The 66,719-nt window shown below is 37.8% G+C and overlaps 3 protein-coding genes and 1 long non-coding RNA gene across 8 annotated transcripts; 2 read left to right on the top strand and 2 right to left on the bottom strand.

Annotated features, from left to right (window-relative positions):
* Positions 1-9,955: 9,955 nt before the first annotated feature.
* Positions 9,956-20,671, top strand: LOC124298853 (protein wings apart-like). Of its 2 annotated transcripts, none has more exons than XM_046751410.1 (11): positions 9,956-10,907; positions 11,183-12,726; positions 12,995-13,243; positions 13,363-13,611; positions 15,052-15,276; positions 16,717-16,939; positions 17,040-17,255; positions 17,369-17,548; positions 17,681-17,769; positions 19,010-19,111; positions 19,710-20,671. In XM_046751410.1, the coding sequence occupies exons 1-11, from the start codon at positions 10,724-10,726 to the stop codon at positions 19,857-19,859; spliced, it is 3,411 nt and encodes a 1,136-aa protein (XP_046607366.1). In that variant the 5' UTR covers positions 9,956-10,723; the 3' UTR covers positions 19,860-20,671. The 2 variants fall into 2 exon arrangements, with proteins under 2 accessions (XP_046607366.1, XP_046607358.1); XM_046751402.1 differs by having other exon boundaries at positions 9,957-10,907; positions 11,150-12,726.
* Positions 20,672-21,992: 1,321 nt separating this feature from the next.
* Positions 21,993-28,085, top strand: LOC124298864 (uncharacterized). Of its 3 annotated transcripts, none has more exons than XR_006906902.1 (4): positions 21,993-22,275; positions 23,351-23,513; positions 23,807-24,230; positions 27,234-28,085. It is a non-coding gene; the product is annotated as an uncharacterized LOC124298864 (long non-coding RNA). The 3 variants fall into 3 exon arrangements; XR_006906900.1 differs by having other exon boundaries at positions 21,995-22,275; positions 23,791-24,230; positions 27,234-28,083; XR_006906901.1 differs by having other exon boundaries at positions 22,002-22,275; positions 23,791-23,980; positions 27,234-28,083.
* A 19,870-nt stretch (positions 28,086-47,955) lies between these two features.
* On the bottom strand, positions 47,956-52,887 carry LOC124299733 (BRISC and BRCA1-A complex member 2-like). Of its 2 annotated transcripts, none has more exons than XM_046753052.1 (4): positions 52,574-52,887; positions 52,230-52,492; positions 50,346-50,726; positions 47,956-49,333 (listed from the first exon to the last, which is right to left on the bottom strand). In XM_046753052.1, the coding sequence occupies exons 1-4, from the start codon at positions 52,662-52,664 to the stop codon at positions 48,959-48,961; spliced, it is 1,110 nt and encodes a 369-aa protein (XP_046609008.1). In that variant the 5' UTR covers positions 52,665-52,887; the 3' UTR covers positions 47,956-48,958. The 2 variants fall into 2 exon arrangements, with proteins under 2 accessions (XP_046609008.1, XP_046608999.1); XM_046753043.1 differs by having other exon boundaries at positions 52,191-52,492; positions 52,574-52,886.
* Positions 52,888-56,283: 3,396 nt separating this feature from the next.
* LOC124310220 (uncharacterized protein K02A2.6-like) lies at positions 56,284-60,354 on the bottom strand. The gene has a single exon (XM_046774031.1). It carries the CDS (start codon positions 60,352-60,354, stop codon positions 56,284-56,286), a length of 4,071 nt encoding a protein of 1,356 aa, XP_046629987.1.
* Positions 60,355-66,719: the final 6,365 nt, after the last annotated feature.

The following is a 66,719-nucleotide window of genomic DNA, read 5'->3' as shown; positions in this document are numbered from 1 at the left end:
AATGTTATCGGACAATATGTCCTTCGACGAAGCGCTAATTTATTGTTACACAGCTCGAATGTTGAACGCTGTGCGCCGAATGTCTATCAAGAATTTTAATGACGCAGATTAGCAAAATGATTTCATAGTGAAAATGAGAATATGATGTCATTACATATGAGTAATCCGACTAACTATAAGTATAAATATATGATATATGAGTTGCATAATTCACACATAATGACGAATGAAATAATAAAGTCCGATAAAGGAGTTAAACGAAAGAAAAATTAAGACTGAAAATATAGCTTTTGATTACTTTATTCATTTTGTGGATAAATTAAATTGTGGATTTAAATTTTCCAACTTACCTATAGTTAATTTTTTTAATCAAGGTGATATTATACTGTTGCTAAAATCAGAGTTGCATTGTGGTTTTGTCAAATGCGTTATTCACTTCTTTAAGCTTTAATAGAATGATAAGTGATCTATGAGAAAATTTAACGTTCAAAACATTATTCAATATCGAGGAAAGTTATATAAATATATTTCTGATGTAATTAAAGTTTATACGTTTCTAATCATGAGTTGAAAGTTCAAAAATGTAAAATTTCCATCTGGAAATAACTAAAATTCAAAATGTGAACAATGTAAAATTAATTGCACATTCAAAATATAAAACGAGTATCATTTTTTCATTTTCATTAATTGAGTAAACACATGGTAAATTAATTCACGACTTGTTTTTATTATTGTGAAAAATCCAAACGTGTATCCCATCCTCCCTGAATCCCGCATTTGTTGAATTTTGATGTCGACTTTTTTCTATTAAGTACATAAAGATTTCCATCTTATCAGCATTAAAAAAATAATAATTGCAACGAAGTAACAATTACAACGAGAAAAATACATTTTAAATTAAACAATCGTATAAATTTATAGCACATGTGAAATGTATAGCCAGAAATCTAGGCGTAAACAAGGTGGTTTTTTTTTTTGAAATTACGAAAAAAAATCAGTATTTCCCACTTTTAGCACTTGGGTATTTGCATTGTGGCGGAAAATTGGAGGCCTATGCGACCTAGAATCAGGTCGGTAAGAAGGACGGAACGATCAAAATTGAGATGAATACTACTCCACCAATATCTAGAAGAGGCTAAATATTATTATGCCAATGTACAATCACAAAATTGTATGATTGTAGTTAATGATCAGTCACCTTGTAATTTGCGATTTGTCCCTTTAGTCGAGGAAATAAAGCAATGGACTGTCGATTTTTTGAGCAGTAAGACGGATTTTAATGCGGTTTTTTGCATTCGCTTCGTAAGAGCGCCTACAAACTTTGTGAACTAAATTGATTAATTAATTTTTTGAAAATGCATTATGGCATTAATAATATGCATTTTGCAAGTGCACTTCCAAGAGACACTAAATAAAAAATTTGCTACTCGGGGGTTTTTGGGGTCGCTGAACACGAATATCGCCACGGCAACCGTCTCCGAGGTACCTGGTGCCCAGGGTGGACAGTATCAACGTCTTCTCCTAGAGTTTTGGCGAAAATTGTGATCGAATTTGTCGAAACTCGTTACTCGGGGGTTTTTGGGGTCACTGAATACGAATATCGATACGGCAACCGTCTCCGAGGTACGTGGTGCCCAGGGTGAACGTTTCAACGTATAATGCATTTTCAAAAAATTAATTAATCAATCTAGATCACAAAGTTTGTAGGCGCTCTTACGAATCGAATGCAAAAAACCGCATTAAAATCCGTCTTACTGCTCGAAAAATCGACAGTTTTTAGTGCTTTATTTCCTCGACTACTTTCCTTTTTTTGTCATACAATTTCTTTTGTTGACCGTGCACTCTGTTTGATACTCTTCGATTCACTGCATAGGCTCGGACTGAAATTAAATAATGCCCCCGAAGCAAACCGCCGCGCCGTATGCAGAGCGAGTTTATGCATGTTGTTCTCGCTCGAGTGTTGTGGATCGATAATCATACAATGTATGAATTGTACCGAAATATAATATTTTTCGACCAAGTATGTTCGATTGGTAAAATTGGAATATACCTTCACATAAATATTTTTTCTTACATTTACGTTCATTACGAACACGGCATGTAGCTTGTCGCTGAGTTAGTACATAATATTTGGAAGATATGATTTCCATGAGAAATGAGTTCAGTAAGAACTCTCATTATTAGACCTGGATCAAAATTTTATGCAAGTCCAATTTGATGAAAAAATTCCCGGTTGCTATTTGAAATTGCCGTATATTTCCGGCATTTTCAAGGGTATTTTCAACTTCCCGTATAATTCCCGGTTTTCCAGGAATTCCCGGTCGCTGGATATCCTGATCGACTTTGGTATGACAACTATCGTTTGCAACTCGAAAAATTGAATTACGATTATATGTTATGTAGTGAAACTCCAATATTTCCCACATTTGGATAGTAGGCATATAAAGAATTTATAATTTACGGATCACAATTCTCGATTTCTTGTTTGCAGGATCATCTAACTCAGCCGTGAAAGTAATTGAATGTACACGAGGGCGTTTAAGTTCCGGTTGTCTCTGATCAAGTACTGAATTTATCTGTAACAACTTTTCGTTGCTAGATTATACATGAAAATACCTGTTGAAAGGGTTGTGGAATTAATATTTATTAATTTCCATTTTGGATTCTCTGTCATTATTGTTTCAGCATACCGAAGAATGTGTAATAATATCATAAAATTAATATATTAAATACTTGAGAATATTATCGAGATTTACTAAGACTTTTCTACCTTAATATTTGGATCTGATGGTTGTGCTTTCAATTCTTTATTTTCAGAGATATTTTCCTGAGTGGTTACAATAGTCGATTTGTCACCAAGTTTGTGTAGCTACGAGAAAGAAAAGTTATAAAATGTCATTTACATTTCCACTGATGCAAAACATTTAATACTCATAACCAAAATAATACAAATACTGCATCAACCTGACAGTTGGAACAGCATCAACTTTGAGCCTAATATTGCACAAAGATGTGTGATCAAACGCATTGCTTGAAAAATTACGTGAACATAAATGAGATGTTTTATTAAGAGATATTTTATTCATAGGACTCCCGTTAATTAATCCCATACTAGCAATCCATGCCTGTCGCCTGGCAGTATTACTTGGAAAACTGAAATGTTTATAAAGTATAAAATATATATATATGTATGTCGGAGTATGACAATCTTTGTTCAATAATTCCATTTAAAAATGTATTTAGTCTTTTAAGAATAAAAGGATATTTCATTGGAAATTGAACTCTCGATGAGTTCACCGTGTGAAGCGTCAAGCGTTATTTGCAAGCTATGAATATAGCTTAATGACGGAATCTTAGCATATATATATAAATTTGGCAGCAAACGGCGGGAAACACGCGACTGATGCATGTGTTTACTTCCTGAGGAATATAAACTAATTATTATATACATCACCTCATAATATTTGATGCGGTAAGTACAGTTTGGTAGTTATATTTTGTGAAATCAGATGCGTTTGTTATAGAGATTCGACTGCTTTTTTATATCCATGTAGGTGCTTATATCCTTATTTTTCCATTAGTAAGCCTTAGGTTATATTTTTTGACGATATTCTTCCCACGCACATTATGAGGACATATGTATTTATTTCGATTTATGATTTACGGAAATTTTTTACTATACTATCAATAGTCTCATATTATCGAATTCTTTCATCTGAGTAATTTGGATATTTTTTTATTCACATATTATCTCATATAATCTTCCACAAGGCCGTTCCTGGCGAAACATGCATGAATCATGCATGTTCTGCAACAGGCACCTGCTGGAAGGTAACATTCGCAAGTCTTCCTACAATTGCGCAAACAGACAGACAGTTGCCTGCCGGCAGGGTCATGCATGCGCGCATGTGACGGTCACATCACGAATTTGCGACAGAATGCTACCTGGGATAATTCAAGCCCCAATCAGAGACGTTCCGGACATTCCGTTCCGTGTGCGCTACCAGTATTTGCGAACTGTCAAACAAATCACTGTATCTGTGTCACGAACCACGTCGCATGTGTGCAGTATATATCGGGCGAACTCAAAATTTACGTTTATCACGATCGTTTTTTGACTCCAAAACATCGTAAATGCACATGAATCGTACCAACTTGCGGCGCAGCACTTCACTCTGTCTTGGCGATGCTACCTTCCCTTTCATCCACACAGCCGCGATGGATAACAAACCGGTTTCAGCATCCATTCTTAACAATATTACAATTCGTTTACCAAAAAAGAGGTCAAGTGCGAAACACAAGCATATCAATTCCGTATCATGGGACTGTGACGTCGGTACGATACCTGGTGGAAATTTCCAGATTTTAGACACTGGAATCATTCACACAGCTACAGTTAGACTTACATCAGTAGTTTGAGTCACCAGTTACCGATAAAGTATTGAAATACACCGGACAACGGTCATTCTATCGCTTTAATCGAACGAACCAAGGGAGCAGTAATTGTTGGATGAAAAATTTAATTAATTGGCTTACCTTTTGAAAACAATCTGGATATGACGACTTACAGTGTAGATTGGTGAGAGGATTTAACGGAATGACTGATTTTAATATATTTGGATACTTTTATTAACTTGGATTTATTTTATAAGTTCAACATTTCAAGTCACAAACAACGGGGTTACTTAGTAGTTGGATCTTAAATTAATATGACAAAATAGAGCTAAAAGCTCGCTGGATTTTTGGACAGAGTGACGACGTAGGAAACGTTTTAATGTAAAAGTCAAAAGGATTTTACCGCGAGAATGTACCGGGATAAGATAACGAATCTAGTGGTAGAAACCAAGAGGACGATGATCAGTAGCCGTTTTTATGGGTATCGATCGTTGCGCAGAACAATCCCCTTCTTTAGCTTTTGTCAACTTCTGCGCACCTTCCCCCTTTTCTAGGAATTAAAATTAGGGCACAACATCTTCGCCGCATGTTCGCCCGTGCTCTTAGCTCTTTAGCTATTAGTATATTGCAAGCTTTTTACATATGGTATAACGCTGTGTTGGTGCGCTGGTGTAGGCGTAGGGTCGTTGCGCTGTATTTTCCACTCAGCGTGGAATTTGGTGTTGGGGCAGCAAGCCCCCTTGGCCCCTTGGCTACCGTGCTTCTTCTTCCCTTTTCGTGCGCGTTAGGATGTGAGTCGATTTCAGAAGCTATTTCACCTGGAGTACAATAGCGATTTTTTATGAGACATAGTTGCTATTTGCTTAATATTATTAGGATTGCGCTGCTGCGAGTATTCTTCGGTGTTTGTGTTATAACAATCTTAACAGATTTAGGGTATTTAACAATTTGATAATTCGTAGTTTTGCAGCAGGTTTACATTTGTGCTTTCGTATATAATTCTCTTCTGGAATTATTAATTCTTCTATCGATATAGGTTGGTTTGGAAGGTGTTAGAACGTTGTTCTCATGTTTGTTGGTTGCCTGTGACTGGGCGTTGCCACGTATACATCTTTGAGTTTATTCCTTGCTGTCGTACAATGCCTGTGAGGAACTAGGGACGTGTTTTCTTATGTTTTACCTCAAAACTGATATAAGCTTTGTTCACTTAAAGGGGATGATTGTTAGTGTGTTGATGTATCTGTTTGGTTGTTTCGCCTTACAGAATTATTCCCTGAGTTGATTTATCTTCAATCGTTTCGTCGGTAGGTTTCCTAATGTGTTCTTGAGATGGGGCTCTGTATGGCTTCACATTGGAGATCTGCATTACCTTCAAAACGCTGCACGCGTTGCTTACAATACGGCGTTACGGAGGAAAGTATAATTCAAGCTGGGTAATTGGTATTCATGGTTTTGAAGGTTTTGCAGTCTCTGGTTTTATGGTTTATTGCAGAAGTGCATCTATCTTTACATTATATCGGTTATGCACTTATTTATAGTCTTACATTCTTCTATACTCCAGTCTATATGGTTTAGCGCAAGCTGCTTATAGTGTAGCCATGGAGTAAAGGAGCCCAAACGCCTGCAGGAAAAGTATTATAAACGTGGACCCTGAAAGTGGTGAAAATTTGGGTTCGAAATGCAGCCACGGGAAACGCTAGTGCTGCGAAGATAGCAGATGGGTTTGCGTGTATACGACCGTGATTTACGCGTCATTCTTGGCTTTTCGTCTTTTCACGTATAGACGAGTTTTGCAAAAATATTTTTATTGTGATAAAAATCAGCGTCTTAAGGTGTTGTGAGTGATTGCCCCACATTATGTCTAAGCAGGTGAGAAAATGGTATTTTTTAAATACATATGCTATTTTCAATACTTTATTAAATTGTAATTTACGGATTGAATAAAACGAGCATGAAAGTGAGGTTAAAATTCATATATTGTCATGTGTAATCACAAATTTTATATTGAGTTTATTTCTGGTAGCAGAGTGTACAATGAGGAAATATTGTTCTTACCCAGGCTGCCGAACTGGGCGAGATGCCAGCAGACCAAACTGCAAGCGCTTAGGACGACGGCAACACAATCATAGCGTAAGAAGACGTATCGCGAGTATTCTCGTACAGATGGCCTCGCCGCACAAGCCAATATTTCCACCAGGCAGAACGATCGCTCAGTATTACGAGGAGCTCGAGGCCAAACAAAAGCGGCTCAATAAGATGGGCGAGTTTCTTGTCGATCACCGGTGGTCGAAGTGATGTTTTCGAGAGCAGCACGTCGCAGATGTTCGAGAGCTCGACCAATCGGAATGTCGTCTCGAGCGGTAACCGAGTATGTGGAAATCGACTGATCATCTGTGCATCCTGTGATGCAACCAATTGGTCCAGATGAACCTTCGGGCGCTTTTTGACTGTGTGGATACGAAAACTCATCTGCCTAGTATAACTTACGACTTGGAACGGAAAATTCGTGCCCTTGATTGTTATTTCCGAAGCGTAAGTTGATAGTTGAGAATTTTTAGAGATTCTTGACAATCTTGTACAATCGTAACGTGATGTTACAATGTTTTCAACGTAAATTCGAAAAAAACGTCTTCCATACGAGGACAAGACAAAATTCGAGCCGGGAAGCGAATGGATCAAAGACATCATTAGACTATACACTTGGAGTCTAAAAGCCGTTTTTCAATTAGAACATATCACTGATTGAATTGGGTTTCATAGATTTTTTCAAAAAATTGTCACTTGAGAACGGGATGGAAAGAAAAATGTAAAAAAAAATGGTAGCCTTTACTAATGTGAGTGAACGACATACAAAATTTCGGGTCGAATCGAAAAGGGTGAGGGTCGGAGCCTGGTCGAATTCGGGTGGAATGCTTCATATAAATTATTCACATAGAACACATTAGTTTCATCATGTCGGGTAGAAGAACAATTGAGTTCGTCGGGCCATCCGGAGCTGGACAATTCATAATAATGCGTTAATTGTCAAGGATCTCCGATGAAAATTTCGCTCTCGGATGAACTTTGTTTTAGGTAAAACTCGATTTATTTACACAGTTCCGCAGTTTATCCCATTGTTAATATTATTTATTGTTAAAAAATATTTGTTTCATTGTTTGAAAATGTTTATGTTTCCTATCTGTATGAAGAAAATACATTCCTATTTTGCAGTAAATAATAATGTTTTAATAAAATTGTAATGTTTTGTTGTTTAAAAATTTTTGTTTCCTATCTGTATGAAAAAGCACATTCCTATTGTGCACTAACTAATAACTATTTGCACTTTTTGTTGCAGTTTGTTAATTCGTTTGCATTTGACGCGTATTGTATAAAAATAATTTTTATTAATAAATATTTCTAGGGTCTAGGTCAACTCGACTTTGAATTACGCCCAAAAATATTATCTACTTAACAAATGCATGATGACAGAATTAATTGACAAACGAACAATTTACTGTTTTTCTCATCTGTGACTCATAACTGCGCTACGAATATGAATATTCTCCTCTCTCTTTTCTAATTCCGTCTCTGTCATCCTGTCTTGGGTACAGCAGCGCCAGCGGGTATTTCAGTAAAAATTTTGACTGCTTTCATAGCCCATGTCCGCAGTACAGTGTTCGGGCTCCTTTACTCAAGGCTCCATGAGTGTGGCTCTTAGCTCCGAATGCGCAATTGTCGAGTGTTATGTAATTGGATATAATGGTGTTCATTAATTATGGTCCTAATATGATAATGATATATAATAACGTAAAATAATATTATAGTTCTTTGTAGTCCGAAGATCTCGTCACATGGTTTCTAACCCTTGGTTAGTGGATTTCATAGTTATTTCTATCTAGGGATATTCCAAATAGTTAGACAGTTGTTTTAATACCTCATGGTTATAAGATTCTCGTACTTGGGGTATGTTCCGATATACACTGCGAGCACTGTAAGGTGTGTCGTCAATTTAGTATACTGCGAAGCCGTTCCTTTATAGTTAGCTATACTGGTTACTGCTTAAAACGGAACGCAGTACAGTATACTGTGATCGACATTTTTTGGCGTTACTATTTCATACATAATATTTGTTTCACATTGCAATAAACACAATTTATTCAAATTTTCCATTTTTGTTTTCAACGGCCGATATTTTTAAATGACAATATTCAATAATAATAATTATCAATAGTGGAAGCTGTTAAATTTCTGAACGCTGTTGATCACGTGATCAAAGCACTGAGAGCACCTTACCTCGAAAGCACCAGTGTTCACAGTAGAAAAATGACGACGATTTATGACGTCATATATTTCCCTAGGATACTGCGACTGTATACTGTCCGTCTATAACGGAACGAATTTCTCCCCAGTAAGAGCACTGAACAGTGCTCGCAATGTATATCGGAACATACCCTTAGAGTTTGCTTAGTTGATAAAAGTGACTTACAATAATGATAGTCGATAAAACATACAGACGTTCCGGTCGGATGTTACACAGTGTACAAATTTCTATTGTAAGCGGTCAATCCGGGCAAAGGAATAAACCAGAAATATTTACACCGTGTCATATTGTGCTCTAAATGGAAAGCATCCATTCGGTGTATTCCGAAATATACTCGCAGTACTGCAAGTACTGGCAACCGCGTTCCGAAATCGCGCGACAGCTTACTGCACGGTCGTATATACAGGTCTGGAAACTCCTATGCTGGGAGCCACAATTATTCGTGTCACTTAGCGAGTGCAAATTTCAATTCCAGCGGCACCATCAGTTGTCGCTGCGGTTTAGTTACCAGGATAACAGTAACCTCAATAAATACGATGAGTGAGCGTGAGTGAGCGAATACCCATATACATATATGCGAATCTACGACTTATTGGACCCCCCCCCGGTCCCTCCGGCACTTTTGATAAGATCGCAACGAACCTAGTGGCGACTAGTGAACACAAAAATTGCTTTAATAAGCGACATACCCCCTCCAATGTAGTTTCCTGACGTGTATACCTATACGACCGTGGCTTCCTGCCGCCAGCCATTGACGTCATGATATCTGTGACGTTGTTGACTTTGACTACTGCGGTCTGGGACGTGAGGCAGTTGCAGTACTTGAGAGATGGCCGCGTCCTCGGTGTAGCGTTCCGATTTTACTGCGATTGGCAACTCGAAGTAAAAACGGAACGCAGTTCGCAGTTGATTGCGTGACGTCACGGTCGGCAGTACTGGAAGTATATTAGGGAATACACCCATTGTCATACGAAACTTCTGGCGCATCCTCACTAATTTTTTTGCCCACGCGTGTCTTGACCTGTCTAATCTAGGGACCTTGCATACCACACTGGTCTATCTTACTACTACGGCACATCTTCTGTACACACGAAGTTACGTTTCCTCTAGTAGTATACGCTCTACCTAGTTAACTACGCTTCATGCGCGCTGAATTTGTATTACCTATTTTCTTGGCATTCCTATTGGTTGAAAAATTGCCAGCATTTCGCTGCCCGTAAAAATCTAGCCTCTTGCTGCCGCTGCGGACACATTTTCATGAGCAGTTCTTCGCTGCAGTAGCATTCTGCTACCCGTGAAAATCTAGCCTATCGCAATTATGCGCCTTGCTGCTACGCATATCAGTTACACGTTAAAGAGTCGAGTCAAAATTAAGAGATTTGTGATGTGGCTCTATCTGTGATCTATTCAGAAGCCTCGATCCCTTAATTCCAAAGATTTCGTAAGATCGCCGGAGAGCGCATATCTTGTGTTCATATATCACAAGTCGAAACCAAAAAACATCGACAGATGGCAAAAACCATGTTATGATTAATATTTCTATTAAAAGTCATGCAGTCTTGTACAAAATACTATAGTTAACAAGAAGTGGAGATAGTAATTGACGGAGTAAAATGAAAATAATAGCAACATCAGTATAGATAAGTCTATAAAATAGTCTGTACTGCAACGCTGTGCATCGGAGGGGGGAAAGCGAGCGAATGAAACATGGCGTTTGTTTCTTTCATATGTTCCAAAAGTTCTATCCGATAGTACGGGGATATTTCCATTTCTTTTTTTTTTTTTTACATTTTGTTTTACTTTTGGTTTACTTCACTACATTTCAGTCAACAGTGATAACATTCGTAAACACCCCCTCAACTAAATTCCCGGATCATGTGAGCTTGTGTTGAAACAAATTTAATTTCGTTATGTAAAACATCTATTGATTGTATACAATTTAGAACAATGAGTAAAGTCGAGATAGTTACGACTCGTGACTCTTATTGGTATGTTTTACGTTATTTGTGAAATTGCAAGGAATACATAATGACGTCGCGTAGCTACACCAAATCTTACAGTCGCAAGGTCAGCAGTGTACCTCCACCAAGCATTCAATTCGACAAATTGTTCAAAGAACATAGCAATCGGCCCTCTGCTGCAAAGTCAGCTGGCACTGTTGGAAAATGGGGCATTACTTCGTTCACATCCATAAGAAGTACAAACATCAATGGTATGTTCGTAACTTGATCTAATTGCTATAATATTTACAATATCATCAATTGCAAACAATAAGCGGAAATGGCATTCAAAGCAGATTATCAGTCCAGTTTTGTTTTACCAATTCTTCATATTATTCGAAGGATGATTTGTTGAAAATTTTTGATTATATTTTTCTAACCATATGTGCAAAATCATTTGATTACTTCGTAAATATTATTAAGAGTAATAATCAAAGTAACATTCATTCCATAGGACGAAGAGACGATATACATAGTGCTTTTTCAGCAAAGAAAATGAAGATGGACTATGGAAATCAAAACGTGCGACTAAATGCGAGCAAAGATCCATTTTCCTTCGACGTTGATCCTGATGCAAAGGCTGAGAACACACAGCCGATTGTAAAACCAAAAAAATTTTTCAAAAGCCGTAACGTCCAGCCAATAACGGATGACATCAGGCCAGACGCAGCGGTATATCGACAAGTACCTGATTCTCAATACGGGCGAGTTCGGACACCGAAACAATCCGTGCCCAAGTCGCCTTTATCCAAGTCGTCCCACGTAGCACAGAAAAAGCTTAGCGAAAGTTTAGACTGCAGCACCATTGGCGAGGCAACCACCAGAGAAGAAAGCAAACCTCCAATTGTCCTGAGAATATGCAAAGGCACAGCAAGACTAGTTTGTGGGGATACGCAGGAGACGACGCCACCTCCCGAACTCGATACTTATAGAATTTCGACGCCTGTCCCGAGCCCGGTCAACGAAGAAGAAAATCTCAGAGATTCAAGTCTTGAGATTTCCTCTAAATCACTGGATTCCCGACCTAGGGAGACGAGGTTGACCCATCAGCCCATTGTCACTACTATCTCCATACCTTTAGAAAATTCTGAAATGCGTCGAACTACTCGAAGTCGTGCTAAGAACCTGCAGTTGGATCTATCAAGTGCTTCCACAGCTGTGACAACTCCCGTACCGACAACCCCGAACTCTCACAGCTCCGGACTTTCATTGACCCTTAGGAAATCTATGACAGATTCTAACAACACTCTCATATCACATTATGACATCGTTAAGACTGATTGTAACCCAACCTATCCCGTCAAGAGCACGATCGAACCTCTGATTGGGCATGACCAACCTTTACCAACGACAACTCAGGAGCTAATTGATATCCTCTCAAGCGATGCGGATCCGCTGCTCTCCAGACCAGAAGCTATGTCAACGACTGTACAGATGCAGGAGAGTCCGGAAAATATATCAGACGATGTGCAGCACTGCTCGATAGATTTACAGATGGAAGATAACGCATCCGAACTGGAAGTGGAACCCGATATTCCAGCCCCGGTCGTTGAGAATGATCCGCAAGCTGCCAAAGCTATGGTGGACCAGGATTGGTTCTCTGGAAGTGACGATAGCGAGGGAGTCGTCGGAAACCCTGAAAATGATCCTGTTAGTATGATCAGCCTGGTTTCTGAGCCACAGTCTATCCCTCCGTCAGCCAGTATTACGACAAAACCTATCACAAAGAAAGGAAGTATATTTAAAAGTCGGTCGACTGGAGTAGCGAGTGGAAACAAAAGACTGGCATTGTACAAACACAAGTGGTCCGATAATGAGAAGGAATCCTCTGTGACAGACACGACTAGCACAGGAATAGCACCGAATAAAGCTTCTGGCTCCCATGCCAATTCAGCTCCTGTGGCTTATGAGGAGGAAGAATTCGAACCTTCAAAATTAACCAGAGTTGTCTCTTATCCAGAAACAGATATGGACTTTACTGATGAAACTGAAGCAATTACAAGCATTCGATGTGGTAAAAAAGTAAAAGGCGTAAGTTTGACTTTCTTCTCAATTTGGTGATATTCTCTCAGAATCAAATTTCCTCAATTACATTTGAAGTTTTTTTCCATTGTTAATTATGTAGTGCGTGAAATATCCAAATTCTTATCCTAACTTCAGTAACTTCTAATTTATATTAATTCAACTTGTGTTATCGACAATTATGATAAATAGTGGAGGCTATGACTCAGCAAAAGAATAAGTTGCAATTGATAATTTTCTGCCAAGAGTGATGGTAACTTTCTTTTTTGACTTGCAGTTTTATACAGTTGTTAAGAATGTGAAAAAAGCTCACCAGATACAGGAAAGCGGAGAGTTTCAAGAATTTAATGATGACGTTGAATATATTTTGGATACGTTAAGAGAAAATAATCCTAATGCCACACGATGTCTATCAGCAATACGCTTAGCCAGCAAATGTATGGCCCCAGCATTCAGGATGCATGTAAGAGCGCATGGTACTGTCGCTAAGTTTTTCAAAGCTCTTCACGACGCTACTAAAGATCAGGTAACATTTTAAAAGCTCAATTGTGAAGCTCGAACATAACGATAAATATGAATGGAATCAAATTTTTCAACTTGAGTTATTATTTCAACTAATTTGTAAATTATCAACATGAATTTCAGAGTCTTGGTCTGTGTACAGCGACGGTAATGTTTGTATTAAGTCAGGATAGGTTAGCCATGGATCTCGATCGTGATTGCTTAGAGTTGATGTTGAGTCTGTTAGAGTCAGATGCAAGCCACAAAGACGCGCTTGACGATTGCGGCCTGAGCAGGGCTGAATTATTGAAAAATAAAGAGAAAGTGCGCCAACTTTGTGCCGACATTCAAGCACAGGGACATGCAAAGCATCTGAATTTAGACAACATTACCGTGAGTAATCTTCACTAGCGAGGAGAACCCGCTAACTGTAACGGACTTGCACAAGACTTTACAGAATGAAAGAGTAATAAAAATAAACGAACACGTATTTCGACTTATCTGTAAACACTCGATCGTTTGCGAGAAAATAACTGTTTAAGTTTTGATACTACTTCAAGAGTCTGCTCGCGCATGCCGTGTTCAAGCAGATCGCTGGCGTAGTGGCTAGTGTTACAGCTGCGAGTTTTTGCACCTCGTGTTCAAGTCCTGCTCAATTTTTTATTTCTTCATTAAAGTATGCATCACAAATGTTCCTTATTTTATTGATAAATACAAGGGCGCTATATTTAAACTACAATTCATCATTCCAAAGCAATTGTCCGTTTTTCCGAAATATGGTACGGAGAATTAGGTTTAAAAATAATTGTAAATAAAAAATGTATAATAGTCAGTAGCTTAATTTTTTTGTTCATTGTTACAATATTACAATTCAAGAGAATTTGGTGCATTCCTCGGGGTGATACCTATCATTAAAACATTCGAAATATAAAAAGTCTGTTTACTGCGATCAACACACAAAGGCACTTTTGCCGCAGTCACATTTCTTAGTGGAAATGTTTTCTGGAAAATAAACGTTGTTAAAAATGCAAAAAATTTTGTAATCCGGTGATAATTTTGTAGCAAACCATGCGTATCGAATCATTTTCTCAAATTCTGACGACCGCAATTAATTATGAATCATACCGTATATTTCAATCACATCACGTCTACTTGTAATATAAGACAACATTTGCACCAAGAAATGTGACTGCAGCAAAAGTGCCTTCATGCGTTGTTTGCAGTGTACAGAATTTTTATGTTTCGAATGTTTTAATGATAGGTATCACCCCGAAGAATGCACCGGATCCTCTTGAATTGTAATATTGTAACAATGAATACAAAAATTAAGCTACTTGCTATTATACAATCGTTATTACCAATTAGTCTTAAATTTAATACTCTGTAGCATATTTCGGAATAACAGACAATGGCTTTGGAATGATGAATTGTAATTTAAACATAGCGCCCTTGTGTGTAACAATAAAATATTATATAATAACGAAGAAATGAAAAAAAAAAAATTGGTCAGGACTCCAACATGAGAGGCAAAATCTCAGAGCCGTAACGCTAGCCACTGCACCATTGATCCGCTTGAGCATGGTGCGTGTGAGCGGACTCGTGAGGCAGCGTTGAAACTTTAACCTGGAATGTTTATGGATGAGTCAAAATACGTGTTCGTTTATTTTTATTACTCTTTCAGTCTGCGAGTCTCGTGCAAATTCGTAGGTTACAGTTGGCGGGTTTTTCCTCGAAAGCCATTGATAACATGCCTTCGAATTTTACCTTGCAGGTATAATTTTGAAAATAAAATTAAGATATCAAATTAAATCTTTTCTTTTGTGGTTACCCTAGGTTGGGCAATTAGCTATGGAGACGTTACTGAGCTTAACTTCAAGACGTGCCGGTGAATGGTTCAAAGAAGAACTTCGGGAGCTGGGTGGCTTGGAGCATATTGTCAAAACAATCCGAGATTGTCATCGCCATATTAGTAATAGCAATATCAAAGAAACAGGCTGGTCTGATCCTCTCTTGGACAAGCTACGCAAAGTTGATAGGTGCTTACGAGTATTAGAAAATGTAAGTAAATTGATAAGAAGGGCTGGACAGAATTTTGTCCCTCAAAAAGTTGAAAAGAAAATCAGAATCAGAACTTTGATGTTACCTTTAGAATTGAAGTTTTGTAATCGGCCCCTCAATATACTTGACAACAAAAGCGAACTTTCATATGTCATTTTAAATTTACGGCTGTATGATTTTTATTCATTGTATTGATCGCATATTTTTGGAAAAGGGATTCTGAAACGTGGAGTTAATTTTCTAAAATTTTGAGATTTTTAATTCAATTTATTTTGTCCATTCAATAATATTAACCAAATATTTTTTAATTTTACATTATAATTTTGGGAATTCAAATTATGTAGGAAGTTTTGATGAACTATTTATTGATAATAACGTTTTCACTCTTGAATTATGTACATGCTTTTGAACGTTTTTATGAAGGTTTTCAGCTGAAATTCATTAAGTCTTATATGGATGGTGTTGGGGGAACTTTGAAAAATTATACATATAGAACATAACAAGTGATTCTTTTGCATCTTGCACTCAAAACAGCAATGCAACTAAAATACATGTTTTTCCGGGAAAATTACGCTTTTGAAGCTAGTAATTTTTTACCACATTCTCTAATAATAAGTTAAACAATGGAGAATTTACTACCAAATTGGAATTTTGAAGAATACCTTTAAATATCGCTATTTTCGGCATGAGATTTAAAAAAAGAAACGGGTTTAAGCTGACCATTGACCAGTTTTTTAACTCCCTGTTTACAGATTTGTTATGAACTATAACACTAATGATAATGATAATATTAATAACAATAATAACAACCCCAATAATGATGACGACAACGACGACGACGATTATAATAACTACAACAATAATCTTACTTTAGATTCGTGATCAGTGATTCAAAAAACCTTGTAGTACCAATTTTCATCCAAATCTGTTCAATCATTCCTGAGATATAATAATAATTATTTCATATTTCATAATCTTGGTATTTAAATAATTCGCCAATTATTGAACCGACCAAAGCCAATATCTAATCAGTTTTAAAGTCTATGTTTGGCATAGCCTATATTTATATTTTGTTCTTACATTTAGTTGGAAGTACACATATTGTTCTCAAGAATCAAATTAATTTTTTCAGTCCATTTCAGTTCATGAAAAAAAAAAATAAAAATTAAAAAACCTTGAAAACAAAGCAGAAGTTATTTTTAAGGGGATAAAAGCCTTTTTATGCAATGTTTCCCGTTACTATTGTCGAAAAGTAGTAAAAATTCACAACACCGTCAACATTTTACAAAAATTTAATGTTCGAAGAAATATCGAAATATATCATAAAAAATATACTAACTTAAAATTGAGCGATATTTTATCTGTACAGTGGTGATTCAATATTAATAGTTAGCAAAATATGACTAAGAGATCAATGTCGAAAGAATTTTGTTGTTGCAGGTAACACACATGAACGAGGAGAATCAAGTATATTTGTTGAAGTACGACGATGGTATTTTAGTCCATACATTAGCAAATCTGTACCACTTCTGCGCACTCCAAATTCCAATGTATCCTAGTATGGATCCTAGTGACAAAAGCTCTACCGCTGCAGTTGTTAGAGAATGCCTATTTGCTATTATTAAAGTTTTAATTAATCTCACACATCGTTTCAACAAGCAATGTAAGTAATCCATTTGTATCACGGTAATTCGTACTATGAAACCATCAAAATATTATCATTATAAGCACTTTACTTACGAGTTATATTTTTTGTCTTTTAGCATTTGGGAGTAAAGTGGTTGGATCTCAGTCAGGTGTCGTTAACTGTAGTTTATACCTCTTATTACGTGTGCCAGAATCTCTACCAGAAGAAAAACGTTTTGACATGATGATGTTGGCATTGATTCTGTTGATTAATTTGGTCGAGCAATGCGATGATAACAAGCAGTTGCTCATTGAAGCTCAAGCACCTCCATCATTAGTCAAAATTCTTGACCGTATGTACATGACGTGTCTTATGCAAAACAGGAAGTTATCCCCTGAATTGAATGATTTTGCAAATATTTCTTTTCTTCCTTGTCTAATCATCTTATTACTTTCATTCTTGAAGCTGTTGAAAGTGGAGTCGAAGCACTGATCGAGCTTTTTTACAAACAAGAAGAACTTGCACGAGCCGAAGAACAAAAAACGGATGCCATTCTTGACGGGAAGAAAGATTCTGAACAAACGGAAACTGTCTCCACTACTACTAAGTCACAGGAAGAATTTATTGAAGAAACAGTTACAAAGTGTTAGTAATTTATTATTCATACTTTCATAATGAAATGCAAGTACGTAGATGCAATCATTAGTAAAAAGATAGAAATCGTCATTTTGAACTCTGAAAGCTCTGGAAAATCTAATTCCTACCTCTCTTTTTCAGTGTTACAAAAGGCTGGTCGACACATGGAGCACACTCTAATTGGTGCGTACGTAGTACTCTTGCTGGGTTATTTGATAATGGACAACAAGGTATGTCATTAAGAACATCATCATCATATTACATAATTAAACATAATATTACAATTCAGCTTTTCAAATGAATCCTAAAAAAGCACTACGTAGTTTTCTTTATTGAACAATGAGTATGCAGGGATGTTGAAGCAACTGGTTGCTTAAAGAGGTTGGTTAGCCAAAAATAGATCTTTTTTTAGTAGTTTTATAACGAGGTAGTCGCATGTTGAGATTGTATCAAATTATTTTTATACGCTATGAAGATCCTTCGAAGAATACAAAAATAGAAATATTGGAATTGCAAAAAGGAGAATACTAAATATTACTGCTTATTATTAAATCACGTCAAAATGGTTCCAAATGTAGTATATTCAGTTGATTTCATTTGACAATAGGTAATTTTATCCAGAAAACAAATATTTACAAATTAACTGTAACACTTCTTTTCTGATCATGTTTGCATGGTTGAATATTCCATTTTACAACCAATTCCAATATCTTCTATTCTTGTATTTTTGAAACAGATTTCTGTAGCTTAAGAATATAATAATTTAATATGTCCTCAACCAAGGGGTGTTTCACGATGCAAAATATTAACACCATGATTACGCATTTTATGATGACTTACTTTTTGTAGAATGATTACGTGAGATTACGAGCGATTAGTTGACAAATAAATTTTTACTCTGATTATGTGATTTCTCATGATTTCTAAGATTTTGTATGAGTTCGTAATGAGTTCGTATGATTTCATAAGTTCACAATTTATAGTAATCACAAGTAATTTCAACTTTTTGTCTGTGAAACTCCGAAAGAAAAACTATATTTAATCTACTTATAGCAACATTACAACCAATTATTTTTTCATTGCTTGTTCAAAGAAGTTCTCAACTAATAGTATATCATTCGAAGCAATTTTCTTCTACAGTGGATTGAATATTTATACATCAGAATAAAAATTATGAAAGCAAAAAGAAACTCTGTCACTATCAACTGATTACATTGCCACAGAATACCAAGTCCAAGAACGTTTCCATTTTTAATTATTTAGTGCTCAATACCATTCCTTGCTTCTCGAGTAAAAAATATCAACCGTGGTTACTAAGTGTACAGCTTCAAACTATTAGACCACTCAAGAGATAAATTAATAATATGTATAAGATTTTGTCCACTGAAATTGGATACTGTATTTGTTCAATTATAATTACATATAGACGGCCGAAAAAGAGATACAAGTCTATGATGTTTTCTTTTTCAGGATTATGAAATGTTGGTACGCAGCAGGCTTCCGGACAGCAATTTTTCAACAATGGTGACAGTACTTCAGAAATTTTTCAATTTCATGAATTTGACCGCATCGGTAATTACGCATTTATAATACGATTGTTCAAGTACTTAATTACACCTAAGGGGTTAATCAATCGTTAGTTTGTGTACACACCAGATTTCAACATTATGCAATTTCATATGATTTTAGAAATGTCGGAGAAACCAAATAATTTCATAAAATTTGACAAGCTTAGATAAAATTCCAAAGAATTTGAAGGATTTCATAGGATTTTAGGGATTTCATGTGATTCCAGATTTTGGAAATTTCACGGAATGGTTTCAAAAGATTTTGAAAGATATACCATAGGATTTGAAGAATTTCATGTGATTTTTATAGATTTCAAAGACTTCAGATCTTATAAGATTTCACAGGGCTTATTAATATTTCAATTCAATAAAATTTCAGTATATATCACGAAATTTCAGTAAGTTCGCATGAGTTCACAAGATTTTTGAGTGGTGTACACTACGTTCGAAGGGTGCTTAATCCCTTGATTATGCTCTTAAGTTTGCATAAATATATTTCTATAACAGCATACATTAGGAGTGAAAACAAGATTCACAGAGTTGACTAGAACTAATGCTCATGTCAGTCATGAAATGTTATACCCAATTCCTAATTATTTCAGAACGAAGTAAGTAGCTGTGGCATAGCAGCTACAGAGAAGGTGATCAAGTTCCTAAAAATGTCTGATGCCAGGGTGGAGGAAGAGAAAAACGAATTACCGTTACCAGCATTGGAAGATTCAAGCATTCTTCTAGATTTGACCCCTTCTTGATCTACTAGCCTAACATCATCTTCTTAAGAGCCATTCACGTTCCACAGGTGCAAAAACAGAACCAAAGCTTCGATTATCTGACAATGAGACATTAATATGTTGATCATTACAACTCTGTAGGCGAACCTGCGTCATATTGACCACATATTTTGATATATGCATATTTATTCATCGACATATTTATTACTGTATTTTACATCATTACTGAATTTAGTTCTTTTCTGAAGTGCATCAGAATGGTTATTATTATACCTATATAATTGGAGGTTTAGTTACTGCAGTATAACAGTATAACACAATGGATGTACGGCCACAGAAGCATACATTTGGAGTTTGGGTCCGGGCGGGAATCAATCAGAAACAACTGTCCGAGCCATGTTATACTGCACTGATGGGTTGTCGATTGACAGAACCAATCTAAATAACAGGTATATTCAATATTTGCATCCAAAATAGTTATCACTTGCTGTTTCTTTTTTCTACTTTTAAGAAAAAGGATTTTGACTTGTTGGTATTCGACGAGTTGATTTTTTAACATTATTTTTGTTGCTGTACTTTCATTTCTCCATTACGAGAGACGGGCTCAAGAGATAATCTTAATAATAATATTATATGCCTATATGGTAACTATAAAAAGATGTTCAACAATTAGACGACATTCGTTTGAAACTTTACTTACACTGCAAGAATTGGATATGAGTGATTGAATATTCAATAGTGTTATGCCGAGTAAGTTTATTTTACTATTAAAATTATGCTATTGTAAGCCTTGTAAATGTAAATTTATAAATTATAATAGTATCTTACATTTACATATCAGAATCAGTTATTTTGGCCCAATCTAGAAACGTACCCTTCTATGTAAACTTTTTTACTCCCATTTATATTGAGCAAAAAATAATATTTATCCCACAAACTTAATTTTACTTCTGATTTCAAAGCCAGTAGGTAAGTAATAAAAGTTTTCTCCTTACAGAAAATTATTTGTGCAATTAAGTCTCATTCCACTTTATATTCCATTTGTAAGAGTTGTTATGGTTGGGAAAAAACCTTTTTACTGCAACATCCAATAGACTAGTGTGTGTTATAAAGTTATTTAACAACGTCAATTATAAATATATTTCACATACTTGACAAATAGCAAATCTTATCTACACATTCAATTTAACAAGAATCGTACATAGTTTATACAAATTTCAGTTTAATGCCTATACATTTTTAAGTAAAGTTACAAATCAAAGAAAATTCCAAAAATGAAACTAACATGCAGGCACTCCTATGCAGTATCCAGATGAGATAATGAACTATATCTACGAAACCTGTCAATTCATTTCAAGAAGTACTTATCCAAATAATTCAAACGCATGAACTTTACCTCATACGTTGACTGATGACTGATAACGAACGTTTTGTCACCAACATTGGTTTGAATATGGCGCCATTTTACTGGAAACGTTCCGACTCACGGTACCTGCAAAGTTTTATTGGATTTTCTCGAAAACCACGAGAGAGCAAATATTAAAAATTGCGGAGCAAATAAGAGCAATTAAACGGTACATAAATGTCCCGGAAATTCCATGATTTTCGAAAATTCTCGAAACACGGTCGCCCCCGACTATACATTTTTGATTTTTCGATTTTCTCGAAAACTGCGTGGGAGCAAATAATAAAAAATAGAGAGCAAATAAAAGCAAATTGGGAGTAATTGTGTGGCATAAAATTTTTTTAAAAATCCGAAGGTCGCAGGCCACATGCGTGCAAACTGTTACGAAAAATAACTCAGGGGAGCGCGAAGGGTTTAAAAAATTGACAAACTTCAATTCATAAACGCTAGGTTTTAGTGTAGCAGCAGGGAATCGCAGTTAAATAAGGTAAAATACCCAATAGTTAGACACTTATAAACAAGAGCAATTATTTATTTTAAAGCAATTGTTTATCATGGTATTAACGCCGGAATCTGGATTTGTTATTCTCTTAGAAGAGAGAATCATACATTTTTTTTCTAATAATATCGTTTAATTAAATAATATGAGGCTTATCATGTGAGATTCCGAAGAGCAACGTGATATGCATGAATTTAGCAACTTTTTGTAGCAAAAAGGTAAGATGAAAAGTTCGAAATTAAGAAAATCTTTTTATGGAAACAGTATGAGGTTTCGAAATGTATTGATGGTTGTGTCATTCGTGAGTATGATTTCATGATTTTTTTTTGCAAAAACCTTTTTTTTTTTGTTGAATTCGCGTGTCCAAGTATACCTTTTACACTCAAATACTAGAGACTATTAGTTGGACCGTTGACTGAGATATCCTTCAGTCAACGGTTGGACAGACGGCGACGCTTTTCCTATTGTATGCACTGTAGCTTGTATGGAGAGTAGAATTTGAAAACCTGAACGAATTAACGATAATTGAGGCAGTGAAGTGGCCAAGGCAGCGCGTAAGGAAGATAAATTAAAATGCTTAAACTTTTTATCTACAAAAAATCAATATTTGTTGATATTTACGAACAAAGTCAACATAACCTCAAATAAGTTAGGTTAGTTTTGACATTGTTCACGTTTAAGTTTATATTGAGTATATTATTTATTAGTGCAATTACTTTTTGGCATATTATACTTACTCTACTGTAGAAATGTATTCTTTGAAAATTCAAAAAGTAAGATAGAATAAAGAATCAAGGGAGAGAAATAAAAAGATCAAAGAACACCGAGATTATCTTAAAACTTACCAAGAAAATGTCAAGGATACGACGTGCAATAAAAGAGAAATATGTTAAAAAAAAATATATATATAAAATCAAGTTTGAAAACTTTAAATTCAAAGGAAAATGCACTTGAATTAGAAAATCAACTTAGTGAAGTTGAAGATTCTGCACTTCATGAGAAAGTTAAAATTTTACAGGCAAAAAAAAAGTTCAAAGAAGAGGAGTCTTGATTTTTCACTTATTTTTTACCTTTACGTTATGCTGCATTCGTATATGTATGTTATAGGTGCGTTAAAAAAATGTATCCTAACATACTATACAACAATTATATACTACTGTTAAAATCATAAATCAAGTGAGCAATAAAGTTGAAATAATAAAATTTAATGGCATGTACATATTTGAGTATAGTCCATCTTCTGGTTGGAATCTTGTCCAACTTCTCTGATAACCTTCAAGATATGTCCAACTACTAAAGTTTTCGACCTCCCTAATAAAATTCCCATAACTCTGTTAAAAATGCATTTCAGGAAACCTTGTTTTCTTTAATTGATTGAAAAATGCATGCGCCACATAATGGGATACTTTTTACACATCGATTACGCCCTGATCCCACGAAAATGAAATTACTTCAATCATGTCTTCCAAACTGTCCAACTATTGGGTATTTTACCTTAGTAAAAATGGCAGATATTTTGATTTGTTTGAAAAATGGTGGTAGATGGCGATAAAGACATGTAAAAACGTGTCTACCGTATGTCACCGAAACACAAATAAATATTTACAGAAAGTCATTCAAAATCTGTGTCCAAAAAGGTAGACCAAAATCTTGACCCGAACACCCTGGCAGACCACCGTAAAGGGCAGTAAATCCGTGTAGGTTGGAGATCGGGCATTACAGTTACGTTCGATTACCAAAATTTTAGTCAGTCATATTGGTACATAGCAAGGTGAGCATACAGGTATATTATTAATTATTATTCATAATTATTTATCATTATTAACTGTTTGTTATGGTTATTTATCAATATTTGGCCTCACATCGCTTTGTTAATGGTATAATCTTAATATCTGATTGTGAGTAGAAAATTTTCTTCTGAAATGAATTTTCAAATTACTAGTTCTTCTTCTTCCAAGTGACTATTCTCAAATCGAGGATGTGCCAAGGTACTCTTTAATTACACCTGGTACCTCCAGGACTTTCAAAACTAATTTATGTTTGTCCAGATATTTATGGTTGCAGGTTGTTCCAGAACGCAGTTTCTCCATTCATCGGAGTGTCTTGGTTAGGTCAGGCTTGCGTGGCTTGGGTTCGGGAGAGATTTGTGGAACAAACGAAAAAAAGAAAAAAAAACAATAGCGGAATAGTACACTGATTGTGAAACAGACACATGGTTACATTAGTTATTTGTTAAACGTAGATTGATTACAAATTTAAATTATTTTTAGCAATAAAGTCAGCCAGGACAAGGATGACGTACATAGGATATTTTAGAAATAACATTTGTAGATTAAAGCCAAGAATGATGTTGTTTTTCCGAAAAAAGTCTGAGTTTAACTGTGCATAGGTTAAAATAGAGCCTTTCCCGAAATAAGTGATTAGGTGATACAACGGTAATCACACCGGCACGTCAATGCAGCACGTCAATGGAGCCCATTCTGACTAGGTACTCATTAGCATTAGTGTGATTTGTTTTAATCTGGCTTATGAGTGAAATCTTCCTTGTGGCAAGAACTAAGCCGTTGAACCATGGCTGGTTAATAAATTGGCCCGCCATTGAACATTAGGTGACACCTTTGTGATGGCCTATGTCGAGGATGCTAGTTTGTGGTGTACACATCGTGGAGCTTCTTGAAAGTTGTTTAAGGTTGGCCCAAAATATTTTATTGTTAAATTCTGTAGGCTGATCCCCTACCGACTGAGCGGCACGATCAGCTTGTTCATTTCCTGATAAATCTATATGGAATGGAATCCATACCAAGATGCACTGACCCCCGAATTCGTGGGTTTCGAATAGTTTTTGTTTGATATTAGTCAAGATAGGGTTTATCCTATTTTTTGTCAGAGGATGTAACAGAGCAGAAATGACACTCAGAGAATCTGTGAAAATTAATGTTTTCAATTAACTCCTATCGTTAATTAGATCTAGTGATTTAGAGATGCCTGAAGCCTCTGCAGATAAGATAGATAAGATAGATGAGTTATCATTAAGTCTATAAAGGCGAGGCAGGTCTTTATCCGGGGGGACCACCGCTGCCGAAACTTTCGGAGGTGAAGAGGTTTTGGAACCGTCGGAATAAATTTGTAAAAAGTCTGGAACGTCAGACTTACAGATCAGTTTTAAGGGGGTTCCTAACCCAAGAGCGTTGTATAACATTAACGATTTTCAAAATTGTATGGGTTCTGGAGTAGAGGAAGTAAAAAATTGGGTAAATTGGTTTTAAAAGTACGCAATTTCAGCTTTAACTGAAAAAAAAAATCATTTCGTAACGTGAAAATTGTGGCTGCTATCACCACTGAAGTCATCGTGTACAAAAAGCAACGTTGTAAACGGTAACCATGTTTTCAGCCAAACGGTGAGTCTGAAAAACAAAAACCAAAGATCACTTTGCAGGCTAAGGTACCCTCTATCCTCCTATGATACCGATTTTCAATAAAGTGAAATTTATTAAAGTTATGAATTTTTTTTATCGGTAAATCACATTTTCTAGATTTTCAGCTGTGTTTTCAGCTGTATATTTTGGACGGACAGACGGATTCAAAATCCGTTCCATAAGGGGATAGAGGGTACCTTAGCCTTCAAAATGATCTTTGGTTTTCGTTTTTCATACCCACTGTTTGGCTGAAAACATGGTTACCGTTTACAACGCTGCTTTTTGCACACGATGACTTCAGTGGCGATAGCAGCCACAATTTTCACGTTACGAAATGATTCTTTTTTTTTCAATTAAAGCTGAAATTGCGTACTTTTAAAACTAATTTGCCCAATTTTTTACTTCCTCTACTCCCGAACCCATACAATTTTGAAAATCGTTGATGTTATACAACGCTCTTGGGTTAGGAACCCCCTTAAACATGTAGAAGGAGATGTGGGTCGCTTTGTAAACGTAGGAACCAAGGTTGCTGGGATTCCGCCTTTGCCTGTCAAGTAGAGACTCAATTAGTTGAAGTTTGGGTATGACCATATTACCCTGACAAGAGTGGGTTCTGAAAATGTAATTCTTAGTTACTTCTCGACTTCTTACGTGAAGGGGGAGAATACCACTAAGGTGTATTGCCATGTTATTTTGGGTGGTCTTAATCCATCCTAGACAAATTTTGACTGCTGAGGCCTGAACTGATTCGGGTCTTGACATGACATTTAGAGGCGTTACCAAAGAATTGCGCTCCTCAGTCAAGGAGAGCTCTCACAAATCCCTTAAGCACGATTAGCATTGTTGCGGGGTGACCTCCCCAAGCAAGACTCGAAATAGCCGTAAGTATGGAGACAGTTTGGATGGCTTTGGACCTATCATATTCAATGTGGGTTACCCAGTGGAGCAATCTATCTAGATGGACGCCTAAGAATTTAACTGAAGGTAGGTTGTGAATCGGGGAATTGTTAAATTGAATGTAGTTAGGTAGGTTGCCGAGAAGTCTTTTAGAGAAAACACGCAGCTGAGTCTTTTTCTTACTAATCATTAGGCCCCTGTGTAGGAGCCAGTAGTTTTTGGAGTCTAGGGAGGCTGAAACTTCATCAAAAGCAATATGAAATTCCCGGTGGGTGGAGTTTATTACCACATCGTCGGCGTATGTGAGGGTTTTAGTGTTGGACCTCTGTTATTAAGGATAGATCTAATATAAATATTAAAAAGAATGGGGCCCGAGAACAGAACCCTGGGGGAGGCCGAGATTTGCAAGCCTAACAGCCATATTTGCCCCCCGAGTCCTGCCATGGAGCACCCTTTACCAGATAACATGTCTTATAAATCCCACGATTCGATCGCAGTTACCGAATTCGATTAGATCTTGGATAAGAATTTTGTGGATCACATTATCAATCGCTCCCTCAATATCCACGAAAACACCAGAAAGGTATTTCTTCTTTAAGAAGCTTGTGGAAATATCAGTTGTGAGAACAGTGATTAGCCGATTGGACTTTTCTGAAACCGTAAAAGCACTTCGGAAATATATGACGGTTTATGGTTCACCAGAGTAGTCTACAGTTGACTATTCTCTCTAAGGTTTTGAGGACGGCTGAGGAGAGGGTGATTGGTCTAAATTCTTTGGATCCAGGTTTAGGTACGAAACGCTATACAAGGTGGTCCATTTAAGTTGATGCAGCAGAATATCTCGAGAACCAGCCATTTTAGAGAAAGATGTTTGAAATAAAAGTTTCATGGTTCGAAGGGGGAAAAACACTGTGTCATCGTACTTTTTATTTGGTGCAGGCTTACAAGGTCATTTGGAGGGCAACGTTGTTTTTTTAAATAGGAACATGTACTTTTTTTGACAGATTTGCATGTTACCCATAAAAATGAAAAACTTTTATTCGAAACTTTTTTTTATATATCAATTTTTCAAGGTATCTCAAAATTAAGAAAATAGGTAGTAGAAAGATCTGGTGACCGAGCATGCCGATGTACTAGTCCTACTAGTCTACCTATGTTTTTGTTTCCATTCCATGAAGGTACGAGATCTACTCTCCGAACTGAGCCCGTGGTGGGGATTCCGTTCGAACGAGAATAAGGGGAAGCGGCACTACTAGGCGTGGCACTATTACGGGAGCGGACTGTAGTCTCATCATAATGGATTATTCAATCATCGCGGAAAAAATTAAAATGATTTTGATCTATGGTGAATCCGGAAGAAACAATCATAAAGCTATTACATTGTACGCTAACCGTTTTCAAATTGAAAAATTGATGTCGTATAAAAAAAAGTTTGGGATAAAAGTTATTCATAATTTTTATGTGTAAAATGCAAATCTGTAAAAAAAAGTACATGTTCCCATTTCAAAAAACAATGTTGACCTTCAAATGATCTTGTAAACCTCCACCAAATCAACAGTACGATGGCACAGTGTTTTGCCCCCACCGAACCATGAAACCTTTATTTCAAAAATCTTTCTCTAAAATGGCTGGTTCTCGAGTTATTCTGCTGTGTCAACTTAAATGGACCACCTTGTATAATGAAACCAATCCTCTGGGAACCTAACCGTGAGTGATATCAGTGTCTAGTCTGGTCCTAGTTTCCGGACTCTAAAGTAATACAGTTTTCAGCCGCGAAAGGGATAGAGACCTTGCTAAATGCAGATGCTATGTCTTTATCATCTGGGCAATGAGTGGGGACTATCTTGGGGAGGTGGAGTCTGCTTTTAAAGGCCTTGATTGACTCCCAGACCTTATCAAGGCTATAGTCCAGTTATTACGTCGGAAAAATCGGGTTAGAAATGAAAATGAACCGAGAAAGCCAAATTTTGGATATTACGTGGGGGGCGACTAGAAAAGCTTAAGTTCAAATTGTCGACCAAAATAACTTTGTGCGTTTTCCGCCATCTTGAAAAAAGTGTTAAATTTAGTTTTTTCATCATAACTCGGTTCCCCGTTGAGATCGATAAAAAAACCATAAATTTGGGGAGAAAAAATTGTTTTTCGCTATTTCCTTTTTTCTCGTCAAAGATGTCGAAAAATGTCTGAAATGAAACTTCTACAGCGTGTTCAGACCTACAAATTCGTATTTTAATTTTTCATTTCCGACAAAAATTACGTCCTCTAGCGCGCCGCAAAGTCAGTAAGACTGTGCCCGGTTTCGATTGAGCCACTCGCACGGTTGTATCCACACGTAAAAATGGATGAATGGTAGTTCAGGCAATTATTGGTATACAAAATAAATTAATGAACCAGCCAAATTATAAATTTATTAATCAAATAATTTTTACACAGCAAAAATAATAATTATTCGTGGTCATTTTTTTCACACGTTTTTCGTCGTTTTGATGGTCCTGGCTGTTGAAGTTCCTCCTCGGTACATTCTTCGAGTTGTGAAAATTCTTCAATCGCGGCTGTTATTATGGAGTGAGCTATCGCTATACATTTTTTTTCATTGTTCCAATGCACGACGTTTATCTTTTGTTATCATTGTAGCAAGTAAAACTTGCAAAGATTTAGGAACAGCGGCTTCGACATCTTTCACGAATTCATCCGATGGGGGGTAATTGTTTTTATCGTAAACGACACCTCTAATTTCCTCACGGATTATCGCCGGAACATCTGCTCCTTATTCGTAGCATTCCAGTCAGTTGTCTCGAGTCTTTTGAAGCGAGCGAACGTGTTTGAAAATTTGTGTGAAAATAGGTGATTGTTTCATTTGCAAAAAACCTCTGATTGACGATGTTTATGTGGCTAAAAAGAGAGCTGTTCAGACTCTCTTAGCGGTGAGCGTGAAAAGAGGACGTGTGGAGCATCAAGAGATGTTACAAAATATTGACTCAGTGAGTGTTCATAGTTCGTGCTACAAAAAATATGGAAACCAACGGCTAGCGTCAATTGCTTCTTGACGAAGCGAGTCTCCATCGCAAGAACCAGAACCAGAAGAACAACTGCAGGTCATTCCCACTTTTGATTTTAAAAATCGATGTTTATTTTGTGGAGAAATATTTTGCAACGAATCAAAATTGCCAATGCATAGACGGAAAAAAATTCATTCCGTGGTAGAAATATCGATGAAAGAAAAAGTTATGGGATATCTGTCTGGACGTGACGATGAATTTGCCACTTCAATCATCGAGCGTATTCATGGTATACCTGATCTCATGGTATACAATGATAACAAAAGATAAACGTCGTGCATTGGAACAATGGAAAAAAAATGTACAGCGATAGCTCACTCCATAATAACAGCCGCGATCGAAGAATTTTCACGACTCGAAGAATGTACCGAGGAGGAACTTCAACAGCCAGGACCATCAAAACGACGAAAAACGTGTGAAAAAAATGACCACGAATAATTATTATTTTTGCTGTGTAAAAATTATTTGATTAATAAATTTCATGTGTTTGATTTATAATTTGGCTGGTTCATTAATTTATTTTGTATACCAATAATTGCCTGAACTACCATTCATCCATTTTTACGTGTGGATACAACCGTGCGAGTGGCTCAATCGAAACCGGGCACAGTCTTACTGACTTTGCGGCGCGCTAGAGGACGTAATTTTTGTCGGAAATGAAAAATTAAAATACGAATTTGTAGGTCTGAACACGCTGTAGAAGTTTCATTCCAGACATTTTTCGATATCTTTGACGAGAAAAAAGGAAATAGCGAAAAACAATTTTTTCTCCCCAAATTTATGGTTTTTTTAACGATATCTCGATAACGACGATCGATACGTGAAAAATGTATAAGACCTTAATTGTAGATCGTGCAGAGAGCAACAAAAAAGTATTATATATAAAATTTCGCATCTCAACGGGGAACCGAGTTATGATGAAAAAACTAAATTTAACCCTTTTTTTCAAAATGGCGGAAAACGCACAAGGTTATTTTGGTCGACAATTTGAACTTAAGCTTTTCTAGCCGCCCCCCACGTAATATCCAAAATTTGGCTTTCTCGGTTCATTTTCATTTCCAAATGTATATGTATAATGACTGGACTACTAGTCTGCGAGCCAATCGAGGAGCAGAATTCTCTGAAACTATTTCTTTTGGTATCTCTGAGGAAATTTTTAACCTCTTTATCTATGATGAATAGTGTTTTCATGACCTGAAAAGCTTCAAGATGACCGATCACGTCTAGTTGAATATTCTAGTGCTGAATTATATGGTGTATGATTATCCTGGTGTCCACTTCTTGTGCATCTTTCTGCTTCTAGAACTGCCTATACCTTCTGGTGTCTTAGTGAACATTTTTCCACCTATTCTACGTATCCACGCGCATCTACGCAGCGAAAGTGATCTGCAGCTGGCGGATCAAAGTGGGCTACAGCCATTGGCTTGCTTATCCTTGGTATTACGTTTATTACGATCACAACAACTTGAGTCGAACGAATACTTTTCAACTTCGGCTATCAACAGAGACCGGTTCCAGCCGGAATTGGAAAGCGATAAGGAGAGGCAGGCTACTCCTCTCCTAACTCCCTGTTTCGATCTCCGCAAAGTTTGTCCTGTCTTGTTGATTGTTGTAAATTCTCTGGTTTCTTTCTCTCCTGTTCGTTTTTGTGTCTTTTTTTCTCCTTTTTTTCTCTTTCCTGTTGTTATGCCTGATACGTTAGCAACACCGATCTCGAAAAGGAGCAGGGATCTCTCTGCCGAGGCCCCCGGCGATTCAAATTCCCCACCTAACAAAATTAGGGGGGCTGATCAACTAATTCCCTTGGTGCCCTCTTTGAGGGTCCGTATATAGCAATAGGTATTGTAACGGACAGCTGATCGAGGTCACCATCGACATCAGCAATGCCCATAACATACAAAAAATCACAACAACAACAAACGGTGACCGACGCCTTGTTGACAACACTGACTCAAAGATCCTCCGGAAAGGTAATGGATAAGGAAGAGACGACGACGATGTAGCGGGATGGGAAATCGGGACGAGTATAAATAGGAGAACCGCGGAGAGCATCGTTAGCGATTGACCGGCATAGCGTCGAACTGACTCACAAGTTAGGGATAGACTTTGTAAAAGAGCAGTTGCCCGGCAAAGCGCCGAACTGTCTCACCCAGGTTTTTGGTAGCGAAGTATTCTTCATCTGGAGGGCACAATTGAAGTTAGCTTCAGTAAATTGTGATACGGAACTTCAAGCAAAGCGCTTAGTTCCGACTTACAAGGAAGGTATCCCAGCCCGAAGTCTCCGACTTGATTTATTTTATAGTATGTTATAGTAGACTAAAAACTAAGCAACACGGATTTTTTTTTATCGGCCATAAAACAGTTTAAGGGGCTGAAACCACCCTTCAAAGTGAGGCATGTCAAGGGGCGATTTGGCAGTTTCATCCACAAGATCATAATATTTTTTAATCAATCCAACTGGAAAAGTTTTCTCATGAAGAGAAATGAAAAATGCATTTTTCTCAAAAAAAAAAAAAAATTAAGGGGTTGAGCCAGCCCTAAATATAATCACATTTATGTAAAAAATTGTCAAATTCAAGTCTAAAAATCTGGAAAAATATATATTGCGTATGAATACAAAAGAAAGTTTATGTGTTTTTGGATTTTCCCGAAAAAAATATTGGCCGGGGTAACTAAGCCCGAACGCTGTTTATCTTGCGCGTATGCCCAAGATCGTCAAATCTAAGCCTAAAAATCTGAAAAAATATATAATGCGTACGAACACGAAGAAAATGTGACATATAATTGGATTTCCTCGTAAAAAAATATTGGAGGGGTAACTACCCTTACACGCTGTTTATCTTGCGTTTACGCGAGAAAATGATCCAATTGAAATCTAAAAATTTGAAAAAATGTATATTGCGTATGTACACAAAAAAAAAATTTACGTGTTTCTGGATTTTGTCGAAAAAAAATATTGGACGGAACTACCCTTACGTACTGTACTTGCTTTTCTCCTTCGACAGCCAAAGTTCTTCCTGAATGCATCTCCAGCTGGAATCCGCTTTAATCGGAATTGTACACATTTTGAATTCCAAAATTTGCTATATCGTGTTTAACATGAGCCACAAATTCATCTGCTTTCACTTTTTACCATTCAGCATCTTCTGAAGTTTTTCTAGTGATAAATTTATTGATTTTCCTAGATACTATACTGTATGCGTGTTTAAATCGATTCAATCATTTTTTTGAAGCTGTAAATCGAAAATCTTCATGGCCAATTTCTTTCTGGGCTGGTAAGGCCCATTTGCGTAAATCATTATCAGGAACGATGAAATAAGCGTCGATAGGTGCTTTAAAATTATTAAACGTAATGTCGCAAATTCTAGCGATTTTTTTTCTGTAAGTGCCACCTTTATTTAATGAATTAGCCCATGGTCGCAGTTGATTTATAGATTTTACTCTTTTAACATTTTTTCTTACAGTGTCAATGCGTAAATTTCTTTTTTGTCAGCTTCTCCAGAAATCTACAGCTCTTGATTAATAATCATACGATACATCTTCTTCGTCTTTCGTACACTCATTTGTAGGTGGCACAGGCTGGATAGGTAAAGTATGCATAATGTCATCTTCTATTATTTGGGCATTAGTATTCTTGTATGGTTCTTGAAAATCTAGGGATTCTTCAATCGTCATTTCCACGCCATTAAATTCATTCATCGCAGTTAATAAAATATCTTCGATGTACTCTTTTAATTCAATTTCCCTTCGATATATCGGAGTCTCTTCTGTATTTAGCGATTGAAATACGCCAAGCAAAAGATTGACGACATTTATAGGATTTACTTTCATCTTCAGTATTGCTGAAAAAATGTGTTGTAATAACTCGAATAATATCCCTTTTATTCCTAAATATCGGTACATAAGGAAGTTGAAAAAGGCGACAAAGGCAGACGAGTGACAATGAAAATTAAACTTATTTTCACGCTTTAGAATTTTGATATTGTTATTCGATATTTATAATGCAATGAATTTAATAATTAGTTGGCCAACGTGTTTTGTTTATTGAACACATCTCACATTGCATCAGAAAAATAACATTTATATCCCACAATTTTTAAATATTATTTTATAACTAGGGGCTTCGCCCCTGCGCGCTTCGCGCGCCAACCCCATCTCGGCGCTACGCGCCTCGGGCACTCGGCGCTGCGCGCCTCACTATTTCCTTACGCATTGTCTAGTAGACAGGCGAATTCCTTCATGTTGATTTGATGACAGGTCTGCACTTGCTGTCCACTTCAATTCCTTCTGTGCTTACTTTTCTTTTTTTCATCAATCTAAGCTTCCATTCGTTGGTTGAAAATTGGTGTTCCTTCTCTATTGATATCGATCTATCTCCTTGACTTGCTGAATTATTTTTGCTACCGCTCTGCTCGTTATTCTCCAAAATCACCTTCTTTATATTATTTTTTTCTCTACATTTTTGTTGCTGTTCACTCCGCAAAACACCTCTTTCTCTTGTGGTTAACATAGATCCTGGTCGTCCTCTTGCCTGGTTAAAGGAATATTTGTTAATTATTATTCTCTGGCTTGTTTGGTTATTCGCGCTTACAATTTTATTTTCCTTTTTCTTTTGTAATACGTCCGACCATCCACCGTCTCCATCGCCTTGTCTGCTGGTTGAAACTCCTTCTTTCTGTTCGTTGGTTGAAAAGCCAGTATGATATTTTTTGTTCGCTTCCCTATATTTTCGCTGCTGTTCTCGTCGTCTAATTTTTCGCTCTTCTATTTTCATCACATTGGTTGGTCGTCCTCTTGATTTATTTTCCAAATCAATAATCACAATCGATTCTTCTCATTCTTCGACACCCTTCGTTGAATTATTTTTACTACCGCTCTGCCGGTTATTCTCCAAAATCACCTTCTTTATACTATTTTTTTCTCTATATTTGCGTTGCTGTTCATTCCGCAAAACACCTCTTTCTCTTGTGGTCAACATCGATCCTGGTCGTCCTCTTGCCTGGTTATACGAATATTTGATGGATATTATTCTATGGCTTATTTGCTTCTTCGCACTTACAATTTTATTTTCCTCTTTCTTTTGTGATACTTCCGACCATCCACCATCTTCATCGCCTTGTCTGCTGCTTGAAACTCCTCCTTTCTCCATTGTCATTGTAAATCCGGGCTGTCCTTTTGACTGTTTGGTGATTTATTTGGATTTACTATTATTTGATTGTTACTTTTCATACTTATTACTCACTATCTGAATTTTATTTTGGTTCTGCAAGACATCAAAGTGTCCACTGTCTCCGTCGCCGGTGAAGCGTAGCGAGAATTGTGTTTCATTTTGTGATCCGATCCGGTGTGGATGAATTTGTTCTTCGCGATACACGATCAAACATATCTTAAAAATGTCCGCAGCTGCATATATTGCATTTTTATTCATATGTGATTTGTAATCACCAGGTGACCTAATCACAGCACCGTTTGACTCATTACCTGTAATAAAACCCGCAAATGTAGACCAATTATCCACTATATTTGAAACGATACTCAGTCTCACCTCTGCGCGTCGATCTTGAGTGCCATATACACAATACGCCAACGCGCGAGAAAGACAATCCCCGTCGGGAATCATCTTGATGATTTTCGTTTGCATGTTCATTTTTTGCGCGTCGGAAACAGATACTTATAAAGATATTTGTCAAAGACTGTCATAAACAGCCGATGACAGCTGTCAAAGGGTTTGCTAGATGCTTTTTGTTTTGTTTTCGGGATCTCATCCCACCGCCAACTTCATGCGTATACTATTGTTATTATAATCTTTTTTTTACTATTGTTATTATAATCTTTTTCTACGTTCATTTGTTTGAAACTTTTTTATTAGATAGAGAGATTAACCAAGAAAAATTTTAATTTACTTGTTATAGACAACAAAAATAATTCACAAGACAAAACATAATAATATAATAATAATACGAAAGGAACTTGATTTTCAATTAATAATAATGACCAAAAAATATTATTTCAATTCGACTCTTTAACCAACTTATTTCTATACGAAAATATCTCGTTGAAAATTTGAAAAACTTACAAAATCTTTAAATGTTTTCCGAATGAGAAATTTATGATTTCTACACATAAAATCATATAAAATATTCAATTTTCTCCGAAAAGAACTGCTCACTTTGACGTAGCGCTTACTGTGCAGAACTCACAAATAAAACTGAAAACATGAGTTACTTTATCGAAAAAACCAATTTACAGTGAATATTTCCACACTTGTAGAAGCAAATATGTTATCTTATGTATAAATGGTTGCGTTGATATTGAAGCTGCTGATGATGGACAATACACAATATTGTGTCATGCTGCGATAAGTTACTCTTGAAGTGATATTTTACTCTAGAACCTTTAAAAATTCAAATTTATTATTTTCATTTTCTTACAATTCAAGGTTCTAGTGTAGACTATCACTTCAAGAGTAATTTATCGCAGCATAACACAATATACAATATTGCGTCTAAACCGTTATCAGCAGCTTCTTTACTGGGGACACTGTCTTTGTTCCCGAAATTGTTCTCGTTCTCGATGATTTATTTTTGACCCTTTGATGATACAGTGAGAAAATGAAAAACGGTAACAATTCAAAACATTTTGAGGTAGTTCCGTCCAATATTTATTTTCGAGAAAATCCAAAGATACGTCTTATATTCTTCGTGTTTATACGCAATATATATTTTTTCAGATTTTTAGACTTGAATTTGACAATTTTTCGCGTACGCGCAAGATATACAGAGTTGAGGGGTAGTTACCCCGTCCAATATTTTTTTTTTTAATGAATCCAGAAACACGTAAATTTTCTTTTGTGTACATACGCAATATACATTTTTTCAAATCTTTAGATTTGAAATGGACCATTTTTCGCGTAAGCGCAAGACAAACAGCGTTCAAGCGTAGTTATGCCGTCCAATATTTTTTTACGAGGAAATCCAATTATATGTCATATTTCCTTCGTGTTCGTACGCATTGTATATTTTTTCAGATTTTTAGGCTTAGATATGACGATCTTGGGCATACGAGCAAGATAAACAGCGTTCGGGGTTAGTTACCCCGGCCAATATTTTTTTCGGGAACATCCAAAAACACGTAAATTTTCTTTTGTATTCATACGCAATATATATTTATTCAGATTTTTAGACTTGAATTTGACAATTTTTTACATAAATGTTTTAGGGCTGCCTCACTCCCTTAATTTTTTTTTTTTTTTTTTGGAGAAAAATACATTTTTCATTTCTCTTCATGAGAAAACTTTTCCAGTTGGATTGGTTAAAAAATATTATATTCTTGTGGGTGAAACTGCCAAATCACCCCTTGACATGCCTCACTTTGAAGGGTGGTTTCACCTCCTTGAACTGTTTTATGGCCGATAAAAAAAAATCCGTGTCGCTTAGTTCTTAGTCTACTATAACATATTACAAAAGAAATCAGATCGGAGAGTTCTGGCTGGGGTACCTTCTTTGTTAGAGACATATGAGTTAAGTAGAATATCCACGATAGCACGGGATGTCTAGAGCGTTAGGAATTATTTCACAAGAGCTTAGAATAGAAAATTTTAACCATGAAAACAACCGGAAGCAGAACCTAGAAATTCTGAATAATTCTGAAAGAAATATTATTTTATTTTATATTTTTGTTTGTTATTTTTCACGGATAGTTTTTAGAATTTAGATAGTTTGAGCGCTTAGCGCAACACTGTAATGATTTATTTCCATTAAAATTTACTTTGGTTGTTTATCCAACGAATCTGTTTCTCTGTCCTACATCGTTTGTTTATTCAGAATTTCACCTTGTGTAAAAACCCGACAGGCAGCCAAGATTTGTCCCTGGTCTGTAGGATCGGTGTTGTGTTTGGGTCATCAACCCGAGACTAGAAGTAGGAAGGCGACTCTGTTTATTCCGAGTTCGCATTCAGAAGGGAGCACTGGGAAACCCGTGTCTCCAAACAGGTGACATACACCTCACTCTCTTGTCTCCGATCGGTAGCAAAAGCGACACAGCTCTTGTCTTACGTGAGGGAGCATAAGAAGGAGATGCTCGTTCATAAACCAAGGCGGCTTTAGTATCACCTAAGTCCGTATAGCTAATTAATTCAGGGTGTTTGTGGGTCGGAAAAACCGACCCTCCTTTGCCCATCAGAGGGGGTCCTTTATATAATCCATGTTTACCTTAATTTCAGGGGTCAAGGTAAAAGAACTACATAATAACGCGGTTTTTTCATACGTAAAAACCTCAAGAAAACCGCACACGTTACAGTATACACAGGGTCACCTCCCGCCATACCTGGTACACGTCTATGACAAAATTGAGGGTAATGTGGGCAAGATTCACGCCATGAGTTTTGCCAAATTACTAAAGAACAATAGACTCCTCAAACGCATTTCAAATATTACGACATCAAGAACCATTCGTTACAACCTTTTCTTCAATAATGTCGAGGATGCAAATTTCTTCGTCGGACAAGGTATTGAAAAATGCAATCACGCCTTAGGAGCATATGTTCCAGATGGGTGCATCTATAAAATAGCGCTAATCAAAGGTGTAGACGCCTCTCTCAGAGGAGGAGATTCGAGAGAACATCACTGTATTAGGACAATCTGTTTCTGAAGTTTCCCATATCGAAAGAATTCCGTGGGTATTTCGCTCCACGGATGGCAGTCTTGAACGAGAAAACTCGACACGCATAAAATGCTTCCTTCGAGGTTTGACTCCCCCTGACAAGGTTGCTATTTCTTAGAACACTAGGGACGTAGTACCATATTTAACATCAGTAAAAATTTGTCGCAATTGCTTTAGGTTCAGTCACGTACAATCTTAGTGCCGGGGAAAAAACAAGTGCAATAATTGGGGTGGATTACACCATGAAACATCTTGCGAGGTGCCAAGTTCAACTCAAAACTTCCACTGCGCAAACTGCTAAGGTAAATACAGAGCGTCAGACAGGGGTTGTCCGGTTTACATCAAGGAAAAAGAACTTATTCTCTTAACTTCAATTCTCTAAAGAAACGGTAGCCTCTAAGGCCATTCATCCGCCCACAGCTCAGATTCCCTTACTGAACAGGAAAGAATTCTCTTCGCTATTTCTCGCCAGAAAGAATGACTCTAAGACCATGCCATCCACATCCTCTCCAGTAATCTCTTCCTATGCTAACCGGAACTCCAGAAGAACTACGACAAATTTCTTTGGACAGGCTACCTCCATACCGTCCTCAGACTCCCCCCTAACAGGTCCCGTTCCCTTTAAGGAAAAAACAGACTACTCGACTACCTTGATTCCGGAATTTAATTATGAGGATCTACATCCTCAATGGATGTAGCACAGTATCTTGATATATCCCAAACCTTACCCTCTTCGTCAGACTCGGACATGAAGATGATGGACTGGGTGCGGACTGAAATTCGGAAGTTCCTTGGGGACTTCTCCAAATTTTTATGCAATCGGATTGCCGAAGAATTTCCCGACTCCGAAAAAATCATAGCGAACATCAAAGCTTCGGAGGAGCTTTATATGCGGCAACGCCACAATTAATATGGCTTATTCTCTAGATATAGTTCAATGGAACTGTCGCAGTATTTTCTCTAAATGGAACGATTTCGAGGGCTTTCGTAATAGATACGACGTCTGACGGAGACTTGATTAACTTCGAATCAGCTTCTACACCACAGACGCTTCAATACGGTCAGGAGGGAGAGGCTGGGCCCCACCTCGGGGGGGGGCCTTGCCTAGCTGTTCTCAAAAGACCTTTTTTTCCAAAGAATTGACCATCTCCCCCTCCCGAATAAGATGAAGTGGGACATGATCCGACTACGGCTTTCGAACTCCAGCAGCATCCCTATTCTTAACGTTTATCGCCCTCCGAACAAATTTCTGAATCGTCTCGAGTGGAGGGAGTTCTTCCAGGTTGTATCCCAATTCGATAATATAATCATCTGCGGAGACTTTAATGCACACTATCCCTTTGGGGCAGCCAACTACAAAATCAGGACGGAAGATTTTTGTCCGAGGCATTCCAAGAGAGTAATTTATGCATACTAAACAATGGATCAGCCACCAGAATGCATGTACATTTATATAGAAAGAGCGTGCCCGACCTGACTTTTGTTTCAACTTCGCTTTTCTCGAGCTTCTCCTGGTCAAACTTGGACGATCCCCTAGCGATTACGATCCAATTTATATCAGGCTGGCGGAACTAAATTTCCACGAGCTGCAAGTCAAGCAAAGGCTGTCCCTTAATTAGGTAGACTGGGCTTTTTTCAATAACACCTTGAAATTCAACCTTCGTTCCATTCTTAATGAGGCAGATGTTAACTGGAAGTATAACTCCCGGATAACTACCTTTAGAAAGGCGCCCCGTACCTACCTCCCGCCGCTCCATCGTGGAGTCAGAACTGTACCATCAAGGTTGCCGCCAGGAGGGCGGCAGCCAAACGATTCCGAGATAACCCCTCCGAGTCGAATTGGGAAGATTATAACAAACTTGAAAAGGAGGTGAAAAACTTCTTCAGGCAAACCAAGCGTAATAGCTTTACAGAATTTTGCTCTTCTATCTGCCCTCGAACGAGCATCGACAGAGTTTGGGCATCAATTAAAGGCTTTAAGAGAATGTTTCATCTACCTAAATCTGTGGATTTCTACTCCCTCGATAATCCTGCAATAATATTTACTTTTGAACAGATATCTATTCCTTACGTCGCCGAAAAACCCGTTTTCTCCATATCAGGTAAAATAGACCCAACTTAAGACAGCAATCTCGCTAGAGGAGAACTAGAATGGTATATACGGGTCTCTAAGAGCAAATCCTCGCCGGGGATTGATCTCATCTCTAACGAAGTGTTGAAACGTGTCCAGTCCAAGGGGCTGGATTTCTTACTTGATTTGTGCACCTTAATTTTTAAATCCCACAAATTCCCTTCAGAGTGGTCTTACTGTGTGCTGTGCTTTATCCCAAAGCCGGGCTCCAAGGGATTAAGACCAATATCCCTTTCCTCGGTCCTTCTTAAAACCATGGAGCGAATAATAAACCTCAGGCTGCACTGGTGGATTAAAAACCACCTTGCCTTGCCAAGATTGATTTTCTGTTTTAGGAAAGGCAAATCGGTTAACGATAACGTGGCTGTCCTTACAACTGAGATCAACATAGCTTTTCCCTGCAAGGGATTCCTCACCGGAGTCTTTATGGACATAGAGGGTGCCTTTGATAATGTCATTCCAAAAATTTTAATCCAAGACCTTAGCCTTCTGGAAGGGATAATCTTTTTCATCCGGAAGGTCATTTCGTTTAGAGTGATCCATGGGGGAGCCTTGGGTGCCAGCCTGGGAATCAGATCTACTAACCTGGGACTACCCCGGGGTTCTATTGTTAGCCCTCTTCTTTTCAACGGCTACTTAAGAACCATCGCCCAATTTACAGGTGCTGATACTAGGACTCTTACATATGCCGATGACGTGGTAATCTACTCCTTCCATAAAGTCCTACAAACCTCCCTTAATGAGGTCTCATCCTCATTCAGCTCCCTCAGCATCGAGCTTCTCGAAAGGGCTCTCTCGGTGAGCACAACCAAGACACAATTATACATCTTTTCCAAAAGGTGTCTTGGGAATAGCCCGATTCAGATCCAATTGAACGGCCCACCGATTTACAACTTCGCTAAAGTTAGATTTTTGTGAATGTACTTGGACAGGAAACTTTTGTAGAAAGCTCACATAGAGTACAAATGACTCAAGTCCTTACAAGCAGTCGCATTATTAAAATCTATTTCCAGTTTCACCTGGGGACGTCACCCTTCCACTTTGCTACTTGTTTACAAGAGTTACGTGAGGGCCATCCTTGATTAGGGCTCCCAATTTTTTGGTGATGCGGCTAGATCCCACCTCTTTAGACTGGATGTGGTCCAGTCCATATCTTTAAAAATTTGTATCGGTTGTTTAAAAACGACCTCGAATAACGTGGCCTCCATCTCAGTGCCCCCCCCCCAAACTCAAACTGGTTGTAGCAATCATCGATAAGCGTGGTCGGGGCCCGGGTTGCTCCCCGCCATTCAGTTTTAAGGTCTGGACTTGTATCCGGACGTCGGCATCATGGATTATGTCCTCTAAGATTCCCCCATGCTTCGGTCTAGACTATTTTGCAATTTTCACCGAACCAAGTATTATCACGGAAATAGGTTTCACTGTAAGGAAGGATCCTTTCCCCACTGCAAGGCTGAGATCCATTTGCGGTACGAGGTTTCCCAATCACTCACAGTTTTATACAGACGGCTCCAAAAGATCTTCCCCTTCGAGGGTCTCTACCTCGGTTATTCCACCGAGAGAAAGGGAACCAGCCTGTTTTGGCTTGAACAGCAACTCATCCATCTTTTCTGCGGAAGCGCTTAGTATTTGCAAGGCCGTTGAGTTAATTATTGAAATGAGATGCAACAGATCGTTAATCCTCTCCGATTGCCTTAGCGTCTTCACAGCCCTCATGCTCCCATTGACCTACAATAAAGTTAATCCTATTTTAATCTCAATAAAAGTAAAGCTTTTCAACCTCCGCAAACTAGATTACCAATGTTTCCGTATCTGGATCCCAGCACACGTTGCAATCCCGGGTAACGAGCTCTATTCTGGGCCGACCTAAGGCACTTATCTAGACGCACTACCTTAACTTCAAGTCAATCTAGTACCCTCGAATCAGGACGCCTGAAAGGAATCACCTATTGCTCTTTAGCGACCAAATTTACCGGCCGTCCATGATTTACCAATATGTCCCTTAGCAGAAAAAAATAGCACTGATGAATCGGGTTAAATCAAGTCATACAAATTCCAAAGAGCACCTAGCCAGGATGGGTGTGGCTGCTCCACAGGTTTGCACGTGTGGTCACCCTGTTCCGTCGGCTAACCACTTGGTTTAGGAGTGCCCATACTTTAGCCTCCCCCTAGTCAAGCTCAAAGGCTTTTTACTCACTCAAAATTACAATAGGCACCTCTCTGGTCTGAGAGTTGAATGTGTGCGTATGTTTGTACGTGTGTGTTGTGTGCCTGCGTATGAATTTATAAGATGTGACGTTATCACGTCAAAATATTTGAAAATATGGAAGAAATTCATTTAGATGATAATGAAGAAGAATCCGAAAAACACATGGATGCGGTTAATTGGTAAGCTTATCGTTTACATTTGATGAATAATATACATTTCAAATACGAACAACTAGATCTTTTATTTAGTGTTTTTATTATTTTTGATTAATTGATTTAATATACATATTTTATATTTATATAATATTTTATGTAATTAACCCTTAGCGGCACACATTTTTCCTTACTTACTATCAACTTGAATTTTGTACTCGAGGGTTTTTGGGGTCGCTGATTACGAACGTGCACTCAAAATTTAAAAATTCAAGATGGCGGATTCAATATGGCGGACCAAAACGCAAAAGTCGTTTTACGAGAGCGAAAGTTGGTACTCGGTGGTTTTCAGGGTCGCTGATTACGAATCCGCAATCAAAAGTTAAAAATTCAAGATGGCGGACCAAAACGCAGAAGTCGTTTGACGAGAGCGAAAGTTGGTACTCGGGGGTTTTTGCGGTCACTTATTACGAATATGCACTCAAAATTTGGAAATTTTTGAAGTAATATAAATAATCCGAATAATTAGATATATGTTTGTTTCTCTTCAGTGGCGTAGCTAGGGGGACAAGGGCCCTGGTGCATAGGGAAAGAATCGGGCCCTTTTCCTCCCCTCTTTTCGCGTAGTTTGAACTTATATTGGCCTTCAAAATTATTGATAAGAATAAGAATAGGCAACAGTGAGTTGAACTTATCCCTAATAGGCTAAATCCATACGTCGTCTCTATTAGAATCTCCATGTGTTTAATAGAAGAAAAAGGGAATAAATAAACAACGACGCACATGATAATATAGAATATTTATTATACAGATGAGATTAATTAAGGGAAAAAACGATTTTTAACAGAATTCGCCGCCCAATTTACAATCTCTTGCGCGCTTTAATTTTTGCGAATGCGTCTATAATTTCACTCAAATCCAAGTTTGATGCCGGCTCATTTTCTATTGCAATTAACAATAAATGTCGGAGGCGATCTTGTCAAATGCTGTTTCTTAAATAATTTTCTATAATCTTCAGTTTACTGAAAGATCTTTCTGCTGCCGCGGAAGTAACGGGAATTGTATGAAACAGAAGCATCGCTGTATACACTTCCGTAAGGTCACATTTGAGCACGCCAAATTTCGTTATAATTTCTTTGCAAAGCTGGCGAATAGACCACGTCTTCATCAATTGAGGGAGGATCAGATGATAAACATTAAGAAATTGAAGCGAAAAATTGGGTCCAATTATATCGCAATATTTCTTCTGCAACTGATCACATTTCTGGAGTAAAATCGTTTCATTCCAGCTAAGCAAATTTTTTGGCATCAGGAAGTCGAACGATTTACAAACTGCACTCATACCAATAAAACGCGCATCTAACTGATTGATTATTATTTCGAGTACATTGTTGAAAATAGTTACTCTAAAGACTTCTTCCTGGTTTTCAAATCGGTGATCAGAAGCCAATTCACCGAAATGCTTTTTAGTTTTTCTCCGTTGCTTTTCTGGAAAGGTAGGATCGATATCGTATTTTCTCGCGGTTCGGTAGCCTTGGATTTGAAGGACTCGAAGTCATTTCGATACTTTTTCAATATACCCGTTGTTTCGTCCAAAGCCTTACTCGCCTCATCCAAAACGATATCACGTTTTTGCAAAATTTTGGAAACATAATTGATGTTGTTCAATACGCTGTGCACGAATTCACAAAGAAATACAAACTCAAAATTCAGCATTTTTGATTTTATAATTTCTGCTTCACTACGTTCATCTTTATTGGAACTCTTCAGCGTTATTTCGGACAATGCTTTAATGATATCGAAAAAACGAAGTTTGACTGCAGTTATTGAGTTTACCCTGCTGGACCATCTTGTCGGATTCAATTTTTTCAAAGTAAGTTCTGATTCACCGGTGAATTTCGATAAAAGGTCCCTGCGCTTAATGCTGTTTCCAAAGAAGTTAAACAGGTCTTGAATTGTTGCAAAAAAATTTTGAATTTCGACGGAACCTCGAACGGCATCATTAACTACCAAATTTAAATTATGACTGGCGCAATGTACGTACTCTGCGTTCGGCTAAATATCTTTAACTTGTTTTTGTACTCCATTATACGCACCACTCATTACACTGGCCCCATCGTAACCTTGCCCAACACACTTTTTAAAATCAAGACCCTTTTCGGAGAACAACGTGGTAACTTGATTCAGTAATCCGCGGCGCGCGGCGCTGTGTTTAGTGACTGCGTGGAAACCTAGAAATACTTGTCTTCCTTCAATATCGATTGGTTGTCCATTTTCCGATCTTGATATCACTGCATATCTTACGACGATGCTTAGTTGATCCACTTTTGATATGTCCTGCGTGATATCCATGATGATGGTAAAAAACGGTGACGCCCTGATTTGATCCAATAAATGATTCTCGAGTTTGGTGCCCAAACATTCGATCATTTCATTTTGAAACGTTGCACTGAGATATCTTGTTGATCCTAAAAACATGGGGAATATAAGAAAAGAGGTGCCAATAAAAAGAACTCGAGCGAACAGCGTAGAATACGTAGACTTGTAAATATTGATTGTAAAGAATTGTATGTTTAAGAAAACATTGTTAATATTTAAGTAAAAATGTCTGTAGCTATTATTTAGTACATTAAATATAAAAATATTGTAACATTCGTGAAATGAAGAAAAAAACGTGTCTGAATGTGTTTGATTTTCTTCCAACGTTTTTTATGTTTTATTCTGATATTATTTGTAACGTATTCTCATAATAAATAGGCCATTGTAACTTATAAAAACGTTTCATAATTATTTCAGACCTTATTTTGTCCTTATTTTATATCATGTCGCTTATTTTGTCGATTTTTTTCCAAAACGAAGAGACGCGTACTGCAATAACAATGTATTTTTAGCAGATCTGTTTTTTTTTTGTGACTTCTGTAATCAAAGCATATGACGTCAATATAATTTAATTCAGATGAAATAAAAAAATAAATAAACTAACGGTAAAAAAAGAAAAAAAAAATTTACATAAGCATATTTCGAACGAAAGATCATTTTTTATAACAAACTCTTGATCAGCGGAAAAAGTTAGTCGGGTTTACGCGAGCGCGTGCCGGCCGAGATGGCTTCCCCCACTCCACCGCCATACGCGGTGATGTATTCTATCACTGAGTTGACCGCAAAGCGGATGAACAAATTCATGAGCAACTGCTACCAGAATTTATTGTCGGTTAGTATGAAGCCTTTCCTGTATCGTGTCCAATTTTTATCCCTCTATGTTTAAAACCGGCGGTGCAATAATTAATGAAAAAAAAAAATTATCTCCCTCCCTAATTGACTTTTGGCAAATTTTTTTTTTTGTAAATTCATCAAAAAATAACAGCTTTCGAGTGAGACTAATCGTAGCCCTGTAACGTAAAAATTGGCGATGAAATTCCATTTGTTTATGGCTGAAAAACATACCCTCTTTTTGGAGCTATTTTTCACCAACTTAACAATAAAAAATCATTTCGCCCCTAAGTGTACATGATAATAGGATCCTTCTCGATTAAAAATCCGCTAATTAAATTGCTGTACGACGCTCTACGGCTCTGCAAATTCCTTGCAAAAAAAGTCGGTTTTTTCATAACAAATAGCTTTTCTCACAAACTATTTATCCGATCGAGCCCCGGTTTTGCGAGCTTCTCGAGTGCCCTAAGAGACATATTTTCCGAGAATCTTAAAGCCATACATGCATGGTTGGACTCATAATTAGTTAATTAAGAAATGGCCATTTCAGCCGGTTTTTACTTTTTTACAAGAGAACTAATTGTCCGATTTCAATTTTCCAAAAACGAAATTGTTCGTCCGTCTAAGACGTACAAAAAATTATTCAACTTTTTTTCTGTACAATTAATAGTTTAGGAGATCTTAGTAGAATTACCAGAATCCTAGTTACCTAGTAGAGTTACCAGAATCCGCAGGTCTCATCCTTTCTGCACGCCGTGACATAAAACTGCCCTTTTTTTCTACCCGTTTCCTGGACTATTACGATTTCTGGGCCATATACTTGTAATTGGTTTAAATGATAAAACGCTTTAGAATTACCGTCTGACAGCATTCCAGTATATCGTAGACCATATTGTTGAGGACGTTGCCACAGTTCCGCTGCCAGGGTCATTTCCATTGCTCCTGAGGACCCCGAGCAATTCGTTACACATTCTGCTTTGTGATCTTACAATTCACCGATTCCATTCTGGAATGTCTTCGCCCAAGTCGTTTTGTTTGTAAGCAGCTGTAGCAATACTTTGACATGCTTGTAAAATCAATTACATATCCGGTGAGTGCATCAATCACGTATTTCACGACATATTTTGACGTATGGCCACGAGTAAACCAGGTACTAATACTGTCGGTTGAGAGATTTATGTACGCCTTTTTACCATTAAATAAGTCTCATGTAGCGTTTACTCAATTCTTTTATTAATTGAAGCATTCAAAGCCTTCGTGTACCCATCAAATGCTCTATTCCAAAATGGATTCATACTTATTACCATCGCGAATGTTACAATACTGGCTTAACCTTTACCGATGCGCAGAATTATTGCAGTAAGACGTGAGCTTATGTCAAAAGTTTTGCACTTAGATCCAGTTTCAGTCACACGATCTGAAGACCATGTTGACGATATTGTCGAATCCATATTTATTTCTGTTTTATACGCAAAGCCACAATTGACATCCGGTATGTGGATCTCCATATTTTTCGTAAAACACACACTACAAACTGTTCCACTCAAAATATCTTCTAGTACTGATACGTCAATGATCATATACTGCTGATCATTATTACTGATTTCGAACTTTTTTTTGGCAACATGAATATTCGGAAGCGGCTGGTTGAGTTGTAGTTCTTTATCAATCTCCAAAACTTCAATGTCATGTTTTGAATGTCTGATACTAGTGATTTTCAAAGGGGAAAAATGATCTACTATATCTGAATAGCATGTCTTATACACAGGCAATATCCACATGAGCATCATATGAATTTCACAGCAAAGTTCGACTTTTTGCGAAATCATTGAATATAAATATAGTAAGTCGTTCGGAAGTATGTATATATGCATGGAGGGTACTCATAATAACCTACTATCATATGAATAAAAATGATAAACACAGAATGGAAAATTCGTGTGCCATTGATATCGAGCAAAAAAAACAAACGTTTTGGAGAAAAAAAACAATTTTTTTTTCGTAAAAAATACAACCAAATAGATTTTTTATTTTTTTATAATTGAATCCTATGTAAAAAATATCCCATATTAAAAAAGTTTCAGCTTTGGGACATTGTTGCTTCATATAGCTAGAAATGAAGGTTGGGGTGTCTCTAAGAGAGTACGATAAGATGGAAAATTTTGTTTATCAAATGACATAACTAAAATGGCCACCAGCTCTTAGCCTATTGTAACACAATATACTATTTTATCCTCATCTTTGCAGAGCCTGTCGTCTAGTTAGATTAATTTATATTCATGTTTCTGTGGAACATAACGACATTCGACTTAACAGAAGTGTTGTCATTGTATAAAGGTCTGATTTTATGAGCACTAAGTTGTTACAATTGGATGCAACATTTTTTCTTGCTCCAAACTAAAAAACTTGCAATAGAAAGTAAAATAAATTTTTACCTCTTAAACGAAATCGGGAAGATATCATTTTCTGTCACCACTCAGCCGCATTTAATGACACAGATTTGATACTATAAGTATTTTTTTTGGGGAATTAACAAAAGTCCGCGACCTAATTCTGTAGCCCAAACGATTCAAAAAGTATGCATAAGCCACTGTTAATTGTATTTAACAATTCACCTTTAGAAGTCGTTAGTGACTAAGCTATTGAGTTTATAGCAAAAATTTAATTGATAAATTCGTAGCCAAACCAATTTTCTAAAATTAAGGTCCACGGAATGAAGTATTAGTCTTTGAACGTAGCTGATTACGAATGGCAACATTTTTAATATTATTTAAATAGGGAACATTCAAATTTCGATCAAGATATTTGAAAATTGAATTTAGGACGTATCCTTTTGCAAGAAATATCAATTTTTTTTCTAAAGTAATTTTTCAGGTGGGAGCTAAAAAAAGTTTTGCTTCCAAACGAAACACTTTATCCGTTTGAAAAAAATAACGTACATTCTTTGACACAGAATAAAAAAGTTGAACACGAATTCTGAAGGATTTCATTCCAAAACTCTGCTGCTCCAAGTCACTACAGAGTTTACTTAGAAATTTAAACCCACCTTTTACAAGAACTGACAATAGAAATGTAACTAATGCAATTTGCGAATATGTAAATTCGAAGTCAGTATGCATTCTTTCGTAGAATTTGCTGTATTTTAAATCATATTTTTGTGATCCCTTTAGATCACAATTCTTGAATATTAGAGGAATGGTGCAATACATGTCCCAATCCTAACTTAATAGACATGGTATTTGACCTCATTTACTGATTAATCACATTGATTCAACTGACGCATCACGGATGGTAAAGTAAGACTAATGAAATGTTTTTTTAATTTAGTATTTTAAAGCAGTTATTATACAATTTATATGACTTTTTTGAAAATAGACTTATTTATAATAATACATCAAAAGTGTGTTACTGTTCAGCAAACGGTATATTGGGCTATTACCGAATAACAGGTATTGTGTATCCGACTTTGATATTTACTGATTCAGAAGTGACTATTCTTTACAGAGTTGGTCTGAAATTTATGAATTTCCTTTTCTGCAATATGATTTAGTGCTTTTGTAACCATCTCAAATGGCACCCATCGAGGACTGTATGGAAGATCTTCTACATTTTGACTGAAGAGTGTCCCTAATGAAGTCATGTGATATATAGACCGCAAAGTGATTTGTGGCGGTTGTTTTGGAAATGTTGTTGGTAATTTGAAATGAATCATGCAATAAAAGTCTCGGTGTTCAACCAGCAATGTCACATTACTGGCTTCCACAGCATCGTACTCTATGATGCTACCACGCTTTAACAGAAGCAGTGCTGCTATGAAACTCTTCCTCTTCTCAAAGCAAATTGCTAGTAAATTGATCTGTAGAAAGAAACCACATGATTTGTTAGGAGTGAGTAATTATATTGTAGACTTTTAAAATAGGAGTGTATGAATAGTTTGATATCACGAGTAATGTGATTCAAATGGAATAATTTGCTTCGAGTTCGGACAATTCCAATTTTTAGAACCATTCAGGCAGAACTGACAATCAACTCTAATTTTACATTACATATTACATGCAATTTCCTGTCAGAAATAATTTCAATGTTCACAACTTTTATTCAACTAACAATAAGTCGGTATTCGTAAATCAGAAAATAACACACGGAAAATTTGAAAGTTATAGCGAATAATTTGAGTAAATCAAACTACCTAAATTACGGAAATTATTCGAATTATTTGAATAACTAAAATAATTCTAATATCCGGATTATTTGATAATTCGAATGTTATTTGCACACCCCTATTTTGAAATGTAGGGAATATAATTATATTTCGGTATTTCCAACGATTTTTGGTAAATATTGAAAGACAGATCGTATTCCTTATCTGCGTAATACATACTAAGAACTGAAAATCTGTACATCTCAGACCTTTATTACTCATGATTTTTTAAATGTATGTCCGAATTTCATCAATTGCAGTATACTGAGATCTGCCTTCATGCAATGTATCTGATATCAATAGGTGAAAAGATTTAATGGTAGGTGGTTTTTATCTGACCCTAAAAATCTTACAGTTTCAGTGATAAATTATACCCATTTTGAGACGATTTTTACATGGTATATATTATTAATGCGACTTTCTTTAAATGATCATATCAAAGAATGAACACTTTGTTTGGGAACTTGCATACATTTTTATACTCGCCTGAAAACTGAGATAAATAAGCTCAACAGCATAACCGAAGACCACTCAATTTCAAAGATCTGAAACTTATCTCATTTGCAAAATTTAGGTTCAAAGACTGAGATTATTGTTTCAGATAGTTAACTAGCAGATGATGAAGTGTTCGTATTTATGTTAATATCGATATAAGACAGAAGCTTACTTTTTCATTTATATATCCTTTCACTTCCGGTACATAATCCATCAAGTATTTTGATGACTGGAACGGTGGTATATGAAGAGCTGCAGGGCCTCCAAAAGCATCTTCCAAACTCTTAGAAAGATATAGTTCTGGTGTTATATGGTCATAATCTGGCCCATTGAAGGTTACAAGCAGCATAGCTTCATCGTCTTGAGGATGAGAAATGCGTTCTGGTAATTTTGAAAAATCCATTGCCATACGTATTAAAAATCGAGTTTCTACAGGCCTCACACCTGTTGGCAATGATATTACTTCCATGTCTTCGGGACATATTTCAGTCTCATTAACTAGAGTGCTGTACTCGAACTTCAACCGTTCTCCTTGTTTTTCAAGAAGGTTGATCTGTTAATAGAATAACAATGACATTTTTTATAACTAGTATTGATATCAATATAATTTTGAAAAAAGATTGTCGTGGAAAAACTACAACATCTCATATAATTTTGCATAATTTAGATTTATTAAATTCGGGAAATTTTCAAATTATAAAAGTGAATTTCTCTAGATTTGTGAGTTTTTGCAATGCATACCAAAAAAAATTGTCTGTAAATTTATAAAAATTTCGCGAATTTTTAGGTACGAACCCTAGGTATTAGCAGACTCCAGTTATGAGTTGATTAATATCTGTCCTTAAAGTACAAGTGAAAAACACGAAATAGACTTTAACGACCCTCATTGGTATCAAGTTAGAATTCATAAGATTTTGCTTCCTAAGTTGAATCAGATTGAAATTGAGGTATTATGAAAGTACAGACCGCATTGTCTTTCTCGATATATAGAATATTGGTCCAGCAGGGTGGCGACAATTTTACTGACATAAAATTCTTCTTCCCTGACTTCCCTGACTTTTCCTGTCAAAAAATTCAGAATTCGCTGACTTTTTCCTACGAAACTTAGGTAATGTTGGGCAGCTTTTATGACCAAAAGCTCCAGAAGTTATGCACCTTGAATATATAAATTTGGATCTAAAAAATACATTGTATTGCTTCGTTTGACACAAATAAGTAGAAATTAAACAATAGTATTTCCAAAAGTTAGCTTAACTGAATTTACGAAGCAGAGCTGAGTGAAGTTTGAAAACGATTTGGAACAAAAGTACATTTTTCCCTATGATCCATTATAATTCCCTAACTTTTCCCAACAGACGAAATTCCTTGACTGTTCTCAGTTTTCCCAGTCTGTCACCACCCTGTCCAGAAATGTGTAAAAATAAAAAGCTGTTTTTGACTATCATACTCAAAGTTGATGGTACTTTGCATGATATTTGCCAGAATAAGAATATTGTAAAATATTACTGACAATTTTCAAAACGTTTTCATATATATTGTAGTTTGCATTTATGACAGTTCTTTTTGCTTTGATGTCTCCAGATTATGAGAATTACCAGTTAAAAAATATTGATTTCTACTACAGTAGAGTTTAGGAGTTTTGGAATTGCTAAAATTTTCACATATTCTTACAAGAAGATAGCCAACTAGAAGAATTGCTAAAACTAAAATGTAATAAAAAAAAAAATTGTTTCATCACAATAGAAATTTAAAAAAATGATACATCAAAACTAGGTATTTACATCCACATCATGATAGTGAGCTAAAATCCAAAACTGTCTGCTAAAACGAGAAAACTTTTTTCACATACGATAGTATAATACAGTCTTACACCTACAAAGTAATAAATATATTACTTTTTCCCAATAACAGCCAGAATTTGAACTAATAGGCTTCCTTGGCTTATTTTAATTATTGTCAGTACGTTTTGTAGCTAACTTTGTACTTTGCTATTGTATCATGAAAATGAATTATTAACCTGATGTTCTTTATAATATGAAAGAAGTTGAACGATCACCATGAGCAAGGCATCGTCATTTGTCACATCCCAACTGGCTAGGCTTGGGACATGAGTTAAAATGGTAGTCACGTCTGGGTCAGCAAGAAAAGTGTCATCGTCGAATAAGAAATCTGGGCTTAGCTCTGGGCATAGTGAATTGAACAACACGTTCCAACTAAGTGTCTTTCCAGCGTAGGGTATGGAAAGGTAGAAACGATCACCTCGGTCCTTTCCACAGCTAGATGTGATATTATTTACTTCAACTTTGCCACATGACACACCTGCAGGTTTAAAAAAAATTTTAGAAGGCACAAATAAGAATATAGTTTCACGTTTTGACTGAGTAGTAACTAATTTCTTACCAATTCTTTGCGTTTCTAAAACGCGTTTCAACAATGGTTCAATGTATTTATCTACAGAGTTCCAAATAGGTTGACTGTTTTGATTTAGCATTTTATAATCCAGTGTGAAGTGTTAGATTTAGCGGATATGAATCATGTGATAAGTCCGTTAAGTCTAGTATAACTGAATAAAGAATTAAGCTTTTCAACATTTATGATTCGAATTACAATCTATTAAATCCAAACCTCGGTATTACAACTATGATACGTCTACGTTTAATAGTTATGTTCACGTGGCTAAAAAAGAAGAAGTAGACATAACTCAGTACTCTTTCCGAAGGCAAAGGTGGACTACATTCTGATTGAAAGTTTGTAGTACCGATAGCACTACCCGCAGCGCTGATATCATATGTTGCATTCAAGGTCCCTAGATTAGGAAGGTCAAGTCACTCGTGGGCAAAAAAATTAGTGAGAATGCGCCAAAAGTTTCGTATGACAATGGATGCTTTCCATTAAGAGCACAATATGACACGGTGTAAACATTAGTTTTGTTCGTGTTAGCTACACTCTACACTCGTGAGTGTAAAAAGAACTAGGGTAGTGTACTAGGGATTGCGGGGGAGTGTACGTCGGCTTCACGAACGCAATAGTGTAAAGGTGCAGAAAAGTGGGGACAAGAAAATGGCGCACGTCACGTACAGTAGTTTTTTTCCTCGAATCACTTATTAATACAACAAATTAGTATATAAGATAAAGCATTTTTGGAATTTGTTCACGAAATCTTTCATACCTTATGTTTTAAGTACACCATTATCAAATTGAACGTTGTTTTTCAAGTAAAATACTATATTGCTTTGTTCTGATTTGTAGTGAGGTTATGGGTTTGTTGTCACTCGTGAGTTTTAAGGTATACATCGCATCACAGTTCACTAACGTGGTGGAAAAACCTGTACCATTCATGCGAATTGAACCATTTACACTTTTTTTGGTCTAGACCAAGTGTAAAAAGTGTACACAAAGTGTAACGAAAGTCTAGTGACATTTGTAAAACGAACAGCGCCATCCGACGTCACGCCCGCTAAAACGAACGCGCAAGTGTACACTCCCCACGAAAGTGTAGAAAGTGTAGCTAGCACGAACAAACCTAATTCTGGTCTATTCCTTTGCCTGGATTGGCCGCTTACAATAGAAATTTGTACACTGTGTCACACGGTGCTCTCAATGGAAAGTACCTGGTGTGGTTCTGATTCCTGACCTGTCACAATGATTAACCTCAAAATATATACGTGATTCTATTTATTTCGTGAACGTCAGGACCACGGTCTCATATACAGGTCTGGAAACTCCTATGCCGCCAGCCACGATTATTCGCGTCGCTTAGCGAGGGCAAATTTCGATTCTAGCGGCACCACCAGTTGTCGCTGCGGTTTAGTTACCAGGATAACAATAACCTCAATAAATACGATGAGTGAGTGTAAGTAGCGAATACCCATATACATATATGCGAATACCACGGCTTGTCTGGACCCCCCGTCCCCGCTTCCGCTGTTGATAAGATCGCAACGAACCTAGTGGCGACTAGTGCACACAAAAATTGCTTCAATAAGTGACCTACCCACTCCAATGGAGTTTCCAGACCTGTACATAAGACCGTGGTCAGGACACTAAAGACGCAACTCGTTAATGCTTAACCTTAAAAAATTGAGCAAGATTGGTCAATACCACGGTCTTATAGACAGGTCTGGGCACTCCAAGCCCCTTCTTATATAACGCAGCGTGACCGTCTTGAAGCCTGTGCTTCTCAATTTGTGCACCAAATACCGGAGCGCTGCAATCTCCGAGGCCGGTGTATGCCTACTGTAGGCCTCTCCCTCACTAGCGCTATTGGCGAAAATTCACAACATCGGCTTCATTTTCGAGCACGGTTTCACAGCCCGAGTGCCCAGACCTGTCTATAAGCTCTCTTCTGTAAGACCGTGATCAAAACTGGTTAATGCGGTAATGTAAGTTTGATATTTATTGGGCGAACGCGCATAGAACATTTTTGCCCACGTTATAGTGAGAAAAACTGGAACACGCGTGACCTTCCTAATCTAGGGACCTTGAATGCAACCAAGGTCTCTAGATTAGGAAGGTACACATTGGAAATTTGAACTCGCTACACGCGCGCTAAGATTTTAATATTACTGAAAAAATGATATGTTGGCGAGTATTTACAAACAAAATTCACGACAGGAAATGAATGAGTATATTTAGACCATGTACGGTAAGTAATGTAACCTCAACAATGCTTAGCACGAGAACTCTATTAACTATAAAACTAGTTTCCTAGTTTTTTTTTTAATTCAGACGGTAATATTTAAAATTAAAAATATTACACAATAAATTTGCAGTTCCCCATAACAAAGCATTTGGATGGTGTCCGTAGTTGTTTGACAGTTTATTTCATGTTTTCAGCCATCGGGTGCCATCTGTTTTCTTTCGAACCACAATTATCCTTTTTTGTTACAATTGTGATGTATTCTCGAGTGTAAATATAATATAATATATTACTATATATTATATTGAAATATACATCACATATTATACCTGATATACGATAATAATTACAAACATAATTGTAGTAACTAATACATACTATAATAACGGTAAGATACACTCTTCAAAATGTCATACAATGTTTTAACTACGTGCCTATCATTGACGTGGGCACTGAATTTAGCCCCACCACCGGAGTTTCCAGACCTGTATGTAGGACCGTGGTTCTGGGCCTGTGCATTCCGTGTTATGGGACACCCGATGCTGACAGAGACGGATTCGTGTCACCCACACAAGCATATGTATTGTTTACATCACGGTCTTATATACAGGTCTTGCAACTCTGGTGGTGGGGGTAGGCTCGGAGTGACTCAGATATTGAATCAATTTGTAGTTTACGGTTTCGGCACTGCGTCGCTACTATCTAGTAGGGCTGAGTTACAGAACCTCAAATTTCGTTATTTTTGGCCGTTGTCGCAAAGCGCTAAATGGTGAGGTTGCCCATTCTCTTTAATATCGCATTTTTTTCGTATCATTGTATTCGTTTTTATAGTATTATTATCTGATATTCGCAATTTCGGATATTAATAAAATAATTAGTGTGGTTGATTAGGGTTAGGCTGTAGCGCGCTTGCGCAAACAGAGAGAAATTTTTTCTATCTCTGTCGCTCACAGGTGACACGAGTAACCCTACTAGGTTACAGCGACCCTTGCGGCCAATCTAAAAATTACTGAAAGTGGACTTAAGAAGTGAGTCACCTCCACCACCAGAGTTGCAAGACCTGTATGTAAGACAGTGGTTTACATGCTTGTATTTCGCACTTAACCTCTTTTTTGGTGAATGAATTGTAATATTGTTAAGAATGGATGCTGAAACCGTTTAGTCATCTATCACGGCTGTGTGGTGTTTTGTGGTTCGCTGGGTTCTCTGGAGGGAGAATAAAGGAGGCTACACGTCCGTGCGGTTTGAGTGTGCTCGATGAGAATGACGTGGGCCGGCCAACGCCCTAGCCGCCTGGTGACCCTTTTGTTTACCAGGTGGCGCTCGAGCTCCGGTCCCACAACATCTCCCCTTTATTATAATAGCAGTACAATGAGGTTTTTTTTTTTTTTTTTTTTTTTTTACATTGATGAATACAATTTTGGCGGACTTAACATTAAACTTACATGACACGCTTTTTTATTTCTAAATACTAGGACGGGGTCCAATAATCTTTCCACCACGACGGTCTATTCGTTTGCCTCTGGGGTCTAGACGTGGTTTCCGATCGGGTTATTTCGCTTGGTGGCTCGGTTACGGTTTCGACGGGATTGTCCTCCGTCGCGCTACTCGCCCCGGATTCGTCGTCTTGGGCCTTATCCGAGGTCGCTGTTTTGGGAGGCATATTTTCTACCATAGGGCGAATACTGTTTTGTTCTGCTTCCTCTACCCTTCTACCCTTATTGACTAAAGATGGACCGGAGCTTGGATCGTCGACTACCCCAGGACTGTAGTTACTTGAACTCGGATCAAATTTTTTATATGGCGCCGGTACGAGGTGAAAACGGTTACGTCGGATCGTTCCGTTGCTTGTTAGTACCCAATAGGATCTAGGCTCGCCTGAAGGGCTTTGTATTTTTCCATACGTCCTGAGATCGATAATCCAAACTGGGTCTCCTGCTTTGAGTGGAGATAATTCAACGGCGCGGTGTCTAGAGTTAAAATTACGAGCTTGCCGCATTTTTCGAGCTGCCTCGTCGCCTTTGAGCTTTTTTGTAGCGCTGACAGCTGGTAGAAGCCTGCTTGGCAGCGTTGGAATGCTCGATTTAATCCGTCTTGACAAAAATAATTCTGCGGGGCTGAAACCGTTTTCCAGGGGTGTGCTTCTATATGCAAGCAGGGCTAGGTGGATATCGTCGTCCTTGGACTTTTTTATTAAGTTTTTTGCTGTTTTTACCGCTGCTTCTACCGCTCCGTTGCTTTGCGGGAAGTGAGGTGAGCTTGTCACCGATAGAAATCCGTATTGGTCGGCGAACCGCTTAAATTCGGACGTGAACTGTGGACCGTTGTCCGAACGAACGATATCCGGCAAACCATACCTTGAAAACGCTTCCTTACAAACCTCTATGATCGCTTTCGAGCTTAACGATCCGAGACGGAAAAACTCGAAGTACCGCGAGTAGTAGTCGGTGATAATGACGTACCAATAGTCTAGTTTAAAGAGATCTATGCCTATTTTCTGCCACGGTCTAGCCGGGAAGTCTTCCTGTATGAAGGGTTGGCTCGGGTTAACTCGATGCTCTACACAATTTGGGCAATTGAGTATTAGGTTTTTTAGTTGCGTCGATAGACCCAGCCACCAAATGGCTTGTTTTGCTCTGTCTCTGCACCTCGTGATACCTAAATGGCCCTCGTGTAGGCGAAGTAATAATTCTTTTTGGAGCCTGCGCGGAACTACCAAACGGCTGTTGTACAGTAGGAGATCGTCGCCGATCGAGAAGTGGTGTTTGAGTGGCGCGTACTCTTTCAACTCGGTCGGGATCTGATTTTTCGACGGCCATTTGGTTGCGCAGAACTTTTTTAGTAGCTGACAAATTGCGTCTTTTCCTTGTTCGTCGCGGACTTTATGCAACATGTCATTAGAGGCTGGAAGGCTCTTGATAGTGGCCAATACAAAATCAGAAGTGTCCTGTTCGATTACATTGGTATTCGCGTTTCTTTTTTCTGGGTTGCGAGATAGAGCATCGGCCAGTACCAAGGATTTTCCGGGGGTGTATTTTACGGTATAGCTGTAACGCATAAGGCGAAGACGGAAACGTTGCAAACGCGGCGTTAAATCGTCCAGAGGCGTTGTTTGAAGAATTTGAAGGAGGGGCTTGTGATCCGTTTCGAAGGTTATCGTGATTCCAACTATATAATCCGCGAATTTTTCGGCTGCGTACGTCAAGGCTAGAGCCTCTTTCTCAATTTGGGAATAACGTTGTTCTGTAGGTGTTAAAGTGTACGAACCGTAGGCGACAATCTGCCGCTCCTCGCTATTCCCCTGCAAAAGAACAAAACCGATACCGTAGCTTGAAGCATCTGCTTGAATCCATATAGGTTTTGAATAGTCGTACAGAGCCAGGATGGGAGCTGCTGCTAAAAGTTCTTTTATTTCCCGAAACGCGTTTTTTTGAGCTGAGTCCCACACGAACGCTGAATTTTTCTTTAAGAGAAAATTGAGGGGTTCAAGGATAGTAGACCTGTTCGGAAGGAACTTTGCGGCAAAATTGACCATCCCGAAAAATTGCATTAAGGACGTTTTGTTTGTAGGCTCCGGAAAATTTTGTATGGCCGAAACTCTTTCTGGCAAAATTTTTATGCCCTGAGCTGAGACTAAGTGCCCAAGGAACTGCACCTCTTGCACGCCGATTATACATTTTGACTGATTTAGCGTTATTCCTTCCTTACTGATACGTTTCAGAGCCTCTCTCAAGGTCGCGTCATGCTGCTCCATGGATTCCCCATAGATCAGTATATCGTCCATGTGAACGATTACGTTTGCCATGTCGTCAAAAATTCTCGAAAAGACCTCCGCGAACAAGTCTGGCGCTGAATTTATTCCGAACGGTAGTCTTTTAAACGCATATCTCCCTAACGGGGTAATGAAAGTCGTTAGTTCTTGGCTCTCGCGATCCAACTTTATCTGGTAAAATCCCGATTTAGCGTCTAGTTTGCTGAAGAATTTAGCCCGTCTCATACGTGCCAGAGAAATATCGACATTTAAAATTGGGAAGACAGGCCTTAGTATGTTCTTATTGACCTGAGTGTAATCTCCGCAAACTCGAACCGTTTCGCCTTTCGGAATGCAAACTATAGGGCTACACCACTTTGTCGGCTCTTTTACGCGCTCTATTACATCGTCTTTTTCCATCTTGGCTAGTTCGATCTTTAACTTAGGAAGCAGCGGTATCGGTACTGATCGAGGGACTGACTGGCTGAACGGAATAATATCGCGCTTTAGATGAATTTTAAATTCTTGCTTGAAATTTCCGAGGCCTTTAAAAATTTCCGGAAATTCTTGCTCGATGCGCACCGACGAATTTTCTCTAGCCTGGAGCGGGCCCATTATTCGCACCAGGTTAAAGATTTTAATCGCGTCTTTTCCGAAAAGGTTCTTCCGAAGGTTTTTTATTATGCAACATGGCACCTGTTTAGCATGACTGTTGATTCTTATCGTTACGGGCAGCACTCCGACTACATCTAAATATTTCCCATCGGGACCCTGCACATTCATTTTTTTTCGAATTATCTTACCGAGCTCGCTTACTGGGACGTCGCAATATTTCACACAGGTTATGTCTGCCCCCGTATCTATGTGGAATTTTCTGCTCTGCTGAAAATCGACGATGAAGGCATTCACGTCGAAGTCGTTGTTGCTTCCGCTTTGCGAGACGTTCCCCAGGAAATAAGCCTTGCTGGTCTCTTCTTCTTCTTTGTCTGTAACCTCGCTTGTTGCGGCATGTGCGAGATTCACCGATTTTGATCGGCAGGCTTTGTCCCAATGACCGATTTTTCCGCAGCTGCGACACTTTGAGGTTAGCGCCGGACAATTGTTGTTTCTGTGGAATTTCAGGCCGCATCTCGAACAATCCGTTTTTTGTCCTTTCGGCGCGGAGCGTTGGCCACCGCCGGTAGCGACTTTCACTCTATCGATGTCGATAACTTCGGGAGCTGCCGGTAGAGATTTTACTTGCCGACGCTGCTCTTCGGTTTGGCGAGCGATAGTCACGGCGGAATCTAGGGTTAGGTCGGACTTGAGTTGCAAGCGCTCTTTTGTTCGCGTATCTGCTAGCCCCATGACGATGCGGTCTCTAATTAACTCGTCCCTTAGCTGACCATAATTGCACTTTTCTGCCATGACGTGCAGCGCTGTGACGTATTGGTCGACTGTTTCTCCGGCGAGCTGAGATCGAGAGTTGAAACGAGACCTCTCGAAGACAACGTTTTTCTTTGGCTCGAAATAGTCCGTGAGGGCTTGCATCACGTCTTCGAAACTCTTACCGTCGGGCTCTGGCATCACTTGCATATAGATCTCCTCACTTTTTTCTCCCATCGCGTACAGCAAGAGGTCGATCTTCTCCACTGCTGGTTTCGCCGACAGGGCTGCTACGTTTAAATATCTCATGAAACGTTTTTTCCAGGTGGGCCACGTTTCTGGTTTTGAGAAGTCGAAGTTGTTCGGGAGTTGCAGAAAGTTGGCTGCGCTGGCGTTAACTTGGATTACGGGGGCAGGATCACCCATCTTGCTTTGTGTATTTCAACCGTGCCGAGGCTTAGTTCGCGGCTACTATGCGATGGGACTGTTGTTTCCCCTTGATTTCGAGAAGTGTTTGTTTAATTCGACACTTCTGACACCATGTTTTGTGGTTCGCTGGGTTCTCTGGAGGGAGAATAAAGGAGGCTACACGTCCGTGCGGTTTGAGTGTGCTCGATGAGAATGACGTGGGCCGGCCAACGCCCTAGCCGCCTGGTGACCCTTTTGTTTACCAGGTGGCGCTCGAGCTCCGGTCCCACAACATGTGGATGAAATGGAAGGCAGTACCGCCGAGACAGAGAGAAGTGCTGTCCCGCAAGTTGTTACGATTCATGGGCATTTACAATGTTTTGGAGACAGAAAATGATCTCGATAAACATAAATTTTGGGTTCGCCCGATATTTACTGCAGAGGTGCGATTTCAGCAGGGTGCAAGTGAAAACTTGATAAGCGAAATGGATTCAGTTGACAACGATAAATACGTGAATTATTTTCCGATGACACCCGGCCTTTTCAATCCATTACTTGCTTTGATGAAACCCATAGACTTATAAGATAGACTGAGCGCTCTTATGAGCCTCTTGAAGCAAACATTTAAAGGACAGAAATATGCCGGGAGTACTCCTTTCTCTCTCTGACGATATTTGCGGCGGGGATCGAGGCGGTAGCGGAGAATGAGGCGAAATTATGCGCCTATATCTATAGCTGTTCCACTTCCACTGCGCCCTTGTCTCCCGCTATGAAACCGATTGAAAAGAGAGAGCAGTACTCCCGGCATATCTCTGTCGTTTATACGCAAGCTTCAGTGCCTCTTATAAGAGCGCTCAGTCTATCTTTATAAGTCTATGATGGAACCTGGCCTGACAAAACAGACCGTGGTTCGTGACCACGACACAGATACGGAGATTTGTTTGACGTGTGACGTCTGAACGGTACCTGGTGGAAATTTCCAGATGTTAGACACCGGAGTCATTCACACAGCTACAGCTAGACTCACATCAGTAGTTTGGGTCACCAATTACCGATAAAGTATTGAAATACACCGGACAACGGGCATTCTGTCGCTCTAATCGAACGAACCGAGGAAGGAGTAATTGTTGGATAAAAGATTTAATCAATTGGCTTACCTCTTGAGAATACTCTAGATATGATGACTTGCAGCGTAGATTGGTGAGAGGATTTAACGGAATGATTGATTTTAGTATATTTGGATACTTTGATTAACTTGGATTTATTTTATAAGTTCAATATTTCAAGTCACAAAAACGGAGTTACTTAGTGTAAGATCTTAAATTAACACGACAAAATGGAGCTGAAAGCTCGCTGGACTTTTGGGCAGAGTAACGTTATATGAAAAGTTTAAATGCAAAAGGCAAAAGGATTTTACCGCGAGACTGTACCGGAACAAGATGACGAATCTGGAGGTAGAAACCAAGAGGACGATCGGGTGATCGGTCGCCGTTTTTATAGGGGTCGATCGTTGCGCAGAACGATCCCCCTCTTTAGATTTTTTGTCACTCTTTGCGCACCTCCCCCTTTCTCTAGGAATTCTAATTAGGACACGACATCTTCACCGCATGCACGCCTGTGATCTTAGTTCATTAGCTATTACTATATTGCAAGTTTTTACATATGGTATAAAGCTGCACTGGTGCGGTGGTGTAGGTGCGGGGTCTTTGTTCTGTAATTTTCCATTCTGCGTGGGCTTTGTTGTTGGGGCGCAAGCCCCCCTTGGGCCCGCGGCTACTGTGCTTTTCCCCCGTCTTGTGCTTTCGGCAGCTATTTCCTAATATGGTTATCGCAGTGCGTATGCGCTGGCAGTGACTCATGTTTTATGTCAGTGCCGTGTGCATTTTCGGGGTCACGATGCGCTTAATTCTAGTTCCTGTTTACTTCTTAATATTTTTACTATCTTGCTCGTTACAAAGTCCATATGTCATATTGGTTACTCGTCGTTTGTTAGTTTTATAGCGTGTATCTATATAAAATTACATATGTATTATAATTGATTACTGTCGTTATTCACCTGAAGTACAATAGCGATTGTTTATGAGACATAGTTGCTGTTTGCTTAATATTATTAGAATCGCGCTGCTGCGAATATTCTTAGGTGTTTGTGTTATAATTATCTTAACAGATTTAGGGTATTTAACAATTTGATAATCCATAGTTTTAGAGCAGGTTTACATGTGTGCTTTTGTATATAATTCTCTACTGTAATTGTTAATTCTTATATTGATATACATCGGCTTGGAAGCTTCTAGAACGTTTTCTTTATATTTGTTGGTTGCCTGTCATTGGGCGTTGCCACGTATGCATCTTTGAGTTTATTGTGAGTTGATTTACCTTCAATCGTTTCGTCGGTAAGTTTCCTAATGTGTTCTCTAGATGAAGCTCTGTATGGCTCCACATTGGAGATCTGCATTGCCTTCAAAACGTTGCGCGTGTTGCCTACAATACGGCGTTACGGAGGAAGGTATAGTTCATGGTGGATAATTAGTATTCACGGTTTTGAAGGTTTTGCAGTCTCTGGTTTCATGGGTTATTGCAGCAGTGCTATCTTTACATTATATTGGTTATACATTTATCTATGGTCTTACAGTCTTCTATACTCCAGGCTATATGGTGAAGCGTAAGTTGCCTATAGTATAGCTCTCAGCTCCGAATGCACAAATGGCATTGTCGAGTGCTATATAATAATTGGATATAATCGTATTAGTTAATTATGGTGTTAATATGATAGTGATATATAGTAACGTATAATAATATTATAGCTCTTTGTAGTGCGAAGATCTCGTAACATGGTTTTTAAGCTTTGGTTAGTGAATGTCATAGGGTATGTTCCGATATGCACTGCGAGCACTGCACAGTGCTCTCACTGTAGAAAAATTCGTTCCGATATGGACTGCAGTATACGGCCGCAGTACCCTAGAGAAATATATGACGTCATGAATAACCACCGTATTTCTACTGCGAACACTGGAGGTTTCGAGGTAAGGTACTCGCAGTGCTTTGATCACGTGATCAACAGCGTTCAGAAATTTAACAGCTTCCACTATTGATAATTATTATTATTGAATATTGTCATTTAAAAATACCGGCCGTTAAAAACAAAAATGGAAAATTTGAATAGATTGTGTTTATTGCAATGTGAAACAAATATTATGTATGAAATGAAAGTAACGCCAAAAAATATCGATCACAGTATACTGTACTGCGTTCCGTTTTAAGCAGTAACCAATATAGCTAACTATAAAGGAACGGCTTCGCAGTATACTAAATTGACGACACACCTTACAGTGCTCGCAGTGTATATCGGAACATACCCATAGTTATTTCCATCTAGGGATATTCCAAATAGTTAGACAGTTGTTTCAATTCCTTATGGTTACAAGATTCTCGTACTTCGAGTTTGGTTAGTTGATAAAAGTAACATGCAGCAATAATAGTCGATAAAACATACGGACGTTCCGGTCGGATGTTACAGACAGTTCGCAAACTGTCGCAAATACTGGTAGCGCACACGGAACGGAATGTCCGGAACGCCTCTGATTGCGGCTTGAAAAGTCACTGAATTCCGGGTTCGTGGAGACGGAATAAATTCCGGACTATGTGACGGCAGCTTAACGCAACACAGTGGGTGCTTTCCATTTACTGACTCAAGTCGACTTGTGTCGCTATTTCTGGTGTATTCCTTTGCCCAGATTGGCCGGTTACATCAGAAATAGCGACACAAGTCGATCTGAGTCAGTAAATGGAAAGCACCCAGTATGAATGATCAAACTCATACGCATTCCGAAGGCCACACCACGACTACCCTATAGACCTGCTTTAGCTTAGTTACTCGAGTCGACGGAAGCTTAGAACATATACTGTATATGCTCTAAGGACGAAAGAAGCGTAGTGTACCACAAAAAACTAGAGTAAGGGATCAGAAGAACATAGCTACCGGTCCCTATAAATAAGGGCACCACGCGTCAAAACGCTCTTTCGGATCGTGCCCCTAGACTTGACATCCTGTTTTCCAGTCAAGTCTCTTGGCGTAATCCTTATGCTTTCTTACATTTCAAATTCCTTTATCACCAGTATAAAATATTAACTTTCTATAACGCTCTGTCGGCTTATGCCACAGATCCCACCTGTAGTGTAGATTCCTGCTCTACCTAGTCTTGCGGTACCCAGTCATTTGCACACTACGCTACCCGTTCAAAAACTGTTTTAGAAATTCAGAACCAATATTCTTTTTCTCGCAATTAAATATTCCATTTTTTAGAACTTAGTTCTGGCCGATCAAACAACGCTTTTGCCCGTCTTGACTCTGAAATAATTATTATTCAACCTTTAGTGCCCTGTAAACGGTCTATTGAGAAAATAAACACCTTTAAATATATTTCAAGTAATTTCAAATAAAATTAGTTGCAATTAAACTCCTATTTCACATTTATTGATCACTTATTAGGAATAAGAGGCAAAGAGTATCATCTCGGTTTTTTGTTTTTACCCGTCATTATGGAAATTTATGGTTTACTTATCAAGTTATGGAATACTTGTATCGCTTGTAGTAGGGGAGCCCAAGAGGGGATTTTGGGTGTTATTCAAGCGCGACAGAACAATATAAGGGAGGAAACCTTGCACCCTGTTATGAACGACCACCATATATGAACCCTTAATATACAAGGGTGCGTCTAGGGTAGCCAATCAGATTAGTAAAAAAAAATCGATCCTCAAATTAATTCGAGCTCGTCAGATTAATAGAAGGTAAGTTAATTACATGGAAAAAAGCGTCAATTTCAATATTTTGACGATTTGATCGTGATATAAGAGAATAAGCGAGTAATTAGTTTGCAAAAAAAAACGTCACCTGGAAGTATTCGAGCGCGGTTATTTTTTTTTTTAATTTGAAGGAAATCATGTAAAAATTACGGATATAATATAATCTGACGGTTTCTACAACGTAAAAAAGCTAAAATTATTGATAAAGTGAGGTACGTGCAACTGCTGAGAACTATGTATTTCCCACTCCGCGCCTCTCTCCCCTTCTCACTCTTTCTCTATTTCTCACTCTCTCGCACCGTCCCCCCACTACTTTCTGCGGCTATGATGCCATCTCAGCTGATCACAATACAACGCGGTCGTGTTCGTAGATTTGTGACGCTTTGGTTTGTTTATTGTGTTTTAAAAAAGTTAAAAGTTATTTTATTTAATAACAGCCATATTTTTCTTAGGATTGTTTTCAAAAACTGAGAATTATTAATTGAGGATATAACAAGTAATTTTTTTCAAAAAAAAACATAAACAAGCAGTATTTATTTTTTTGTAAATAATTTTTAAAGTTGGTGACTTGCGATGATTCACGTGAGTGGAAGTAAGTGAGCGATAGTCGGTAAAGAAAGACAGCACTAGTGAGTGAGAAAGAAAACAATAGCCATTGACTATTGGTGTCCTTTACATGTCACGGTACTACCTTAAGCTGTCAGAACAATGAAATTCCTCCACATAATTATCAGATTATAGGTTAGCACAACAAGGACATCGAGCTGAACTGTCTGCATATAAATCTGATGAGCTTGAGTATTTCAAGGTCACTATTTTTTTTTTACATTTTCAAAAATCTGCTGTGAGTTCTGACTGCATCCAAATCGTCAGTCTTTTGAATAGGATACCTTTTAGAGGTCACTTAACATTCCCCCTGAATATCTGATGAGCTTAAATAACTTTTTTTTTTTTCCTTTTTTACCCCTTCGTGCTGCCACCCCCGACTTGTAAGCCGGCAGATTAATACTTCTCTGTTACCGGAAGCACATAGGGCGTATACGATATTAATGTCTGACGCACTCGAGTATTTCTTTATAATAAATTTTTTTTACATTTTTGAAAATTAGTACCTACTTCCCCCGGCAGTAAAAGAGCATATATCATATGAACTTTTTTTCTTTTTAGTATCTAATCTTTATGATCCAATAGGTTCTCGCAGCGCTCGAGTGACTTACCATTTAGCCTCTTTTGCTCTCCTACTATTGCGTTTGAATTAATTCAGGCGGTGACCTAACCGAATAAACCACCAAGCCTGATCAAACCCCAAGCGGGGCTATAACTTAAATAATAGAAAAAAATATAAACAAATTATCTACATCAATCTCGTTCATTTTAAGGAAAAAAATTTATAAATTTCATGTGTATGTACGAATAATAAATCTACGAAGGTAATAAATGAAATAAACGTATGTTGTTTAAAGAAACGGTGTTGTTTTTATTGGTTGACCAATTTCGATAATTTTTTACACCGCGATACCACATCTTTTTAACCATCTGGTTTAACCATCTTTTTTTTTAAAACGCAAAAGCGTTTCACG

Source organism: Neodiprion virginianus, chromosome 1 (genome assembly GCF_021901495.1).
Source record: "Neodiprion virginianus isolate iyNeoVirg1 chromosome 1, iyNeoVirg1.1, whole genome shotgun sequence".
In the NCBI taxonomy this organism is placed as follows: domain Eukaryota; kingdom Metazoa; phylum Arthropoda; class Insecta; order Hymenoptera; family Diprionidae; genus Neodiprion; species Neodiprion virginianus.
This window is presented reverse-complemented; position numbering and strand designations above follow the sequence as displayed.

Coding starts and splice junctions, on each gene's coding strand:
- LOC124298853 (XM_046751402.1), top strand. CDS start 10,724: ATGACGTCGCGTAGCTACACCAAATCTTACAGTCGCAAGGTCAGCAGT. Junction 17,256..17,368: donor ATTAGTCAAAATTCTTGACC/GTATGTACATGA, acceptor TCATTCTTGAAG/CTGTTGAAAGTGGAGTCGAA. Junction 17,549..17,680: donor TGAAGAAACAGTTACAAAGT/GTTAGTAATTTA, acceptor TCTCTTTTTCAG/TGTTACAAAAGGCTGGTCGA.
- LOC124299733 (XM_046753043.1), bottom strand. CDS start 52,664: ATGCTAAATCAAAACAGTCAACCTATTTGGAACTCTGTAGATAAATAC. Junction 50,727..52,190: donor CATATTATAAAGAACATCAG/GTTAATAATTCA, acceptor TTCTATTAACAG/ATCAACCTTCTTGAAAAACA. Junction 49,334..50,345: donor AAGGATATATAAATGAAAAA/GTAAGCTTCTGT, acceptor TTCTTTCTACAG/ATCAATTTACTAGCAATTTG.
- LOC124310220 (XM_046774031.1), bottom strand. CDS start 60,354: ATGGGTGATCCTGCCCCCGTAATCCAAGTTAACGCCAGCGCAGCCAAC.